This window comes from Eschrichtius robustus, chromosome 3 (genome assembly GCF_028021215.1).
Source record: "Eschrichtius robustus isolate mEscRob2 chromosome 3, mEscRob2.pri, whole genome shotgun sequence".
Taxonomy (NCBI): domain Eukaryota; kingdom Metazoa; phylum Chordata; class Mammalia; order Artiodactyla; family Eschrichtiidae; genus Eschrichtius; species Eschrichtius robustus.
In genome coordinates, this window is record NC_090826.1 from 78,827,405 (window position 1) to 78,899,493 (window position 72,089).

A 72,089-nucleotide genomic window follows, 5' to 3' on the forward strand; every position below is an offset into this window, starting at 1 on the left:
CCTGTTTCCTACAAACAAGAAAGGAGGAACACAGAAAGTATTTGTACCTGGGAGGGCCCCACCTGGTCCTGTGCCATTTCATCCATCCTAGTTCCCTCAGGGCTCACATTTGGGGGCAACTGTGGTGGCTGATGGCTTGATAGCCACAACATCCTCTGTTTGCTGACATGGCAGGTGGCATTCTTTGTCCACAGTATGTAGCTGTTTTTAACATTTCTTTTTTCACGTGATCTTTTTTCTGGTTTTGTTTTGATATCTGTGTGTGAATGTATGTATTCTTGTAGAGCTGTTTATACAGATATGGATATAACATTTGGATTTACCCACTGAAACACATTTAGGCTGCTTTCATTTTTCAATACTTCTAAGACCATCCCTAGTTTTTGGCAGCACATGAGTCTGTAGCTCATCTTTCAGTACTTACCTCAGAGCCAATCTCATGCAGAGAACCCAGTCACCAAGGCACTCTGTCTTGACACATGAGACATAGTAAAGAGTTTAGAACAGTCCAATATTATGTGTCATGGACTTCTATTCCTTTCCCTAGGAATTCACTTTCAGAGCTCTTTTTTTTATTGTTGTTGATTAGTACATGACAGCCTTCTTCACTCTGCTAAGAAGATTTATGGGAATAAAAACTCATTTATCTAATTCAAGCAGTCTGTCTAAATTACACAGCCTCCCAAAGGGGAAAACAGATCAAGGAGTGCTTTTATTTTTTCCTGTGGCATTTGGGCAATTTCTAGGGCTGGATGACATCATGCTGTCTCAATGTCTGGTCACTTGCAGCATGACTTTTGCAGTCCTGGGGAAAGCGACCTCTCACTTTTTAGATGGTAATTCAATAAGAGTCAGAGCTGCAGATAGCACCTCCTATAAACCCACTGAAAAATGCAAGACCATCCAAAAAGCTCATGTAAGTGTAATAGATTTTACTGAAGATGGGGGAAAACAACTTTATTCCTAAGATTTATTTGCCCAACACAACTTTGCAGGGAACCGTGAGCTCTTCATTCCATCAAAGTCCAGCCCTTTCTACCTTGCTGGGTCCTTTCTCCTCTCCCTATTTTATTCTTTCCATTACTCACTCCCTTCTTTGGGGAGCAATTGAAATTTCTCTAACAAAGCAATTTAGCAACATTTTTATTGCTTAGATTTCTGCTGATGAAACCTAGCAGGACGCTGAGGGGCCCTCCCAGGTACAAAAACCCATCTGTGTCTCCTGTTCTTTGAAGAACAAAAAAAGGCTTCAGTCTCCTAAGCCTTCCCTGAGTTCCAAAGAGCAGGCTCAAGCAGTTAATAGGACAATAGAGTCACAGGACTCCTAGTTCCTTCGGAAGGGATAGAGATAATACAAGGATACATATCTCTGAGTTCTTAGACAGAAACTAAGATGCCTAGGCAGGTGGAGGATGGTGACTATATGTTGACCATAAGCTCATAGACCTCAGACTGGTTGGAACCAGAGGTGGAGATTCCAGAGATATCACCCTGTTACCTCACAACAAACATATCCAAAGGAAGACACACATCCTGCAAATTTTACATTTAAAAACACTTCCAGGAAAACCATCAGAGAGTTTAGGCCTTTTGAGAAGGAGCCTCTTGTTCTTCTTGCTTGGCCTTTGCAATAAACTTTCTCTGCTCCAAACTCTGACGTTCTGGTTTGTTTGGCCTCACTGTGTGTCAGGCACAGTAACTTGGACAACACTGACACATCCTTGTTTTCTCCCTGTCTGCTCCAGAAGGCATGCCAAAACATTTTACAAACATGTGCATTTTCCTCTCTATCAAGTTTTGGGGGGGGTCAGATGTTAAAATAATGAACCTTTGTTTTATCTTTTGATAATGTTATCCCAATATCTATTCTGCTATATTCTAAGAGCTCAAATAGTGGCCAGATAACTTTGCTTTGGAAATCTTTGGCAAAATGTACCATAGGAGGACAGAGGCATGCAGCTTAAATTGAATTACACATTTTGAATTATACCACTCTGGGAGTTGGTGAAGTTCCTGATGCCAAAAACTCAACCTCTGTGCACCGGGTACCAAATTGAAACTTGGAGACAGAGTTTTGCGTGAAGTAGAAAAGAATAGCTTTGTTGCTTTGCCAGGCAAAGGGGGACACAGCAGGCTCTTGCCCTCAAAAACTGTGTGTCCCAAACTGGAGGGATTAGCTGGGAAGTTTTATAGCAATGGTTCAATGTTGGGGTTGCTAATAAGGATCTTGGTGTGTGCAGGGCCTACATTCTTTTAATCTGGCCTCAGGCCATGTCCTGATGAGCTGTGGTTCTCAAGGTTATCAAACTATCACCTTCTCTCTGGAATGAAGAATGCTTCATCAAGTACTTCATCTTCCATTTGTTGCGGGGTTTGTTTCTGCAGAAGAACTCAAAGATATTCTTATGTGTGCCCCTTGAAGTGGAACCAGGACCCTGCCCCAAGGTTGCACTATTGTTTCTTGACTGCCCCTCCCTTGTCTCTGCATCCCCTCCCTTCCCTGGTTGGCAACTGTTTGAAAGATTTCCATGCCCAGGAGCCCCACAGGGTCCTGCTTTGTTTCATTCCCAACTAAGCAGAGGTTGAACATTCCATGGGATTTTTCTGGCCAGTGAAATACAGTGTATCCCAGAGGAAGAGTGTGGTGTCTAAAGAGAATCTGCAGAAACACTTTAGGGACACTAACTTAATTGTCTGAACACTTTTCACATCCTGTTACGGATTTAGATTTTCAAAATCAGGCTCTCCTTTTGCTCATACAGAAAACATGCTGATTTCCCAGAAATGAGCCTGTTATAAAAGGAGCTCTTCCATGCTTTCAGTTTCAGTCTGAATTATGTTTACAAGAAATGCCATTTCAAGTTGCCTTGAGTGATTTAAGAGATTGGCTGGAAAACCGTTATTCTAGATCATTTTGAAACCTAATTACTCTTCACCTTAAACATAAACTATGTTATATATCTATTATATCTCACTAAAGCTAGAAGAAATAAAAAAGAAGTCATGACTGGGAGCATGTGCAATTTGGAGGGAGCAAGGGGAGAAACATTACGTGAAATAAAGTTTATATTTTATGGCAAGAGAAGAGAAATTTAAGCATAAAAATTTTCTCTGCCCTTTGGTTGCCTGTCTCCCTCCTTCTGTGCATTGCATAACTGCATTATGCATCAACCAGACTTCCAGCCTTGGCAGAAATACCTGCTCAACCATAAAGGACAACGTTCTCCTAGCACCAAGACAACTCTTTAAGAGGTAACATTCCTTCTTGATCTTGTTAAGGGCCACAATGACGCTTAGCTCTTGATTGTGTGAACTACCAATAATACGTCATTTTATGTACAGCCCTCTGTCTCAAAAATCTTTTAAAACTGTGCCTTGTATAAAATAGATAACTAATGAGAACCTGCTGTATAACACAGGGAACTCCACTTTGCAGTACAGTAGAAACTAACATGACATTGTAAAACAAATATACCCCAATTTAAAAAATATAAACAAACTGTGCTTTGACTTCTAATGGGTGAAACGAGTTCTCAGAGCTTTATGCGATGCTCTTCCCAGGTTATAGTCCTCAAATTTGGCTTGAATAAAATTTTCCATTTCTTTCATAGATCAACTGATTAGTTTTTCATCAACAATTACATCTAAGAGCTACAGCACCTCTCATTGTTATTTTTCAAGAGCAAGTATATGGCACTTAACATTTTAAATCTTTTATAAACAGGCTAGTAATTTTAGGAAGCGCCAGACTTGCTTGTTTGTAGGGCTGATGGCATGGCCAGGTATCATCATTTTTATCAGTGTCCAATTCGTTTTCACCCAGTAGTCGCAGTGAGGTTTTTAGAATACAAAGTAAGTCATGTCACCTTTCTGCATAAAAGTCTTAAGAGCATGCATTCTCCATATGAAGGTTACAGGACCCTACATCATCTGGCTCTTGCCTGCCCCTCCCCTCCTCACGTGTTATCTCAGCTTCAGCATATGGCCCTGCTTTAAGGTACCAAACACACCCAACTCTTCTCCAATCAGGAATTTTGTACACAAACTCTCCTTCTGTCTAGAATTCACTTCTCTCATTTTGTTCCTAATTGTGCTCTTACTAAAATTCATCTGAACTCTCATTCTGTCAGGGAAGGCTTGCTGACTGACTAATCTAAACTGGGTCTCCTTTCTATACTTACTCATAGCACCCTGTGCTGTATTCCTTTACATTGCTTACCAGAAATTCAAACATTATACTTTAACAAGTTTGTATAACTTGTTTTAATGTCTTATTTATGAACTAAAAAAAATGCATGAGCAGGGACCACGGTTGTTATACTAACCACAGAATGCTCGATGCCTTCCCAATACCTCCCACAGTGCCCAGCGCATGGTCAGTGGTCAATACATATTTTCTGAGTGACTAAATGCAGTTATATTTAAAAGTATCCACTTTGATGTCGTTAAGAACTGTGTATGACTTTTGCTCTCTGCAGTGTAACTTTGTTTTTAAAATATATAGAAAATCCATCATTAATAATCAAAGCATGAATTGATGAAGGTGAATCTTGCTAGTATTGTATTTGTTGCTCTTGTCATCATCATTATCATCATCACCATCATCATTTACATTGGGTTTGCCTTTGATGGTTCTGTGTCTCAAAAGAAAGCACTCTCTCTGAAAGATAAATGTATTATACAAAGCAGGGAAATTTAGGGATTTTACTTAGCCTTATTTTGAATTAATACTGAGAGTTTTGGATTTTATTCTGAGTTCAGTTGTTTACATAATATCATTCTGAATAAAAAATGAAACAAAAAGTTATTGAAAAAATTTAGTAAAATAGGGCACCCTTCCTTCCCCATTAATAAAGCAACAAAAAACAGAGACCTGAGGAAGTACAGCCTGAGTCAGTGGATTGAACCCTGTTACTTTTATCTTCTACACAGAGAGTTAGGCAATTTAAACATATTTTAAGGCAAACAAGACATCTTCTGTAGACATTGTTAAGTGGCCCCTTCCTCAATGCTTTTCTTCAGTCCTTGAGACTGTTCAAACCCTGGAGCACCAATTATGAGATCAGAATGTGTTTGCGTACAGATGGTTTTAATTATTCCAGCTCAGTACCTCCCAATGGTGCTGATTTTGCCTCCAGGTCACATTTGACAATGTCTGAAGACATATTTGGTTGTCATAATAGGCTTGGTGAGCCCTCTTCTCTGGAGAATTTCCCTTGAATAAATGGGAACTGCTCTGCCCAAAGGGGATGACCCACGGGCAATGCTTGATGTGGGCTATAGGTATCCAACCCTTTGCTTCAAGGAGGGACCAACTCTGGTGCTGGTTGTGCTACAGAGATCCCATGGAACGAACCTGAAGCCAGTTTCTACCTGAGACTATAACCTTTTTTAATTTTTACTTTCTTGCCCTCTCCTGCTTCCCTCAGACCCCTTCTGTTGAAAGCCCTCCCTCAATAAGTCACTTGCACAAAACTACATCTCTCAGTCTCTGCTTCTAGGAAAACTGACCTAAGATATTACAAATCCTGCCTTGTGGTTTAATATAAGTAAACTTCATGTGAAGGTTCCAAGTCTGTTTTAAAAGAATGAGTATTCTGTTTGGGGGTGCAGGTTCTACAATTGAACATTAGGCCAAGTTTGTTCATCATGTTTTTAAAATATTTTCTAACTTCTCTGATGTTTTGGTCTTTTATTTTCTGAATTACTGAGATGTGTTAAAATCATTTTTATACCTCACAGTATGGAAATTGAAAGCCTTCTCTGTTCTTTACCTGATTACAATATAAGTGAAAAAATTCATGCTTAAATCGTCAAACTCAAAATTATTTACCTTTACTCTCCTCCAGAATAATTCAAAGACCTTAGAACACTTGATCTATATCCCACTCTTTCTGAATTATTTTATGTTAATTCTGTCTTCTCATTTTTCAGTCCCAGTATATATTATTATGATTGTTTCATGCACTTATTGATTATTTCACATATCTACCGCTGTATTGGATCTTCATTTGCTTTTGCATTTCAGACTTCCTTTCTCTTGGATCTTTTTACTTCTGCTTAAAGTAAAATATTTAGAACTTCCATTAGAGTTGGTCTGCTCATGGTAAACTCTCCTCCAGGTATAAATTTTATACCCATTTTTGAAAGGTTTTTTTTCCTGCATACATCTAGGTTGACAACTATCTTTTTCTTTACCTTGAACTTTTTCTCTTGCACTATCATTCCACTTCCACTGATGCTACTGAGAAATCAGCTTTCTTTTGTCTTGCTGTAAATGAAATGTTTTTCCTCTGTAAATATTTTTCAGACATTCTCATTTGTATGCTATAATTTTGCTCTGATTTCCCAGGTGTAGATTTACAATTTTTTTCTACTTGGACTTAATCTTCCATTTGCACATGGTTGATTTTTAAAGTTCTGGGAAATTCTCTGACACTGTATCTTCAAATATGACCTCTGTCCCTTTTCTCTTTCCTCTGCTACTACTTCTGATTACATATAGGTTAGACAACTTGCTCTATTCCCTCCATTACTACCCGATTTTTCAACATGAATCACTTTTTCTGATGTTCCTCTACCTCAATCAGTTTCTCTTCATTTGGGTCTAATCTGCTTCTTAAACATATAGCCCCTCTCCCAGTGACAAAGATGTTCTCTTTCACCAAATATTAGTTAGGTTTCCTCTGAGCACTCTTCTCAGCTAGGACTTGACCTTGACCCCTGTCCTTAACTTGTCTAGCCCAACTTTAATAAGAATCCTGCTAAGTTAGTTTATTGAATTTCCCCACCTTTGATATCAGATCAAAACTCTCAACACCTACTCTTGATGCCGTGGACTGAATGCTTGTTCCCTCCAAGACAGAATTTGGTATCAAGAAGTGAGGTGCTAAAGTTTAACAAATACCTAAAAATGTGGAAGCAGCTTTGGAATTAGGTAATGGAGAGAAGGTGGAAGACTTTTGAAGTAGATGCAAAAAAAAAAAAAAGCCAATATTGCAGTGAAGAGAACTAAAAAGATGATACTGGTGAGAACTCAGACAGAAATGAGGAACATCTTTTTTGAAACTGAAAGTAAGATGATTCTTTTTATAAAGTGACAAAGAACCTGCCCAAATTTGTTCATGTTCTACTATTTGGTAGAAGATAGATGAAACTGGATATTTAGCTGAAGAGATTCTAAGAAAAGTGTTGAGAGAGAGGCTTGATTCCTTCTAACTGCTTAGAGTAAAATATGAGAAGAGAGAAAATAATGAAGATGTAATTGTTAAGGAAAGAGGAACCAGAAGGTAAAGATTTGGAAAATTCTCAGGCTGACCATATTACAATAAATAAGAAAATGTAATCAGAAGAGCACAGTAAGGTTGTGGAGGCAGGACCATTTGATAATGAAATCAGTGTGGTGTGAAGCATGGATTTAATTAGCCATCTCAACAAAAAGCAAGAATAGAGATGGGGCTGTAACTGCAAAAACACTGCCAGCTGGAACTACAGGTAACAGAGAAAATAGGATAAAATGAAGAAAGACTGTTGGACTTCTTAGACCCAAGAGAACTGGACCATAGGACTATTTGTCTGCTAATATGTGCTATTCTTTAAGATAAGGGAAGAAGAACCCCCAAATACAATTCAGAGATCATCAGGGCTGTCACTTCCACCACAAGCACAAAGTGCATGGACTTGGGGGGTAGGGGTACAGGTCTGCCTTTATTTTGATTTCAAAGGGTGGGAAAAATGCCCAGCAGAGAATCTGTAGCAGCATGACCTCCACCCAACAGAGCCACAGAGCACATGACCCCTGCCAGGAAGAGATTCAACCACACAACCCCCACCAGGCAAAATTGTGGAGGCAGGGCTGATGCCCCAGTGGGTCCTGGGGCAGGATTCTGCCCCAATAAATACAGAAGGCAGAGCACTGAGAAAAAGTGGATTATTCTTCTGCCTTCAGATCTAGTAGAGCTTACCTTGCTAGAATTTAGACCTGCTTGGGACACGCACACCTTCCTTCTTTGTTTCCTATTTTTCCCTTTTGGGATAGAATGTCTATCCTTATGCTATTTATCCATGTCCCACCATTGTATTTTGGAAGCATATAACTTGTCTGTGTTCACAAGTTCACAACTGGAGAATTTTGTCGCAGGATGATTCTTACCGCAAGCCTCACCATATCTGATTTAGGTTATACTTACATGAGACTTTGGACTTTAGATTTTAGAGCTGATGCTGGAATGTGTTAAGAATTGTAATTTGGAGCCTGTTGGGATAAAATGAATGTATTTTGCATGTGAAAAGGACATGAATTTGGTGGGGCCAGTGATGGAATGCTATGGACATCATGTTTGTGTTCCCCCAAAATTCATCTGTTAAAGCCTAAATTCCCAATGTGATAGTATTTGGAAGTGGGGGTTTTTGAAAGTAATAGATCGTAAGGTAGAACCTTCATGAATGGAATTATGCCCTAATAAAAAGAGAGTTAAACATAGGATCTCTTTCTGCTCTCTGCCACATGACCATACAATGAGAAAACAGGTAACTACAAACCACCAGACACAGGATCTGCCAGCAACTTGATCCTGTACTTCCCAGCCTCCAGAACTATTAAAAAGTTAATTTCTGATGTTTAAGCCACCCAGTCTATAGTATTTTTGTTACAGCACCTGAACTAAGACTCAATATTTAAGCCCTTGGTCTGTCTTTAACAAGAGTCCTATTAAACCAGTTTAGCAAGAACTTCCCTATGCTTATCTTTCAGTAAGTTTTCATCCACTGACCCTCTAGCTCTGCTTGTCAGCTATATATTCCCAACTGACTTTGCTATATTTGTAACAGAGCTCAATATTTCTTCTCTATTGAAACAGCATTGACCATTATTGCAATAATCTTGAATAAAGTCTTCCTTGCCATTTTAAGAAGTGTTAGTATAATGTTTCTATTACAGTGTGTTGTTGCATCAGATTCACCATTGTGCCCACAGAACCTTCACCTTGAACTTCAGTTGTGCGCCTGTTGAGACTTTTTCTTCATTCCTGACTAATTGATGGGAGATCAATTAGTGAGTTCAACTCCTGATCCAGTGCTCCAGATGATAGCACAGTAAGGACAGATTTTTGATTCTTAAGAGTCTGTGTATAATCTTGAAACTGGGTTAGAATTCCAGATGTCTATGACCTAAAACATGAGAGCTCCTCAGTTTACTGAACACCCCCTTCTTGAATCCCTGCTGACTACCTTTATCTTAGAGAAAGTCTGGAACAAAAAGATTCCAAGATCACTCATTCAGACCCTGAGACCCTTCTTGGCTTTCCCAAAACACAGTCCCCTACACCCCATCCTCCAGTGTCTCCATACTCCCCTCTCTACTGTCCCTTTTCCTTCCCCTCTCAAAATACTCTCTTACCTTTCAGTTAACCTCGAAGATAAATGTGTTGAAACTCCACGTTCTGTAGATGATGCTCAAGCCACGCCCACTACCTACTTTCAACCAGGAACAAACTGAGAAGGTAACATTTAAACCCTGGTCTTCAATCACATTCCATGACTAAAGATTTCCCCCAAGTCCCAAAAGGAAAGAAAGAAATTTTTTTAGCAATTCAGGAGGTGTTGGGTACCTACTCTCTGAGATCCGCCAACTTATATCAACTTATCCACTTATTTGTAGAGATGCCTTTCTTTAGTTTCAGAAAGCTAAATGGACTACTATCTTGGAAGACCTTAAGAGATCTCAAACCACTGCAGAGTCCAGTCAGAGAGTAAAAGTATTAAAGAAAAACTATTAGAAGCCATTCTGAGTTTTATCCTGTTAAAATTGATTGGTCATGTACTCAAAATTGAAAACAACTAAAGGATGAAACTATGGCAAATTATCACCAGCAATTAGACATTACTTGGAAAGAGCATTCAGGGCTTGAACTCAATTACCAAGCAGCCTTTGCTCTAGCCATAACTTTCTGAATGGTCTAAGACTCGAGCTTCATGAAACTACCAAAAAAAAAAATGTCTACTGTTAAAATGCCGAGGTGTCCGAACCTCAGACATTAGCCCAGCACTGTGAGGGTAACATTTCTTAAAAAAAAGAGAAAATACATAACCAAATCATATGACTTTACAATTAAAGCAATTAGAAAAACTTAAACAAAGACAAGACCCCAAATTACGGGCCTCCATTGACCAGCATGCTTGCTGGTATTGCAAAGAAAAAGTCTATTGGTTTTAGGAATGTCCTGTTCTCAAATGGAAAGAAAAGAACCCAAAACCCTTTTCACAGGAGTAATACTAACTTAGCTTGGAGAAAGCAGACATTCCATGCCCTTAATTCCCACTAAATTCACAAGGTGATATTAGTTACCCTTGTGAGTTACCCTACCACATTTCTCATAGATATAGGAGTGACACATTTCACCCTTAACACTGCTTCTTTTTCTGGCCCCTTCAAAATCACCAAACTGCCAGTGGTGGGCTTTGACAATTTGCTTCACAGTTTGCCTGCAAGTCCCTCAATATCTTTATGAGATCCCTTCAATATCGACACAGTTTGCTTCTTAGATTAACTATCTCAAAAACTTCATGAATTGGAGTATTAAACTTCATTGTACATGAAGGACTTCTTTCACAAGTCCACTACTCATTTCCTTCACACCTGTTTTCTCTAATGGCTTTGCATGACTTCCCTAAGTTTCTCTGTCCTCTTCAACCTAGTACCCATTTTACTGAGGATTTAAGCCAATTAGTGGACAGGATTTCTCCTCATTGTAGACAAGGAATTTCCACTGATATTGGGCAATTTTGTGGTGCAGAACCCCATAATTGAATGCTATGTTAGGTAGAGGTAGCTCTCTCCATGCTCCTCCCTAGGATTCCCCCATATAACTTAACACCAGAGGGACTTGAGGAACTCTGCCCAATAATTCAAGGATTATTAGATAAGGGACTTCTGGTTCCTACTTCTAGCCCATGCAGCACCTCCATTCTGGCTGTTAAAAATCCAAATGGAAAGAGTACTGGCTCTTCCAAGACCTGAGATATTAATATGTTCCCCTACAAGTCTAGGAGATCCCTATCCTGAGCTCTATCAATATGTCCCCCTTTCTACATACTTCAACCCTCAATCCACCCTTGTAAGACTTTCCCCTTCCCACTCTAGCCCTTAAACTCTCTACAGTCACTCAAGCTTTAGGCTTCCTTCTCCTCTGGAGCTCTTGAGAAATGTAGGGACCCCAAATGCAACTACCAGAGGCTGAAAAGACTAATTGGAACAGAGTGGATATTTTATCCACTCAGATGAGTTATTAAAACACCCAGACAGCTGCTTGGTGTCTTCTTAGTCCCTCTCCTAAAATTTCATTTACAGTCTCCATAAGATTATATATCATGGCAAAGAAAAAACTTACAAGTCTCTTTCAACTTTCACTGCATTTCACAAATTTTGAGAAGTTGTATTTTCATTTTCATTTCATTTCATACATTTTAAAATTTCTCTTGAGACTTGTTTGACCTATGTATAATGTAGAGGTGTGTTGTTTAATATCCAGGTATTTTAGGACTTTCCAGATATCTTTCTGTTATTGGTTTCTAGTTTAATTCCACCATGATCTGAAACATAAATTGTAAACTTTCTATTCCTTTAAATTGTTAAGGTGTGTTTTATGGTCCATAATGTGGTCTACCTTGGCTAATGTTACACGTCAGCTTGAGAAGAATTCATATTCTGCTGGTTTTGGTATTCTATAAATGTCAATTACATCCTGTTGGTTCAAAATACAAAAATCAATTAATATAATATACCACATGAAAAGAATAAAGAGGAAATGACCATCCAATTGATTCACAAAAATCCTTTGACAATATTTAACAATTTTTCTACAAATAAAAATGGTCAACAAACTAGGAATAGAAGAAAACTTCCTCAACATAATGAAAACCATGTATGAAAAATCCACTGCTACATCATACTCAATGGTGAAAGACTGAAATCTTTTCCGATAAGAAAGAAGACAAGAATGCCCACTTTTGCCCCTCTTTTTAACATAGTATTAAAAGCACTAGCCAGTGTAATAAAACAAGGAAAAGAAATAAAGGGATTTAAAATTGGAAAAGAAGTAAAATTCTCTCTTAACAGATGACATGATCTTATATGTAGAAACACCTCAGATTTCACACAAAATTATTAGAAATAAATAAATTCAGCAAATTTGAAGGATACATAATCAACACTCAAAATCTGTTGAATTTCTATATACTAACATGACAATTCAAAAAAATTGAGAAAATAATTCCATGTAAATTAGAATCAAAGAGAATAAAATACTTAAAAATAAATGTAACCAAGAAGGTGAAATACTTTACACTGAAAAGTACAAACATTAATGAAAGACTTAAGTAAGTAAGACATAAATAAATGGAAAGACATCTATGTTCATAGGTTGGAGGTTTTTTTTTTTTTTTTTGGCTGTGTTGGGCTTCATCTCTGTGCGAGGGCCTTCTCCAGCTGCGGCAAGTGGGGGCCACTCTTCATCGCGGTGCGCAGGCCTCTCATTATCGCGGCCTTGTTGCGGAGCACAGGCTCCAGACGCGCAGGCTCAGTAATTGTGGCTCACGGGCCTAGTTGCTCCGCAGCATGTGGGATCCTCCCAGACCAGGGCTCGAACCCGTGTCCCCCGCATCGGCAGGCAGACTCTCAACCACTGCGCCACCAGGGAAGCCCCTATAGGTTGGAGGTTTTAACACTGTTAAGATGTCAATACTTCCCAATACAATCTACAGATTCAATGCACTCTTTATCAAAATCCCAACAACATTTTTTGTAGAAAAGAAAAACTTATCCTAAAATTCATAGGGAGATTTCTAGTAATCCCAAATAGAGAAAGAAGAAAATTCTTGAAAAAGAAGAACAAAGTTGGAGACTTCACACTTCCTGAATTCAAAACTTACTACAAAACTACCATAATCAAAACAGACATATAGTCCAATACAATAGAATAGAGAGTCCATAAATAAACCCTCCTTTATGTGGTCAAATGATTTTTGGCCAGGGTCCCAAGACAACTCAATGAGAAAAAGCACAGACTTTTCAACAAATCATACTGGGAAATCTTGATATTCACATGCAAAAGAATGAATTTGTACACTTACCTTCCACCATATTCAAAAATTTACTAAAAATGTATCAAAGATCTAAATGTAGGAGCTAAACCCCTAAAAACTCTTAAAAGAAAACATAGGGAGAAATCTTCATTCTATTGGATTTGGTGATAATTTCTCAGACATACACAAAAGATATGAGCAACAAATTAAAAAATAGATAAATTGGATTTCATCAAAATTAAAAATTTTTGTACATATCAAAGGACACTATCAAAAGAATAAAAGGCAACTCGCAGAATTGAAGAAAATATCTGCAAATCATATATTTGATAAGACATTGATATTCAGACTATATAAAGAACTACAACTCAACAACAACAACAAAAACTCAATTCAAAAATAGGCAAGGACTTGAATAGACTTTCTCCAAATAAGATACACAAATGGCCAATAAGTACCTGAAGATGTGCTCAACATCATTAGTCATTAGAAAAATGCAAATCAAAGGCATAATAAGATAAATTTCACACACATTAAGATGTCTACTATTTTTTTAGAATACAAGAAACTTGTTTTTCAGAAAACAAGTTTTGGTAAGGCTGTAGAGAAACTGGAATTCTTGTACATTGCTGGTAGGAATGTAAAATGAAACAGCTGCTGCGGAAAACATTATGGCAGTTCCTCAGAAAGTTAAACATAAAATTACCATTTGATTCAGTAATTCCACTTCTAGTTACATATCTCAAAAGAACTGAAAGCAGGAACTCAAACATGTATTTGTACACCACTGTTCATAACTGCATTATTCACAATAACCAAAAAATGGAAACAACACAGTTATCTATCAACCTATGAATGGGTAAATAAAATGGAGTATATTATCACCTCACACTGGTCAGAATGGCTATCATCAAAAAGGACACAAGTAACAAATGTTGGAGATGATGTGGAGAAAAGGGAACCCTCTGTACACTCTTGGTGGGAATGTAAATCCGTGCAACCACAGGGAAAACAGTATGGAGGTTTCTCAAAAATCTAAAAATAGAACTACCATATGACCCAGCAATTTCACTCTTGGGAATGCATCAAAAAAAAAAAAAAAAAACCCACACTATTTCAAAAAGATACATGCACCCCAATGTTCATAGCAGTGTTATTTACAATTGCCAAGGTATGGAAGCAACCTAAGTATTCATCAACAGATGAATGGATAAAGAAGATGTGATATATATACACCATGGAATACTATTCAGCCATAAAAAAGAATGAACTCTGGCCATTTGCATCAATATGGATGGACTTGGATGGCGTTATGCTGAGTGAAATAAGTCACACAGAGAAAGACAAATACTGCATGATATCACTTATATGTGGAATTTAAAAGAATACAACAAGCTAGTGAATATAACAAAAAAGAAGCAGACTCACAGATATAGAGAACAAACTAGTGGTTACCAGTGGGAGGTGGGAGGGGCAATAGAAGAGTGGAGGCAGAGGAGGTACAAACTATTGGGTGTAAGATAAGCTACAAAGATGTACTGTACAACACAGGCAATAACTGTAACTGAAGTGTAACATTAAAAGTTGTATAAAATAAAGTTTTTTAAAAAAATAAAAATAAAATTCAGTATACATTTTCCATGGAATAATATTCAGCCTTAAAGAGGAAGGAAATTCTGACACATGTTACAACATAAATAAACCTGAGGACATTATGCTACGTGAAGTAAACCCACTACAAAAAGACAAATACTGTATGATACCATTTATATGAGGTATCCAGAGTAGTTAAATTCATCAAAATAGAAAGTTTACTAATGATTACTGGGAAATTAGTGGGAGGGAAATGGGGACTTATTGTTTATTAGATACGGAGTTTCAGTTTAGGATGATGAAAAGGGCTGGAGACAGATAGTGGTGATGATTGTAACAACTATGTGAATATATTTAATTCCACTGAATTGTACGCTTAAAATAGATAAAAGAGTAAATGTTATGTTGTGTATATTTTACCACAATGAAAAAAAATTAATATTTTAGGTGGAAGGAAAATAGAACTTGATAGTCTCTGCATTTTATATATTAATGTACAGTCAACAGGGACAGAGAGAGATTGGGACCTCTCCTACTCCAAATATATCAGGAGAGGAATTCATTAATTCATGTTTGATCTGGGCCTGTTCCCTAGACCAATCAACTGGGCCAAGAGTGGGCACCATATTCAGTGCAACCTTGGACAAGTGAGAACAAAAACAGTGGTCAGGGAATAAGTTCATATTGATGAAGTAAAAAGATTCCATTCAAATAACAATATTGAGTAGGGAAGCCACACTTCCAAGGAAAGGGGTACTAGGACGAATGGTCCAGCATTGATATATCAGTCACAGTACAGTCACAGAAACAGAAACCACTTTAGTTTGTTTACACATAATACATTTGTACAGGTGATAGAGGAATAGAGATCAAAGACAGGGGCCTGTGAAGTAAGCCCAGGGCTAAGTAACTGCAGGAAGAAGCAACAATCTAAGGCTGGAGAGACAAGGGACAAGGTGCCTATACTGAAGCCCAGAGGCCTGGGCCTCACAGCAGAAAGTGATGTGTCACAGGGCCTCTGCTGGGGCAGCTGGAGCCGCAGAGGAGATGTATCTCCTCCCAGATAATACCTGAGGAACACAGGAAGCAGAGATCCCAAATCGTCCCTTCCTCCCCACTCACAGTTTTCATCCAAGGCCTCATATCTTGGCTGAACCCAGCAGGCAGGCAAGGGAAAGGAGGAATGTGTGTGGTGCTGAGATGCAATTTCCACAGCAATGGAGAGCAGCAGGAAAGGAGCAGAACAGATCCCAGAGCAAACAGGCAAAGACCAGCAATGATAAGCACTCCAGACACTACTATTAGAGAGACAAAGGGATCTTTCTATTTTAAAAAGGGCTGGAAAAAACTCATGAGCTCATTTTAGCTAGTTAAAATGTTCCATCACTCAGACCTGAGATGGAAAATCACATTGAGTATTTACCTAAGGTCAGAAACCTTTTGTCCTAGCCTCACTCTGGGACCCTGGAGTTTGGGTTCAGAGCTATAAAGCTCAAACTCTGTTCTGTGAGAGAGTTTGCTCATTTTTCAGCTTCCTCCAATCCAGCTATCAAGATGCTTGCATCAATCCAAGGGTCTTAGATTTGAGATCTTGTCTGTATTTTGTTTCCATCAGATGGAAAAACACAGTATTCTCAGCAAACACCTTTACTATTTTGACTATGGGTAATGGTAGGGATATTTATTACCCCTTGAAATGATAAAGAAATATTACACTCACTTATTCATCCAAACATTCATCTATTTATTCATTCTTTCAATCACCATGCATCTGGGTTTTACTATGCATTAACGTTATCATATTTGGTCCTTAGGATTCAATAATGCACAATTATATTCCCAGGCAAGATGGACTAGATTGAAACCAAACTTAAAGAAGGACTATTTGGTTTCTACTCTGAGTCTTAATCACTATCCAGGTAAGATATATATATTTGCAACTTTTATTACTGCCTAAATATTGCCATAATATTATGTAAGTTCCCTATAGGGGGTAACCTGCATGAGAACAAGATCTTTACTTTGCTCTCTTCACATAATCCAGAACAATGGCAGGTAGGGCATAAGAATTTAGTAAACAATGTAAATAATTGGAACTAAGTATTCCTTAATGAGTATTAGATGTGTGAATAAATTCTTAACTACTTTTGAAAGCCTTTTTCTTTTTTTAAGCGATCAATACAAGTTGGTTTTATTATTTTTTATTGAAAGGAAATAAAAACAATATTTCAAAGAGATATCTGTACTCTCATGTTTATTGCCCTGTTATTCACAACAGCCAAGATATGAAAACAACCTAAACACTAATCAACAGATGAATGGATAAAAAAGAAGTGGTACATATGCACAATGGAATATTATTCAGCCACAGGGAAGGAGGATGATCTGCCATTTGAGACAACATGGATGGACCTTGAGCCCATTATGCTAAGTGAGATAAGTCAGACAGAGAAAGACAAGAACTGTACGATGTCCTTCATATGTCAAATCTAAAAAAGTCAAGACTTCTTTTTGTTCTTCAATTCGGGGTGTCTCTAGTGTAAGGGATTAGAACATCTGCTTAACTCAAGCTCTCAATGAGAACAGATGTACAATATTTCTATAGAACAGTTTGCTTTTTCATTAAAGCCTACCATTTATTGGCCACACATTCATTACTATATGGTTTCTTCCTTAAAAGTCAAAGCCATTCTTCCTTCTGAACACTTGAAGCCACAACTGGATAGAGTCATTTAAAATCTCCAGTGAAGACGTGTTAACATCCTTGCAGAGGCACAGAGACTGTGATACACGAAGTCACCAAGGAGGAGACTACACCAGAAAAGTTTCTTTTGCTCTGCTAGCCTTTAAGACTTTAAAGGCTTAAAGGGTCACCTTAGAGACCTTAATCTAGTATGTAAAATCCAAACTATCTATTACCAAAGACCCTTAGAGTGTTCATAGAAATCTGGCAATTGATAAGTCACACATGTGTCAGTCTTTTGTTTTTCCAGCAGATTCTTATGTAGTACACTCTGTGCCTAAACATACTCTATGAAGATGTACAGAAAAATATGTAATGGTTTCTGTCCTCAGGTGAACTTTACTTTTATTTGAAAACAAATACTAGACCAAATTAGTTGCATTGCACCTGGGCCAAGACTGCATTTATTACCAGGATTCTGTGTGCCTCTACTTTAACAGGGAGACTGTGAAATCTTTTCAGGATCTGAGTATCACTGCAAACTTGGATCCTGATTCCAAGAGTCATCGAAACCTTTGGGCATTCCCATTTCCCAGCACACAGGTACCAAGTGAATTTCCAGAGGTCCCCTAGGAGGGGGACTGCGGAAATCATTATCATTTAACCTTGTTCTAGAGTTGCAGAGTCCTTTCTCTTGGGATCCTTCCCTCTCCTCCAGGTGATAGGTTCATGATCTGAAATTGGTTTAGATCAAGGCTATGGACTGTGTCTTTTTTATCGAGGCTACCTCTCAGCCTCCTGGTAAACATCCTTGATTCCATTTGATTGTTTCCTCCCCTTCCTTTTGACTCTATAGACACCCTGTTCTATTTGCCATATTCAGAATTTTCTCTGCTCAGGTCTGGCTGGCTGCCACTCCAACCACGTTATAGACTGAATGCTTGTGTTCTCCAAAATTCATTTGAGGAAACCCTATCTTCCAATGTTCCCATGTACTTGGAAGTGGGCCTTTGGGGAGGAAATTAGGTAATGAGTATGGGGATTACATGATCTGATTAGCGCCCTTATAACAAAGAATCATGAGGTTCTCTCCCCGCCTCCTCCCTTTCCCAAAAATATGAGGACACAGTAAGAAAGTTGCCATCTGTAAAACTGCCAGAGGACCCTTACCAACAACCCAACAGTGCTGGCACGAGCTTTTGGACTTACAGCTTCCAGAAACGGGGAAAAATAAACGCTCTTGTCTTAGCCAACCAGTCTATGGTAATTTTGTTATAGCAGCCTCAGCTAAGACAAACCATGGTGCTCATCACTATGGTATGTACTTGGGCTTCTGATGTTTAAATGCCAACAGGTGGCCTCCATGCGTCAGGGTCTATAATCCCCAGTACTATCAGGGCATCCAGTTCTTCAATGATACATCACATCTTTGGCCCTTGCCTGCAGCAGAGAGTCCACCAATGAACATTCAAGAACGATGGGATTCCTCTCACCAGTGCATATTCTTAATGTTTAGTAATTTTCTTCCAATACCTTAGAAGTGTAACTCAAAGAGAGGAAGTGAAGGCTCCTCTAGCTGAGATTTCAAGGGGTAACAGGAAAGTTTATACCTTCTTTTTGAAGCAAATATAAGGGATTAAAAACAAAGCCAAAGTGAAAACAAGATTAGGATGCAGATTTTATGCTTTCTAGTATTCTGGTCCAACTCATTGAACAGACGGATGTCATTTCTAGAAGCAATGAGCAATTTCATCATCTAATAGTCAATTTCACATTCCATTTATTATCATTTTTAGTATTATACTTTATGTTTTCTTTGTTATTTGAGAAATGATAATACAAGCTTTCTTTACAAAATTGAAAAGATAGAGGATATAATGAAAAGTATGTGTCCCTTCCATCCCTAATGCCAAGCTGTTCTCCCCAGAAGGAACCAATGATACCACTTTCTAATGAATCTTCCAGAGGCATTCTATGTATACATATATATGAGTGCACATAATAATTGCATTTTTTATGGTGAACAGATTATACAAGCTGTTTTGTACCTCATTTTTTTCACTCTACTATATATCTTCAAGGTTGTTCTATATTTATACATATAAACCTCCACTCCAATTTATTTACCGGCTACATAGTATTCCAGTATATATTCCAGTATACTGGCTACATAGTATTCTAGTGTATATATTCCATATATTCCAGTATATGTACATGGAAAATGTATATTACCAATTTATATAGATGGACATTTAAGTAGTTTCCAATCTTTTGCCATTAAAAGGGATGCCTCAATGGTCCTCTTGTATGTATGTATGTATATATACATATATATGATTTTGCACACATATATTTCCTAAAAGTGAACATACTATATCAAAGTGTCCATGCATTTATTCTGTCTCATGTGGGCCAGGCATTGATATTTTCTAGTAACTACTTTTTATATTTAAAGATTTGCTGAATGAAAGTGAAAAGCATTCACACCAAACATAGGCCAGAGCATGTACATATATTATGCATCTATAATTTCTTTAAAAGGAGAGCTACTTCTTTTTAAATAGGGAGCTCACACCGCTCACAATATGACCAAGAAGTTTGCCTGGAGTGCACAATAGTGAAGAGATCTCTCTGCCAAATTTGTCCAAGGCTAGTGCCAGCCAGGGAGTATCGTCATCTTTAGTATTATCAATCATATTTTTCAAATGATTTATCTCTGCATTCACCTCCTCAGATTTCTTTCTAAATCCTTCTTTAAGCAGAGCTTCCTGGACCTAAACAAAAAAAAAAGTGAGAAGGGAAGTAAAACTTTTTAAATCCCCTTTTTTTTTCAAGGATTACATTTTGTCAAACTTTAAAACTTTGTCAAACTATCTTTGTTTCACTCCTAAAATTGTTCTTTCTTACTCAGTCATGAAAGGAGAATTTTGTAACACAGAATATCTACTGGTTTGGATCTGAACACTAAGAGAAAGTATAGTTTACAGCCTTACTAATATTCACATACCTTTGGGTTTTGCCAAAAAGCTAAGCCTGACATGAGGACAAATATATGTTCCAGCCAAAAAATGAGAGGTGAGAGGTAACCTTGGTCTGATTGCACTAATTCTCAGTCCCACTCAGGATGGTGCAGTCACCCAAATCATAGAAATCTGTTATAAACACATCCAGATGGACAGTGAGAGAATTCCCTCTATGCCACATGATAGCTTGGGTATCTATCCACACCTGGAGACAATGCAGCAAGTTTAGAAGCCGTTGCCTGTCTATGTTTTTAAGTCTGGACATTTCTGATAGTTTTATGACAGCACAGATCTACCTCAGGGTCTTTGGGTGGTAGCAAGGTTCCTGGTAATTGGCAGTGATCCTGGTAAAGCAAACCAGTTGCTGCTCATATTAAATATATGTGGTTGGGATATCTGTTTCATGAAGCCTCATGAGATCATTTACAAATTCTCAAAATGGATATCCAAACACTATTTATATTCTCCAAGGGATTGGAGGGGCCATAATCATGCTGAACTCTCCAGAATCTACTTATAGAGTAGAATTCAAAGGCTTTGGAAGGATTCAAAGGCTTCAGGGTTTTAATAAATCACAAGCAGTAAATGGCAGTGGTGCTTCCCCCCATAGTCTTGCTGTAACCTGCGCCCATCCCTTCCTGCTGTACAAGGGTAATGACCGTCAAGCACTACTAAGGCCACAGCCTGCCCTACCTTCAGCTTGTGCTCCAACATCATATTCTGCTCTCTCAGCAGGTTTTCTCTTTCCCTCGCCAGCTTCTCTGTCAGCTGGGCTATGTTCTCCTGGAGGCTCCTCTGTTGTGCTTCCATCTGCTGCTCCTGCTCTTGCAGTTTCTGTTTCAGCAGCTCCTGTTCCCTCTCAGCTGTCTCCCTCCTGGCCCGCTCCTCTGCCCCAAGAAAGTTTTAGAGAGGGATGAAAATAAGGTAAGGACTGATCTCTACCCTCCTGACCTCAGAGACCAAATAAAATTGGAAAGGGAGGTAGGAAATCTCTGAAATCCACCCCCTGACCGTGTCCACACCACCAAGAGCACATTTCAGAATGTGATGGGAGAGGCTCTGTCTGGCTGACGTCTAACCATATCCAACCACAACTCCCCTTGCTGTTTTTGGATGTAGCAGAGTTGTTCCACACATGGAGAAGAGGCTCCTGGTTATCAGGAAGGTTTTGCTCTCACACCTGTCAGAGGGACTGCAGGACCACCAGAGCCCTACGCCGTACCTACTACAGCCTTCTCCCCATCAGTGAGGGCTTTATCTGCCTGCAGGATGGATTTCTCTATTGCCACCTGTGACAGCAGAAAGCTCTGGAGGACTTCGTTTGCCTGAGGAACCAAGAAGGAGCACAGAACTTACAATCCCATTGAGGAGATTAGTGCTGCAAAAACAAGTATGTCCATGTAATTTTTGCTTCATGTTTAAAATTCTACAGTGGTTCACTACAACAAGCCTAAGCTCCTTAGAGTGACCTGTCTTCCTCCAGTATCTAGCCCCGTGCTACTTCCTTCTACCGACTCCAGATTCCAGCCAGTCAGAACTATGTTCAGTTCTACAAACCCAGGATCTCTGGTGCTTTTATATATTTCTCTTCCCAATGTGAAATACTGCCTCTAAAATGTGCTGCTGTTTTCCTCTGCTACTTGCTGTCTGTAACTTTAAGCAAGTTAGTTTAACCTGCTAAGCCTCTCTGTTCAGATCTTTAAAATGTTGACAATTAAGTGTAGATGCTTCTTAATGTTATTTGAAGGATTAAAGAGTCTAGCGAAAGAGCTTTATTGCCTATGGCTATAGGCAATAACAGTTCAAAATATGTCAGCTGCATTCTTATTATCATTATTACTTTTTTATTATTACATTTGTTACTATCACCTATGTAGCCCATTTTCACAGGTTCACAAGTGTTATAACTTTGTATGCAATTGTCTGTGTATTGGACTTCCTCTCTTGTGATCAGCCTTGAGTACAAAGACTCTGATTTGTAAATCGTCTGCACTTGGCACATCAAAAAGCATGTTGTTGGATGAAGAAATGAACAATTTCTGTTCTGTCTCATGAATTTTAGAAATCCATAGTCATTTTCTGGGAATGGACATTTCTCCTCAGGAATAAAGAACATTGTACGGACCTCAAGAGCTAAAGCTGTCATGATATGCCCATGCTCTCTCATTACCCACACCTGGTGCTGTGCTCTCAGATTTTCAGAAGACCCCCTTGACTCTATTCTGTAGACTCCCCATGCTCCCCTTATTCCTCACCTTCACTCCTTTCCTGGGCACTTGGCAATAGTCCCTTTTAAGCATTTCCTTTGCTTTCCTGTAGAGTTCATGACCTCCAGGAACAGAAAAAGTGCCTGCTGAAATACTTTCCATTAGGGCCTTGGAAAGCTCATGAAGTTTATCCTGGCAGTATTTGACAGATGCCTGTTCATTCTGCAGCAAGAAACCCTCCTTCTTATCCTTTATGATTTCCTGCAAGGGAAATGTAGAGGGATGTCACCAGAAGCAAGGAACAGAGGAGATAAATTTCCAAGGAATCTGATAGAAGGATTGGTCTGACTGTGGTCCTCATGAGAAAAGCATTCTGTTGGAGTACAGGGAATAAAATAGTAATCACAAGATTTGATCTATTCACAATCTTGAAAACTCTCTGTAAGACCACAGGAAAGTTTCTTAGCCTCCCTTCAGGTTCTTCATCTGAAATGTTGGAGTTACATTATCTAATCTCTGTGGTTCCTTGCAGCTGCAACATTCAGTGATTCTATATTCAATGATACGAGGAGCAACCTAAGTGGAAAATGGCCTGGAATGAGGGGCTGATAAGAGAAATTTTGGTTGCTGGTCATGGGAGTGCGTTCACAGGAAAAGAAACCAGCTTCAGAATGACTTTTGGGTGCTCTGGCCAGTCTTGAAATCCACAGAAGTATTTACTTTATGAAGATATCTATACTGATTTTACATCAGAAATGAGAGACATTTCCAGATAAATTGCCTGAGGTTTGGCAGAAAAAAGAAGGAAATGTAGTCCTTTGAAGTCCTATCCCTGATGGGAACACAGACTACTTTATCCTTGAGAGACGGATGAGCCCTGGGTTCAGTAAAGGCTCTGCTAGGCTTCTGACAGATGCCTCTTCATTCTGTCATATTCTCCCCTTCTTCAAGAGGAGGGGACAAATAGTAAATACTAAGAGAAATTACCACAAGATTCTTCTGGAATTCTTGATTTTCATCCTTGAAGGAGTGCTCCATGAAGATTGCAATGGCTTCCCTCTCACAGGCTGCGTGCACCTCCAGAAGCTCCTGGAGCGTGTCCGTGGGGAGCCTCAGTCGCTGGGTCATCTGCTCACTGTAGTGGTCGGCTGCCTTCTGCACAGCCGCTGAGTTCTCCAGCTGGGCCAGAGTTGTCACTGCATTCTCCAAACAAGGTACAGCTCCGGTATTGATGGTATCCACATAGGTCACAACCAGAGTCCTCAGACCTGAATAAGCCAGGACATTTAAGGGATAAATATTAAGTTATCAGTCAGTAGGCACCAGGATTCTGAGGCTACATTTCTAAGGTCTCACACACACACACACACACACACACCACTTCCCCCTTCTACTATCCCTACCTTCATTTTCCTACTGACTCTTCATTTTTATGGTTTTCCAGCCCAGAGGGCTGAAAAAAATTAAAAATTTACCTGTGTGTAAAATACTAGGGGATATCTGAAATATTGAAAGCAAGATAGATTACAGAGGTATTGAGATGAGACAGGGTATATCAGATTATATCAGATTATATTTATTCCCAATTCTGAGGCTTTGAATGGAATTTTCAGTGATTTATGGGCTAATATTTATTTTTGGACCACTGTAAACTCCAAAAATATTTTTTGTATTCTCTTTGTGAAGAACGCTTACTCTACAAGACTTCCCCTGAGAAAATGGAATTTTGTTTTTATACCCAGATAGTGAATTTTTTTCTTAGTGTAGGAATTTTTCAGATAAGTGGAAGCCACAGATTTCAGTGACAAAACTTGCAATTTGGGGGAGAGATTTTTAAATCTCCAAAAGTAAGATAAGTATAAAATATACACATTTCTTCATGGAGTATGAATGTCTGTAGAACCTAAATTCCATACAGAATCAAACAAAACTACTGAAAAACACATATATAAAATATTCAACGGGCCCACGGAAATGGGAAAAAGAGTCTCACGGTTCCCAGTGACTGTGATTCCCTCTCTGAGGGTCTTGGTTTTTGCATTGGTGAAGATGTAAGAACAGAAATTGTTCATTTGTTCCAGGAATTTAGGATCCAGTTGGTCTTCAGACACATTCTCAATATCAGCTAGAAGTTCTTTGTCATTTGTTGGCCGGTCAAAGACAAAACATTTCCGTGTTGGAAAGAAATGCCTGATACACTCTCTGGGTAGATTTGATGTTTGGGCTTTGGGATTCTTGCCTGAGGGACAGAAAAACAGAGATTAGACTGGGAAGAGTCTTGGGACAAGGGAGCTAATGGTTTTTATGACAGGGATTTGTGTATCTTTGCTGTCTTCTATGTTTATAACTCCTTTAACATAGACATTCAGTACTTCTATGCACATCAAACTTATACCAATGATGTAACTCTGGAGAGAAATTTGGGGAGACTTCTGATCCAGTAAAAGAAACCTATGGCTGGTATCCCCAGACCTGCACATGGTAGAGTAGCTGTCTATTAGATGTTTACTGAACTAATGGCTAAAAGAATGAAAGGTCAAGTGTAACTTTTTGCTCCACTTAATCTCATGTAGGAATTGAGCTGTGGGACTAAAAAGAAGAGCCACAAAAAAGGGATAGTGAACAATATCAGGAATATTAGGAATGACACCAGATTATTTAGGGAAAACGATTTTGATGCTAAAAAATAACTGGTACAGAGTTAGCTAATTTTTAGTAAAAAATACTGAAGGGTAAATGTACCTAAAATGTAATTTTAAGATGTCACCACTAATCAATAACCTCTTTGACATAAAGGATTATATTTGATCTGACAGTTGTCTTCTCCCGCCTAGCCAATTTCTCAACAAATATTTTGAGAAAGCATAAATAGAAAAATGAAAACAAAAAGGAATATATCAGAATTGATATATCTTTCAAGATTTCATCAGATGTACCCACTGTAAATGTAACCCATTAAAATAATTTATTAATTTGTAATTCAAGCATGGGTAAATATATGGGAATTAGGAGAAAGCTGTGATATGGAATGTAAAATGAATGTTCTAAAAATTATTGGAAATACTGAAAAGGCATAGATTGAAAAGACACACACTTCTTCAGGATTACTTAGAACATAAAGTCATTTTGTAGATGATATACTATACAGGATAAGAAAGTTCCCTCTTTGAGAAAAATAATACCTAACTATGTGAAACGCACTTTTTTTTTTTCATTAGATTGACTTTTCATTTTAATTTCATGTCTAACAAGTATCTTGTCAGTTGTTTTCCTCAACAAAAAAAGCAGAAGCCAAAATAGGGAACTCAAGTGTCTGGTCTTTAGAAGATTTAGCACCCATTGTAATCTGGATGCTAAGTTATAAATGGTATGAAAAACAAATTGGTTTTGAATAATTTCACTTTATCTTACACTTTATTTTTCTTAAGAGAACTTAGACTCCAGTCGCTAGAGCTTTGCAATCTGCTTTCCAGCCACAATTTCTACAGACTTTGATCTAGTCTCAAATACAAATGCAGCCCCAGAGATGGTGGACGGTGTGTAGTAGATCCCACCCTCTATTGGACCATCCACTGTCCAGGCCATGCTCTGATACCTGGAATCAGCTTCAAGGCATTCTCCAGGTACTCATCTTCTGTGATAGGGTGACCGTTTAACATCAGCTCCAGGGTGAAATCCCGTACAGTCCAGATAAAGTCTGGAAAGAAACTCACAAACTCTGTGGAATCTTCTACATCATCAGGTCTTGAAGAGGACTTGGCCCTGATGAGTTCTGTGAGCTCTGTCACATAACTAGGAACTTGGTTAAGCAAAAGAAAACCCCTACACACAATTCCCACATTTCCCTAATTAAAAAGTATTATATAAATCACTCTCTTTTGCCGTGAGTCCCCTCCACTCCGCTAAAGGCAACTAAATAACAGGGAAGGAGAAACTGACTCTATCTCCATTCCCAAAAACTCAGTGAAACTTGGTGGTTCAGTTCCTGGAAGGATACTGCAGTTGCTCCAAGGCTTGGTGGTTGATGGTGCTCATGCTGTTGTAAACAAAGCTGCTACATAGAAGCACAGCCAGGGCAAAGATCCACGAGTCATTCTTAGGGTCACCCTAGAAAGCACATTTGAATACGAGATTTAGGAGTTTACTCCTAAATTAGAAATTCATTCATACACTTATTCTATCATATTTTCATTTATTATTTCAGCTGACATACTCACCATGCAAAGAAATTGTTTGAAGAGAAACATAAATACAGATAACAGCTTTGACAATTACAAAGACATTTTTATGTTTCCAATTTTTTCATATATAAAATTGTTCTTATTTTCATAGTGCTTTTTTTTCCCCTCAATTGGATGAAGTAAAATAACATATACATAAAATCTAGTACAGTACTTGGTGTGTAATTATGTATTCAATGATGAGTGTTAGCACTTATTCATTCTACAAATATTTATTAATCATAGCCCATATAAAATATACCACAGTTGGCATAACTGGGTATTTAAATTATATCCAATCAATAAATATCTGCAGGAAGTTACTGAACGCTCCCCACTGTTTCTTAGATTTCAAAAAGCCATGTTAAAAATGACAATTATTCCTTTCAAGATGCCTATTTCAAAGCAGTGACAAACATCCATAGCAATAAATGCAACAAAGATGACAGTACCTGTAAAAAGCTTATATCTTAGTAATGTATATAAGCAGTTGAACTTATAGCTATAATATTAAATTAAAATTTATGTTTGTCAAGGAAGAATAGAGCTATGAAAGTTGGAGAAAGAATCTATGATATGAAAGCTTCCTCAAAGTCTTGAACTGAGTATTAAAGAATTGGTGGAATGTGGAATTGAAGAAATGAAGGTGGTCCCATAGATAAAAACACTCACAGAAGCAAAATTAGACATGGGAGAATACAGGGGTCTTGTAATGAAAACAGAGTTATTTCATTTGACTGGAGCAGAGGGTGAGTAGAGGAGTACATTTGAGCTCTAGTGCAGCCTGATGAAGGGCCTTAAAGGCCAGGCTAATGTGTTTGTATAAATCATAGCACTGTCTAAGTAATAGCATAAATCCAGAGATCATTTCTACTATAACGGTTGTGAAGCTATTCCCTAGAACAAATGCAAAAACTGTGATTTATGTCAAGAAGAGTCTATATGGGAGTTTGTGGGGGGGGGGGTAGTCTATTCATCACTTTATTTCCCCAAAACCCAATTTTTAAAAATAATCAATTAGGATAAGAAGAAGTGGTATTTATGGCAAACAATAAATTATCAACAACAAGACTATATCATTGCTTGATATATGATTTTAAAATAAATACAGAATTTCTAATTCTCCTTTGGGAAGAAATAGAAAGCTATAGAAATTTAGATACTACTTCCAAATAAGTCTCAAAGTAAGTGGAAAAAAATAATTTATTTCATCCATTAGTAGAAACCTAAAATACCAAAAATCCATCTTAAAATGCTTCTTGTAGGACAAACACATGCCTTTATAGAAACAGCACATTCCGAGGTATCTTACAGCATTCTACAATGCTCTGTGAGCAGTTGATGAACTTCATCATAGAAAATATAAACCCATCTCTTAACTCCAACCCTCAAGTACATTCTTCATCTGGTAGCTAAGAAGGTGAATCAGAAAACTTTCTCACTCCCAGGTTGATGTTTCTCCACTTTCTTACCAAGGCATCCTTACACTTAACTGTAAATTATGGAAACTGTGAGGTGCTGCCTGGATCACCTTTCAAGACTGAAGGACTTAGTCCCCCAGCTGTTGGGAGTGCTGGTGAAAGACAGTCTTCAGGTGTCAGCCCTCTTAATTAGAAAGGCTTCCAGAGCAGGCTTTCAATAATTTATCAGCACCCTTGTCCCAACTCAGGATAACTCAAAAGGACCATTCAACCTAGAGCTCACATGGAATTGACAGAAGTTGGAGATTGCAACACAGCACTTCTTCCTCTCTCCAACCTGCTTTTTTACCAATCATACTTTATTAAACCTGACTGCATATGTGTGGTCTTGTCAACTGGACTAAAGACTCTTTGAGGACAGGACCTTTATTTTGGTCACTGATATCTACAGTACTAAGCCCAAAGGTCTAGAATTCAGTTGTTCAACAATTATTTATTAAATGCAATCAAGTCATCCACACAGTGCCAAGAAATAAAAGATTTTATCTAACATACCATGATACCTTACCTAGAAGTGAGATTCAAACAAACCATAGTCTGCCTCATTTACTATAGGTGATTGCTAGACTTTACAAATAGACTACAGCAGTTGAATGTCTATGATCGTCAAGCAATAAGGAGAAAATCCAGAATAAAAAGGATTTATCTGTGATTTTCTGCCTTACCTTTTCCACATCGCCCAGGCCCTCTGTGTCCAGAAGGACCAGGGTATGTTCTGACTTGGAAGGGTGAGGCACACACCACATCCAGATGCCCTTTGTTTCAGACTGCACTGTAGAGCCCAGAGGGAAACCTGCAAGGGGAGGGGAAAAAGCAACATTCAGTTACAGCAGATAATCTAAGCAGCCCAGGGGCTACAGAGTCAGACTTACTGGAGTGTAAGTACCCCAGCATACAACATGGTGCTTTCTCTATTTCTTCAAGAATGTCCTACTTTGTCACCTATTTCAAGGAGGAGGGGATATTAATTGTGAGACTGATGCCAAGCAAGGGATGAAAAAGGAGACAAAGAGGTATCCATGAATCAGACAAAACAGAGGTCTCAGATAACCATAAGAAGAGTATTTTGAAAGAATGGTGAGGTTCAGAGGCAGAGAGAAGTGGATAGCAGTAAGATATGGGCAGGTAAAAAAGTGGAAAAAAGAAATTGAGATTATATTTTTTGCCAGACAAAATAATTTTTGAAAATGGGGAGAGGTATTAGCCACAATAGGATATGAAGTCCAGGAAGGATTTTTAAGATGATAGATAATGAAACATCTTTATATGTTGATGAGAATATTCCATAAAAAACCAAAATGTGTTTTGAGAGAGAGAAGACACAACTGCAAGAGCCCAGTACTTAAGCAGGTAGAAGAAGGTACGATTTTTTGCATACATAGGAGAAATTTTGTTTTATAGGAATAAAACAAAAAATATGACAACAGATCACAATAAGGTAGTGATTTAGTGGTGAGAATTAGAAGTGAAATGTTGGCTTATTGAGAGGAATTTGGTTCTCCCTTCACATGACCAGGGAAGAAAATTAAGAGGCTGAGATATCAGCTAGAGTCAAACAAATGGATCCTGACCAAGTACAACACTCACCATGGTTCTGTCCTGTAAGACGGTTCATCAAGTAGGATTTGCCTGTACGATACAGTCCTACAATGGCCACCACCACCAATGGCTGAGAAATCTTCTCAAGAATCTGTAGAGCTTTCTGGTTCACTGACAGCAGCTCATTGTCATTTTCCACCAGACAAATGGGGTCCATCATGTTGGGTCCAGATGCCATGTCAACCTGCTAACCTAGAAGTGCTTCCTTGTAGAAATAAGATTATAAAGTCATTCCCTAACTCAGAGTCATACAAGCATTTGTCAACGTTGGACTTGGTTAGATTTCTGTACTTTCCATGAGATGAAAGCTAACCTAGAATTAGCAGACTACAGAGGTTTTCCTCCATCATTCCCTCAAATCTCTGATGATGTTTGTAGTGAAACACAGGCTATTATCACTCTCTGTAGTTTTACTTCAATAATAATAATAAAATTCAAGTTATTTTTACTACACACTGAAGGTCTACGATATACCAAGCTCTATGATACATAAAGTACATACCCACCTAAACTCATACTTAAAAGAACCAACCATGCTATTAGAGACATGGAACATTCAGCTTCATCTCCCAACCTCTGGGGATCAGAGAAGAGCTGAAAGTTGTGTAATCATCAATGACTAATTGTTTAATCAACCATCCCTATTTAATGAAGACTTCATTTAAAAAACTGAAAAACCCTAATTAAAAGGGTTCAGAGAGATTCTGACTTGATGAACATGGAGGTGGTCAAAGGATGGCATGTCTAGAGGGGACATGGAAGCTCCACACCCCTTTCTTACCTTTCTCTATGCATTTCCTCTATCTTGCTGTTCCTGGGTTGTATCTTTTTTTAATAAACCAGTAATCTAGTAAGTAAACTATTTTTCCTGATTTCTGTAAACCATCCTAGCAAATTACTGAACCTGAAGAGGAGATGGTGGGAACCTCCAATGTATAGCCAGTTAGAAGTCCAGGTGACAACCTAGACTTGTAATTGGCATTTGAACTGGGGTGCAGTCTTGTGGGACTGAGCCCTTAACCTGTGGGGTATGGACTAACTCTTGGAAATTAGTGTCAGAAGTGCTTAGTGTGAAAAAAATGCCCAGATATGTGGTGACCATAAGTGAAGTATGGAGAATAGAAAGTTGAGAGGAGAAATTGAAGTTTTCCTTTTCAGGGTGGAGACAAACAATAGATGATCAAAAGACCCAAGGAGAGACACTTTGGGAAATTAAGATATTTAAAAGCAGCACATACAGGGGAAAACTGAAAAGGCACACACAGGCTCAGGGAAGATGCATGCCCCGAAAAGCCTAAAAAGACTTTATGGTTTCTCCTTAGCTTAATCCCAAACCTCAAAACCAAGGGCTAGCTTAGTGAAAGAATTCCTTGGCACAAAGCCAGTATGCAAAGAATGGGAAAGTTAGCTGCTTTTATAAATGCCCAATTTTCAACAAAAGCAACAACAAAACAAAAATCACAAGGCATACAAAGAAATGTATGCCCATTCAAGGCACACAAAGAAAATGTGGCCCATTTAAAGGAAAAAAATAAAGTAGTATGAAACACCCCTGAAGAAATACATGCACTAAGTGTTCTAGGCAAAGACTTTGAAATAACTTTCTTAAATATGCTCAGAAAGCTAAATGAAAACACAAAGAACTAAAGATTACCAGAAGAACAACATGTGGGGACTTCCCTGGTGGTCCAGTGGTTAAGAATATGCCTCCTAATGTAGGGGACACAGGTTGATCCCTGGTCGGGGAACTAAGATCTCACATGCTGCAGGGCAACTAAGCCCATGTGCCTCAACTACTGAGCCTGCACAGCACAACTAAAGAGCCCGCATGCCTCAACTACAGAGCCCACGCGCTCTGGAGCCTGCACGGCACAACTACTGAGCCCATGTGCCATGGAGCCCACGCACTGTAACTAGAGAGAAGCCCGCGTGCCACAGTGAAAGATCCCACTTGCTGCAACTAAGACCTGAGACAGCCAAAAATTAAATAAATAAATAAATAAATAAGCTGTAACTCCATCCCATCCACACATTTCTTAAAAAAGAAAGAAAAAGAAAGAAAAGAAAAACAATATGTGAACAAAATTTTTAAATCAACAAAGTGACAAAAATAATAAAAAGGAACCCAGTAGAAATTCTGAAACTGGAAAATACAATAACTGAATTTAGAAATTTTCTAGATGGGATCAGATTTATGCAGTCAAAAGAAAGAATCAGCAAACTTAAAGCTAAGATATCTGAAGTTATCAAGTCTCAGGAGCAGAAGGAATAAAGAATTTTTTTAAAGTAATATAGCCTAAGAGATTTATGGGATATTGTCAAGTAGACAGATATATGCATTATGGAAGTCACTAAAGCATAAGGGGAGAGGCAGGGCAGAGAGATTCTTTGAGGAAATAATCACTAAAAAATTCCCAATGTGACGAAAGACATGAATCTACAAATTCAAGAAGTTCAACAACTCAAATAGGATAAATAATTAGAGACCCATGCTGAAACGTATTATAATCAAACTGTCAAAAGACAAAGAGAGAATCTTGAAAGCAACAAGAAAGAAGCAACTCATCACAACCCACCACCTAAAAGAATTAGAAAGAGAAGAACAAACAAAGCCCAAAGTCAGCAGAGGGAAGGAAATAATAAAGATCAGAGAGGAAATAAATAAAATAGAGATCAAAAAAACAATAGAAAAGATCAATAAAACCAAGAGCTGGCTTTTTGAAAGGATAAACAAAATTGACAAACCTCTAGCCAGGCTCACCAAGAAAAAAAGAGAGAGGACCCAAATAAACAAAAAAAGAAATGAAAGAGGAGAAATAACAACTGCAACTTAAGAAATACAAAATAACATAAATGGATACTATGAATAGTTATATGCCCACAAATTGAACAACCTGGAAGAAACTGACAAATTTCTAGAGACACAGAGACTGCCAAGTCTGAGTCAAGAAAAAACAAACAATTTGAACAGACCGGTCACTAGAAGTGAAATAGAATCTGTAAAAACAAGCAAACAAACAAAAAAACTACCATAAAACAAAACCCAGGACTGGATGGCATCACTGGGGAATGCTACCAAACATATAAAGAACTTATACCTAGCCTTCTCTAACAATTCCAAAAATTGAAGAGGAGGGAACACTCACAAATTCATTCTATGAGGCCACCATTTCCCTGATACCAAAACCAGACAAAGACACCACAAAAAAAGAAAATTACAGGCCAATATCTTTGATGAATATAGATGCAAAAATCCTCAACAAAATATTAACAAACTGAAATCAACAATACATAAAAAGAATCATACACCATGATCAAGTTGGATTCATTCCAGTGTCACAAGTATGGTTCAATACAGGCAAATCAATGTGTTATGCCACATTAACAAAAGGAAAGACAAAAATCACATGATCATTTCACTAGATGCAGAAAAAGCATTTGACAAAATTCAATATCCATTCATGATAAAAACTCTTGTCAAAGTGGGTATAGAGGAAGCATGTCTCAACATAATAAAGTCCATTTACAAGAAACCCATAGCCAACATAATATTTAATGGTGAAAACTTGAGAGAGCCTTCCCACTAAATTCAGGAACAAGACAAGGATGCCCACTCTCATCACTTCTCTTCAACATAGTATTGGAAGTCCTAGCCACAGCATTCAGACAAGAAAAAGAAATAGAATGTATCCAAATTGGAAAGGAAGAGGTAAAATTGTCACTATTTGCAGATGACATGATACTCTCTGTATAGAGAACCTTAGAGTCTTCACCCAAAAACTATTAGAACTAATAAATGAATTCAGCAAGGTTGCAGGATACAAGATTAATATACAGAAATCTCTTGCATTTCTATACACTAATAAAGAAATATTAGAAAGAGAAAATAAAGAAATCTCATTTAAAATCACATCAAAAATAAAATAAACTATCTAGGAATAAACTTAACAAAGGAGTTGAAGACTATACTCCAAAAACTATAAAACATTGATGTAGGAAATTGAAGATGATTCAAAGAAATGGAAAGACATCCAGTGCTCTTGGACTGGAAGAATTAATGTTATTAAAATGGCCATACTACCCAAAGCAATCTACAAATTTAATGCAATCTCTATCAAAGCATTTTTCACAGAACTAGAGCAGACAATATGAAAATTTATATGGAACCATGAAAGATCCTGAATTGCCAAAGCAATCCTGAGTAAAAAGAGCAGAGTTGAAGGTATAACCCTCCCAGCCATCAGACTACATGACAAACCTACAGTAATCAAAACGGCATGGTATTGGCACAAAAAAACAACACGTAGCTCAGTGGAACAGCATAGAGACCCCAGAAATAAGCCCACACTCATATGGTCAATTAATCTGTGACAAAGGAGGAAAGAATATACAATGCAGAAAAGACAGTCGTTTCAACAAGTGGTGTGGTGAAAACTGGACAGCCACATGTAAAATAATGAAATTAAAACATTCCCTCACACCACATACACAAATAAATTCAGAATGGTTTAAAGACCTAAATGTAAGACCTGAAACCTTGAAACTCCTAGAAGAGAACATAGGTGGAACACTCTGACATCAATTGTAGCAATATTTACTTAGATCAGTCTCCTAAGGCAAAAGAAATCAAAGCAAAAATAAACAAATGAGATATAATTAAATTTAAAAGCTTTTGCATAGCAAAGGAAACCATCAACAAAACGAAAAGACAACCTACAGAATGGGAGAAAATATTTGCAAATGATGTGACCAACAAGGGGTTAATATCCAAAATATACAAACAACTCAATCTCAAAAAGCAAACAATTCAATCAAAAAGTGCGCAGAAGGGCTTCCCTGGTGGCGCAGTGGTTAGGAATCCGCCTGCCAATGCAGCGGACACAGGTTCGAGCCCTGGTCTGGGAAGATCCCACATGCCACGGAGCAACTAGGCCCGTGAGCCACAACTACTGAGCCTGCGCGTCTGGAGCCTGTGCTCCGCAACAAGAGAGGCCGCGACAGTGAGAGGCCCGCGCACCGCGATGAAGAGTGGCCCCCGCTCACCGCAACTGGAGAAAGCTCGTGCACAGAAACGAAGACCCAACACAGCCAAAAATAAATAAATAAATTTATTAAAAAAAAAAAAAGTGCACAGAACACTTGAGTAGACGTTTTTCCAAAGAAGATATACAGATGGCTATTAGGGACATGAAGAAATGCCCAACATCACTAATTACTAGAGAATTGCAAATCAGAACCACAATGAGCTACCACCTTACACCAGTCAGAATGGCTATCATCAAAAAGATCACAAATGACAAATACTGGAGAGGATGTGGAGAAAAGGGAACACTCATACACTGTTGGTAGGAATGTAAATTGATGCAGCCATTAAGGAAAACAGCATAGAGATTCCTTAAGAAACAAAAAATAGAACTACCATATGATCCAGCAATCCCATGCCTGGGTATATATCCAGAAAAAATGAAAACTCTAATTCAAAAAAGATACATACACTCCAATGTTTTTAGCAGCACTATTTACAATAGTTAAGGCATGGAAGCAACCCAAGTGCCATCAACAGATAACTGGATTAAGAAGTTGTAGTATATAGACAATGGAATATTATTTGGCAGTAAAAAGAATGAAATACTGCCATTTGCAGCAACATGGATGGACCTAGAGAACATTGTGTTTAGTGAAATAAGTGAAACAGAGAAAGACAAATAATATCACTTATGTGTGGAAACTAAAAAATAATACAAATGAATGTATATTCAGAAACAAATACAGAAACAAAGTCACAGATGTAGAAAACAAACTTGTGGTTACCAAAGGGGAGAGAAAAGAGGGGAGGGACAAATTAGGGGTATGGGATTAACAGATAAAAAGTACTATATATAAAATAGATAAGCAACAAGGATAAAGATAAGCAGCAAGGATATAGCACAGGGAATCCACCCATTATCTTATAATAACCTTTAATAAAATATAATGTACAAAAATACTGAATCATTATGCTGTATGCCTGAAACTAACACAATATTATAAATTAACTATACTTCAATTTAAAAAAAAAAAAAATTTTTAAAGAAAAAAGAACTCTTTCCATAAAAACTGCTCTCAAAAATGAGGTAGAGCTTAAGACATTTCCAGATAAAGAAAAGCTGAGATATCCGTTACTACTAGACCTGTCCTGGTAGAAATGCTAAAGGGTTGAAATAAAGGACACTAGACAGTAACCAGAAAACCATATGAATATAGAAAGATCTCTGGGAAAGGGAATTTATCGGTAAATATAAAAACCTGTATTATTGTAATTTGGGGTTTAATTACACTGTTTATTTTCTACAGTGTACAAGAAACAAATACATAAAAATTATAAATCTATGTTAATGGATAGACAATATATAAAGATGTAATTTTGTCATTAATAAATACAGTGAAGGGAGGAAGGAAGAGCAATGAACAAGTAGAGTTTTTGTATGCATTTGAACTTAAGTTGGTATCTATTCAAAATAGATATTATACGAGTGTTAATGTAACCACCTCAGCCATCACAAAGAAAATATCTATAGAATATACACAAAAGGAAATGCAAAGGGAATCAAAATATGTCACTACAAAAAAATCAACTAAACATAAAAGAAGCAGAAATGAAGAAAATGAGAAACAAAAAGCAATAAGACATAAAGAAAATAAATAACAAAATGGCAAAAATAAGTTCTTCCTTATCAGTACTTACTTTAAATGCAGATAGATAAAACTCCCCCTAGTCATATGTAAATGGATTAACTCTCCAATGAAAAGGCATAGATTGGCAGAATGGATTTTTTTTAAAAGTGCTCCAACTATATGTTGTCTAACTCACTTTAGATCTAACGACGCACACAGGTTAAAAGTGAAAGAATGGAAGAAGATATTCTATGCAAATCGCAACGAAAAGAGAGGTGGGGTGGTTATACCTATATGAGACAAGAGAGAATGAATGTACTTCAAACATTATTAAAAGAGACAAAGAAGGACATTATGAATAGGTAAAAGAGTCAAGTCACTAGAATATAAAACAATTCTAAATATATATGCCTCAAACATCAGAGCTCCAAAATATATGAAGCAAGCATTGACAGAATTGAGCAACAGAGCACTCAAGAATAATAGGAGACTTTAAAACCCTACTTTCAATAATGGGTAGAAAAACCAGACAGAAGATCAGTAACAAAATAGAGGACTTGAACAACACTACAGATTAGTTGGACCTAACAGACATATATGGCACACTCCCATCCAACAACAGGAGAATACACATTTTCCCAGGTGTGCATGGAATACTTCCAAGGATAGACAATATTTTGGGCCACAAAACAAATCTTAAATTTTGAAAAGTCTGAAATCATACAAAGTATCTTTTCTGATCACAGTGGAATAAAACTAGAAATTAATAGCCAGAGTAAAACTGGAAACTTCACAAGTATGTGGAAAATAAACAACACACTCTTAACCAATGGGTCAAAGAAGAAATTCCAAGAAATATTAGTTAATATTTAGAGACAAATGAGAATGAAAGCACAACATAACAAAACTTATAATATGTAGCAAAAGCAATACTAAGATGGAAAGTTATAACTGTAAATGATTGCAATAAAAAAGAAAAAACCTCAAATCAACAACCTAAGTTTACTACTTAAGTAACTAGAAAAAGAAACTAAGTTCAGGGCTAGCAGAATGAAGGAAATAATAAAGATTAAGCAGAAATAAACAATAGAAAAGCAATAGACAAAAATAACAAGCATTGGTTCTTCAAAAAGATCAGCAAAATTGACAAACCTTGAGCTAGACTGACTAAGAAAAAAAAAGAAGACATATTACTAAAAACAGATATCAAAGTGGGCACATTAGTACAGATTCTATAGAAATTAAAAAAAAATTATAGGAAAGTACTATGAACAATGCTCACCAACAAATTGGATAAGCTAGGTGAATTGGACAAATTCCTAGAAACACAAACCTACCAAGACTGAATCATGAAGAAATAAGAAATCTACATAGGTTTATAACAAGTAAGGAGATTGAGTTAGTAATCAAAAAAACCTCCCAAGAAAGAAAAGCCCTGAAATAAATGTCTTCACTGATTACTTCCACCATTTAAATAACTAACACCAATTCTTCTTAAGTCATCTAAGAAACTAAAGAAAAGGAAACATTTCCTTACTGATTCTATGAGAAAAGCATTACCCTGATACTGAAGCCATACGAATATACTATGAGAAAAAAATTACAGAAAAATATCTTTTACAAACATTGATGTAAATTTCTCAACAAAATATTAGCAAAGCAAAATCAGCCACATATTAAAATGATTGCACACCATGACCAAGTGGTATTTATTCCTGAAATGCAAGGATGTTTCCACATACAATCAATGTAAAACACCACATTAAGAGAATAAAGGAGAAAAATCACATGATCATCTCAATCAATGCAGAAAAAGCACTTGACAAAATTCAATGCACTTTCATAATAAAAACACTCTTGGGGCTTCCCTGGTGGCGCAGTGGTTGAGAATCTGCCTGCCGATGCAGGGGACACGGGTTCGAGCCCTGGTTTGGGAAGATCCCACATGCCGCGGAGCAACTGGGCCCGTGAGCCACAACTACTGAGCCTGCGTGTCTGGAGCCTGTGCTCCACAACAAGAGAGGCCACGACAGTGAGAGACCCGTGCACTGCGATGAAGAGTGGCCCCCGCTCGCCGCAACTAGAGAAAGCCCTCACACAGAAACGAAGACCCAACACAGCCAAAAATAAATAAATAAGTAAGTAAATAAATAAATAAATAAATTTATTAAAAAAAAAAAAAAACACTCTTCAAGGGACTTCCCTGGTGATGCAGTGGTTAAGACACTGCAGGGGGCCCAGTTTCGATCCCTGGTCAGGGAACTAGATCCCACATGCATGCTGCAACTTAAGAGTTCACATGCCACAACTAGAGAGCCAGCGAGCCACAACTAAGACCCAGCGCAACCAAATAAATTAATTTAAAAAAAACACTCATCAAATTAGGAATAGAAAGAAACTACCTCACCATAATAAAGGCCTTATGTGAAAAACTCACAGCTAACATCATACTCATAGGTAAAATACTGAAAACTTTTCCTCTAAGATCAAGAATAAGACAAGGATGCCTGCTTCTGCCACTTTTATTCAACATAGTATTTGAGGTTCTAGCCAGACCAATTAGAAAAGATAAAGAAAAAAAGACATCCAAATAGGAAAAGAAGAGTTAAATTATTTGTTACAGATGACATTATTGTATATGTTGAAACCCTAAAGATTCCTCAAGAACACTGTTAGATCAAATAAATGAAGCCAGCAATGTTGAAAGATACAAAATAAACACATAAAACAGTTGTGTTTCTAAACACTAACAATGAAAAACATGAAAAGGAATTTAAGAAAACAATTTCATTCACAACAGTACCAAAAAGAATAAAATACTTAGGAATTAATTTAACCAAGGAGGTGAAAGACGTACAATGAAAACTATAAAACATTGCTGAAAGAAACAAAAGAAATCATAAATAAATAGAAAGACATCCAGTGTTCATGGACTGGAAGATTTAATATTGTTAAGATGTCAATACCAGAAAAGAGATTTACAGATTCGAAGCAATCTCTTTCAAAATACCAATAATATTTTTCAAAGAAATAGAAAAACTTTTCATTCTTAAATTAATATGGAATCTCAGGGAACCCTGAATAGACAAAACAATTTTGAAAAAAAATAAAGTTAAATGTATCACACTTTCTGATTTCAAAATTTACTACAAAGATACACAAATCAAAACTGTGTGGTACTAGCATAAAGACAGAAATATAAACCGCTAGAAAAGAATAAAGAGTCCAGATATAAACCCTCCCATATGTGGTCAAATAATTTTCGACAAGAGTGCCAAGACATTCAATGGGGAAAGCACAGTCTTTTCAACAAATTGTGCTGAGAAAACTTGATATTTACCTGCAAAATAATAAAGTTGGACCATTACCTTAACACTATATATAAAAATTAACTCAAAATGGATCAAAGATCTAAACACAACAGCTAAAAAAATTTTTTAATTCTTAGAAAAACAACATAGGGGAAAATCTTCATGATATAAGATTTGGCAATGATTTCTTGACTGTTACACCAAAGGCATGGGCAAAAAAATGAAAAAATAATGAATTAGACTTCATTCAAATTAATAACTTTTGAGCATCAAAAGACATCATCAACAGAGTAACAAGGCAAAAAACAGAATAAGAGAAATATTTGCATATCACACATCCGATAATGAATTAGCATCCAGAATGTATAAGAAATCCTACAACTCAAAAACAACAGCAAGGGCTTCCCTGGTGGCACTGTGGTTAAGAATCCGCCTGCCAAGGCAGGGGACATGGGTTAGAGCCCTGGTCCAGGAAGATCCCACATGCCACAGAGCAACTTAGCCCGTGCGCCACAACTACTGAGCTTGCGCTCTAGAGCCCATGAGCCACAACTACTGAGCCCTCGTGCCACAACTACTGAAACCTGCATGCCTAGAGCCCATGCTCCGCAACAAGAGAAGTCACCACAATGAGAAGCCCACGCATCACAACGAAGAGTAGCCCCCACTCACTGCAACTAGAGAAAGCCTGCATGCAGCAACCAAGACCCAATGCAGCCAAAAATAAAAAATAAAATAAATTAAAATGTATAAATTTAAAAAAAAACAGCAAAAAGAATGTGATTCATAAATAGGCAAAGGACCTGAAGAGACATTTCTCCAAAGATATACAAATAGCCAATAGACACATCAAAGGATGCTTAACATCACTAATCATTAGGGGAATATGAATCAAAACCACAATGAGATACCACCTCACACCAATTACAGTGGCTATTATTAAAAAAAAAAAGGCAAACAAGTGCTGGCCAGGATGTAGAAAAATTGGAACCTTTGTGCATTGCTTGTGGGAATGTAAAATGATGCAACCACTGTGGAAAACACTATGGTGGTTCACCAAAAAATTGAACATAGAACTACTATTTGATCCAGCAATTCCACTTCAGGGTATATACACAAAAGTATTAATAGCAGGGACTTGAACAGATATTTGTACACCAATGTTCACAGCAGCAGTATCTAAAATAGCCAAAAGGTGAAACGACGCAAATGTCCATCAAGGGATGAATGGATAAACAAAATGTGGCAAGTCATACAATGGAATATTATTCAGCTATAAAAAGAATGAAATTCTAATATGTTACATTGATGAAACTTGGAGACATTATTCTAATTGAAATAAGCCAGACACAAAAGGAAAAATATAATATGATTCCTCTTATATGAGCTACCTAAAATAGTCAAATGCATAGACAGTAAGTAGAATAGTGTCTAGCATGGGCTGCAGGGAGAGGGAATGGGGAGTTATTGCTTATTTAAAGGGTACTGAGTTCCCATTTGGGATGGTGAGAATATCTGGAGATGGATAGTGGTGGTAGTTGCACAACAATGTGAATGTACTTAGTACCACTGAACTGTACCCTTAAAATGGTTAAAATGGTAAATTTTATGTTAAATATATTTTTGCACAATAAAAAAGTTAAAAGAAAAAAAGGAGACAATCTATTGCTCTGTGCCATGCTACTGCAACCAATTAATTGGCAGAATAATCTTCTTCAAAGACATTGGTTATCCTATAAGTTCCTTTATCAATAACCAGTGGTAGCTTTCAAGTGACCATCATACACCAAAATGTGCTAACACTTTAGTGTGATCCTACGTGCTCATCTTTTACCTGCAGGTATAGAAGAGTGTTAAGTAGAAGAAGCAGCAGCTGTGTGGGAATGAGGTCAATAAAAAGGATGCAGCCTCCCTTTCAAAAAGAGAAGGCAGGAGACAGGAGAATGTCTTGTATCTTAAGGGATTCAGGCCGAAGTACTTAGCTGAGAAGGGTCAGGTTTTTTTGCAACTTAGTCCCAGAAATGAGAATAAGAATAAGAATAAAAATGCAAATATCATTTTACATTACATGGAGAGACATATACATATATTTAGAGAGAGAAAGCACATCTAGCAAAAGATCACCACTGGGTAAATCTAGGTGAAAAGGATATGAGATTTCCTTGTCATTGTTTTCCAAGGCAAAGTTTGATCTGAAAAATTAAGTATTAAAAGCACAATTATACCATGGGTCTCCTGGCATATTTTTGATTGCTATTATATTAGAAGTTTCCTATAATATCTATGCATGTTTCATTATCAGAATATATAAACATGATATTATATTCAAATATCTCAAATATTCAGTTTTATATTTATAGGTCAAATATTCAAGATGCATCTAATACTATCAAAAAAATACCAAAAAAAAAAAAAAACAACAAAACCGAAAGAACAGCTCTATCAGTTACTACTCATGTGGCCTTAAACAAGGAGTCTCACCTAGTTAAACCTAAGTTTTTAAAGATTGGGGGTGGTGGCGGTGGTGGGATGAACTGGGAGATTGGGACTGACATATATACACTAATATGTATAAAATAGATAACTAATAAGAACCTGCTGTATAAAAATAAATAAATAAAATTAAATTTTAAAAAAAGATAATTATAGGGGTAATGTGAGAAAAATTATAGGTCCAGCCAGGAGAATGTTTTGATAATAAAATTAAATACTATAAGCTTATATCCGAGCATAGCATGCAACACAAAATAGGATTTCAGTACGTTTGTTGAATTAGATGAAGATTTATCCACAATAATTGCACTGAACAAGTTGGTCTATTGGGTGCATTTGAACACAGTCTGTGAACTCTAGGTTACTAAGAAACAAGGTCTACAAATTAAAATTTTTTATCAGAGCAAAGCAGCAAGCAAATTCAAAAACTGCTCCTGCACCATCTCCTTTTGTCTAATTCTTCAGTGTGGGGAGTAAAGAATACAAAGGAAAACATGGGCCTCTAGCAGCTACATTATAATTTCTGCAATTGTCCAGTCCCCTCTTTAGAGTGAAGACTAAAGGAAGCTGTAGGAAGATGTGAGAGGAACAACTGCAAACAACTTTATATATGGAATCTAAAAAAAAAAAAAAATGGTCATGAAGAACCTAGGGGCAAGATGGGAATAAAGACGCAGACCTACTAGAGAATGGACTTGAGGACACAGGGAGGGGGAAGGGTAAGCTGGGACAAAGTGAGAGAGTGAGTGGTAGTGTATATATGGACATATATACACTACCAAATGTGAAATAGATAGCTAGTGGGAAGCAGCCGCATAGCACAGGGAGGTCAGCTCGGTGCTTTGTGACCAGCTAGAAGGGTGGGATAGGGAGGGTGGGAGGGAGGGAGATGCAAGAGGGAAGAGATATGGGGATATATGTGTATGTATAACTGATTCACTTTGTTATAAAGCAGAAACTAACACACCATTGTAAAGCAATTATACTCCAATAAAAACGTTTAAAAAAAAAAGACCCCACCCATTCAAAGGGCTAAAAATAAGATAAAAGGGGGAATCAAAAAACCCTGCAGGGGTGCCCCACACTCTCCTCTGAGTGTTTCCTTTTGCCTTTGCCTCAATAAACTGCTTCTTTGTTCTCTTTGCTCCAAAAAAACCAAAACCAAAAACAAAAACAAACAAAAAAAAAACAGATCTGCAGATCTGTGATTTCTTAGCTGTGAATAGGCTACAGAATTTTTAACTTCAATTAACAAAGTACAACTGTTCAGTCCTGCTCAGGATTGGTTTTCAAAATTTGATCTACAGAAGAATCATCCAGAGGGGTTGTTAAACCCAGATTGTATAGATTTTTTAAATGCTACAAAAGACTCCAATGTAACTATGAAAAACAGACCTACAAACACAAGGGCATGGGGGAGAAGAGAGAGGGAAGAGAGAGGAGGGGGAGCCAGAGAGAGAGAGAAGGAAAAAGAGAGAGAGTTTTGAAGAGATTTTTAATTTTTAACTAATAAAAGATCAGCTGTGTGGGGACTACATTTATCTCTACGTAGATATTTTCAGAGCTCTCGCTATGAAGCTTTCCTAAGTATGACTGATAGAAAGATTAAGAGAAACGATCTCTTTAGATGATAATTGCCTATAACCTCCTTGGCAGAGACTGTCTTATTCTCTGAATTCTAATGCCAGCCACAGAGCTTGATAAAGCAAGACAGGCAAGCTCCCATGAGGACTCTTTCGAGGAGCAGCACATCCAGGGAGACAGAGTGTGCCCCTCACTTTGCAGACCTTACTGGTCCAGAGAAGCTGAGCGTCCTTCAAACTAAAGCCAGCCATAGACCTCTGCACCCCAGACAATAAGCAACCTGCCTTTTCTCAATTGTCACTTTGAATCAGAAATCAATTTTGGGTTGCACATAAAAGAGATAGACATACCTGCTCCACACACACCAATGGCAATGATTTGGCAAAGATTTCTTGACTGTTACACCACCTTGCCTCTCACCCCTTGCTCACTTGCTCCTTGCACCTTTCTGTCCCTCCTTTATCAAAGCGAAACAGACTGAGCAAGCCAGTCTTCCCTTCTTGTAGAGTAACGGGATAAAACTGAAATTGAAAGTGAAAGTAATTCCCGCTGTTTCTGGGAGAGCAGAGTCGTGCCAGATCTGGTGACTACAGCACGAATATGGCTGTGTGGTGCAGGGTGAGAGGAAGTTAGAAAAAGCCAGTCACCCAACAGTCACATCCTAACACATTCCCCCAGCTTTCTTTGGGCCTCCCCACATTGAAGGCTTTCCTGGCCTCTCTTCTTGGTACATCTCTCCCGGGTGTAAGGTTGCTTACGGTGGCTTAAGTCTCCTGGGCAAACAAGAAAATTAGAAAATCCATGGCACAAGTGTAAGCAAAGCAGTATAAACCAAGTATATTTCAAGTATTTTTCTCTTAGCGAGGATTCCTGAGTGCTTTGTTAGTGAAGAGCTCTTAACATTTTAGCCTGTTCCCTAATATATATATATATTTAATGAAACGAGTATCTTTTATAATCATTAGAAAATAAAGATAAGTAAAGATGAAAATGAATAACCCTTCATGGTATTATCCGAGGATGCTCGCTAATGGCTTGGCATTCTTGTACTTCCCCCAAACATGGACCCTCTCCTAACATAGGTACAACCCCTTTTCTACAGAAGTTTAGCCAGTTGGACCAGTTTCAAAGGGATTTATTCAGTCAGATAGGAAAGTGATTGGGTGTGCCTGTTTGTTAGTGAGGAAGGAAATGGAGCAGCTTGTAAGAGAAAAATGGAGGTGCAGTAGGAAGACGTCCAAGGAAGTCAGGCTGTGAGAACAAAGGAGCCCTCCTCCTTCCTCCTCTTCTCCACCTTCCCCACCATTCTCCTTGTCTGTGGAAACTTTTCCATAAGAGGCCAGAGAGTAAACACTTTAGGATTTGCAGGCCACAGATCTCTGTCACAACTATTCAGCAAAAGTATCCATAGGCAATCGGTAAACAAATGGGTGTGGCTATGTTCCAGTAAGACTTTATTTACAAAAGTAAGCCATAGGGCGGATTTGGCCTATGGGCTATAGTTTGTCCACCCTTGGTTTAGGTTAAATGTGATGCCACTACATGCTAGGGGTTGTCACCGTCTCATGTATCATTGTTTTACAGGCCAAGTGAACTTTGGTCTAAGTCCAAAGTCTCAGGCTGAGTATCTGCTTCTACGGCCATTTGGGTCAAACAGTATCTAACTATCCGTATTGTTTTGGAGCAGAGAGATGGAAAAGGAGTGCGTTTACTGTCCATATGTCTGAGCATCATCCAAGTGAGTTCCTGCCTGGGTGCCTGAGCCATGCATCCACATGTCTACATAACTAATTGTCCAACTCCCAACAACATAGCCCTGAAAGTAGCTCCTAAACAGGCCAAAGAGAAACAAGTGGTGATAGAATATAGTCAGTGGTAATGAGGAAGAGGCTGGTTTGGTTGTGGGGATAGAATATAGTCAGTGGTAATGAGGAAGAGGCTGGTTTGGTTGTGGGGATAGAATATAGTCAGTGGTAATGAGGAAGAGGCTGGTTTGGTTGTGGGACACCTGGCCAGGTCTACAGGCCTCTGTGAATGAGTGAGGAAGCCTAACACCTGGGTACATGTCAAGGTGACTTCAGCTAGCCTGAGTGGGCTGTGCATTGGTGAAGGTTATACAGACTTTTCTGCCTGCATTTGCTAGACTGTTCATTCCAAGAACAGATTAAAGAACAGAGTTCCCGAGGATGCAGCACAAGGCCAAACCTAAGATATAAAGGCTTGCAGACACTGCCATCATGCGGTAACTCAAAATCATAATCTATCCAGTAACATATGAATGTTCCTGTGAAAAGTACTTCACTGAATTCAATATAAGTTCAATATAGAATCTATAGAAATTCAATTATAATAAAGTAGAAATCCATATATACAAATGTATCACATGCATGCAGAGATAATTTTGCCTTTATATGTTTCCTAACGTAAACATTGGCTATAATGTAAGTTCTCTAAAGGTTAATTGAAATGAAGAGAGAAGTAGTACGGTCTTAAGCTCCTTTGTAGAAAATGTTTCTACGTGGGTTTTCCTTCTCAGAAAAGAGACTTGGATGCACATAGTTATTTGAGAAGTGATGACAAGAAGCCAGAGGAAGGGAGAGGGGGGAAAGGGAGAGTAAAAGAGGGAAATAGAAAAGTCAAAAAGGTGAATTATTGAGCTGGTTACCCTTGTGGGAAACTGGAGATCAATCCCAACATGGATATTCTGAAGAACTACATGGAATGCATTTCAGAGGTGTCCCTTTGGGGCTTCCCTGGTGGCGCAGTGGTTGAGAGTCTGCCTGCCGATGCAGGGGACACGGGTTCGAGCCCTGGTCCGGGAAGATCCCACATGCCGCAGAGCAACTAAGCCCGTGCACCACAACTACTGAGCCTGCGCGTCTGGATCCTGTGCTCCGCAATGAGAGGCCGCGACAGTGAGAGGCCCGTGCACCGCGATGAAGAGTGGCCCCCGCTCGCCACAACTGGAGAAAGCCCTCGCACAGAAACGAAGAACCAACACAGCCAAAAATAAATAAATAAATTAATTAATTAATTAATTTTAAAAAAAAAAGTGTCCCTTTGAAGGGCAATGTGAGGATTTTTCCAACAACTCATGTTTCCCATTGATTAAGAGTTACCATAGACGTCTTTAACCCCTCTAAACTTACGCCAAGGAACTGGGAAATACAGTGACCTAATCTGAATAATGTTTTCAGACAAAGTCTTGTACTGGAAACAATTTACAATTCTGGATTTTTAAAAGTATCTTTTTAAAAACAATAAAATTTTTTGGCAAACTAGTAATGAATGACATCATTAGGTCAAATTTCATGGGAAAGTGGGAACTCAAAGAGTTGGCTGGAGCACTGAAGCTGCTTTTTCCTGATAGCATTTGCCAAACAAGGGAATGTACCATCAGTTTTGAAGGCATTATGAGATTAGGGGCCAGAGTTCAAAAGCCAAAACTTGCCCAAAGAGTATATGAGGATGTAATATACTACAGTTGACATGGTGACTATAGTTAATAACACTGTATTGTATGTTTGAAAGTTGGTAAGAGAGTAGATCTTAAAAGTTCTCATCAAGTGAATAGAATCTGTAATTTTAAAAAACTCCCAGCAAAAAAAAAACCAGAACCAGATGGTTTCACTGGGAAATTCTACCAAACATACAAAGAACTTATGCCTATCCTTCTCAAACTCTTCCTAAAGATTGAAGAGGAGGGAACACACCCAAAGTCATTCTATGAAGCCACCATCACCCTGATACTAAAACCAGACAAAGACACTACCAAAAAAAAAAAAAAAGTACAGGCCCAAACTTCCACAGACACTTTATAGCAGCCAATATGTGTGGAGTTGTAATTGTAAAAAAAAGCCAATACTGTTAGGGTGGGCATATACATGGGTTTGGAGCTTACTTCTTTTATTTATCTCTTGGGGGTTATCACACTAATGATCCAATATTTCTGTAATGTTATAACACTGATGAAATATTATAGATATTTTTTTCTATCTCTCCCCTCTCCTAGACTATTTCCTCAAAGACTGAAGTCACTGTTGTTTATCATGATACATAATATATATTTAATAAATGTTGAATTATTTATCATCCAGAAAGAGAGTTCTCACCATAAGAAAAAATATTATAGCATTTGTGGCAATGGATGTTAGCTAGACTTACTGTGATTATCAATTCACAAATATATGCATATATCAGATTATTATTTTGTACACCTGAAAGTAATATAATATTATATGTCAGTTGTATCTCAATTTTAAAAATAACATAAAAATGCACCAAAATAACAGAATATTATAATTCAGAAAGAAAAACTGTTAGTCTTTGGCTAACAATAAGAAGAATAAAAGGTAAAGAACTTATGTTTTATAACATGATATTGAATCAATTATGATAAGTAAAGGACAATATAATGGGATGGATAATTCTATACTCTTGCCTCTCAAGAACACTGAAGATTAATGAGATGATAACACAGTGCCATTCGACACAAAAGGTGATGAAACTTCAACGAAAACGTGTCTTTATTAATGAGGAAACATTTTTTGTTTGGGCATTAAAAATTCTAAGATTGGAATTCCCATACTAGAGCCCTAGCAAAGTATTCTTGCTGCGTCTTTAGATGTTTACACTTCTGCTTCAAAACATAATCTCAGATAAGGCTGCTCCTTAATCTATATGAGGCAAATGAATAATTGTCTTCTTTTTAGCTTTACAGAGAATAGATACTGCCTCATCCTTCTGAACATTATCCATTATTTCACATCTCTTAGAGTCATTAACTAGAAACCCAGCCTCATTTAATAATAAAATTAGAATGGGTTTTATAATGTATAATACTATATATTATATTGCATAGAAAACATAATAATAGTATAGTATATATTAATCACTCACCGTGTTCCAGGCACTGTGCTAAACTTGTTCAATGTTAGCATATTAAGCGTGGTCACTATATACCTCATGTGATTCTCAGTGTGATTGTGTTTTTTATCAACTCATTGCTTCCCAACTCCAAGTCTACCCTTCATTCTGCATTCTGAAAAAAATAGAGCTGACCCCTTTAAACATTTTTCCTTTGCAAAATGGCACAAAGTTAAGTTTTGTCAGTAGAAGATGTTAGGAGGACAAAAAAGAGTCTCGTAGAAGACCTCTTTTAGATGTTAAAAGGCTAAATCAGTAATGCTTAACATTTGCTGCACATAAACATCAATGGGATGCTCTCTTAAAAATGCTCATATTTCACTTCTGGACTATCACCAGTCTCTGATATAAGAGGTCTGGATTTTGAGCTGAGCATGAGTGTTTTTTTAAGGTCTCTTCCCCAGGTGATTCTAATTGCAGTCAAGGATGCAAACAACTGGAGTAAACCTGCAAAGAAAGTGTAAACTAGAAGTAAATCTGCCATCCCTCACTCCCAATGCCTTATGTCCAAGGTTGATTTGCTACATATGGAAAAGAGAAAAAAGAAAAGAATAAAAGATCACTGGCTATCACATATATTTGCAGCCTGGGGTTTGTTTTTAAAAGTAGGTTTTATTATTCAAATACGGTAAGGCCAACACATCCAGAGATGATTGCCATTGAAAAGACAGTTTGTTACTCATAGTTCCCATGATGAGAGAATATGCCATGCCATGCATGGCCACACAGTAAAGCATGAGGGTCAGTTAGGAGCATAGGGAGCAAGGTGAAACATGGGCAAGAGCTTTATTGTGATTTCTGCAAGAAGGAATAAGTATGGCAAGCAGGATTAGGATTGGCTATTTGGAATAATATCAGTAGGCTCTAGGGTATGGGAGTATCTATAGTTATCTGATATCTGACCCTCAGGTGATTAGGACTGTTATATAGTGGCCAGAGTGCAAGGGCTGATAGAGGAGATGGTTGGAATATGGGCTATGGATTGGTTCATTTGTATGTCAAAGGCATACTTGCAGAGGAGTCAGTCCATTTCTATCTCTAAGAATTGGTTAGCTCTGGGATGGTCAATCTCTCCAGGGACAGCAAATTCTCAAGATGCCAAAGCATTAAATACGGAAGCTGGAAAATGTAGTTATTACAGGGTTGCATCTCTTTGATGGTCCAGAAACTCAAGCCAATTTGAGGCAATTCTGGACTAGTAATAGTCACAGGTCCCTAAAAAGTAAGTTTAAATCCTCCACAAAGGAAGATAACTTTATCCTATTCATCATCAATCCCGACAAGGAATTTTAAAAGAAATTAAACAGAAATAAAGAGAAAAATAATCAAAAAGAAACAATGAGCAAACACTCCCCCCCCCAAAAAACCCACAAAGTGTAAAAAGAGACTAGCAAATTTTAAATATTGGAAATATTGAATACAGATTACAAACTCATAGGGTTTCCCCACTTATACAAATAAAAGACAAACTTTAAAATATTTACAAGTTATAGGAAACTAGATAAAGTGACATAGAAGATTTCAAAAGGAAAGGAAGTTTATTTAAATGAACAATGGAATAGCTGAAATTTAAAACCCAAAATATATTATTCAAAGCAGATTAGAGACATGTGAAGAAAGAACTGGTGTACTGGAAGACAGGTCAGAATAAAATATCCTGAGGGCAGCACCAAGAAGAAGGAAGAGGAAGCAGAGGAAGAGGAAGGGGGGGGGAAGAGACAGAGAAGAAGAAGGAGGAGGAGATGGAGGAGGAGGAAAAGGAGAAGGAGAGGAAGAGGAAGAGAAAGAAGAAGAACAAGAAGAAGAAGAAGAGGAAGAAGAAGAAGGAGGAGGAGGAGAAGAAAGAGGAGAAGAAGGAGGAGAAGAAAAAGGGGAAGAAGAAGGAGAAGAAGAGGAAGGGGAAGAGGGAGAAGGGAAAGGAGAAGGAGAAAGAATTTAGAAGAGAAGAGTAGAAGTGAGGAGTCTTGGAGGATAAGGCAAGAAAACCTAAACTACATTAAATGGGTGTTCCAGAACAAAAGCAAGGTAATGCAGAGGCAATATTAAACAAATATTAACAAACAGAAAACAATTAACAAGTGGCTATAATTACATACCTATCAATAATTTCTTTAAATGTAAATGGACTAAATGCTCCAAACAGAAGACATAGGGTGACTGAATGTATATAAACAAGACCAACATGTGTTGCCTACAAAAGACTCACTTTGGATCAAGACACACACAGACTGAAAGTGAACGGATAGGAAAAGATATTCCATGCAAATGGAAACAAAAAAAATCTGGGTGACAATACTTACATCAGACAAAATAGATTTAAAACAAAGACTGTAAGAAGAGACAAAAAAGGACACTTCATATTTATAAAGGGATCAATTCAATGAGAGGATTTAACATTTGCAAATATCTATGCACCCAACATAGGAGCACATAAATACATAAAGCAAATATTAACATATATAAAGGGAGAAATTGACAGTAATACAATAATAGTCAAGTACTTTAACATCTCACTGACATTAATGGATAGATCATCCAAACAGAATATCAATAAGGAAACATTGGCTTTAAACAACACTTTAGACTAAATGAACACCTTAGACCAGATGTACATAGAACATTCCACCCCAAAACAGCAGAATATATATTCTTTTCAAGAGCATATGGAGCATTCTCCAGGATAGGTCACATGTTAGGCCACAGAACAAATCTCAATAAATTTAAGAAGGTTGAAATTATATCAAGCTTCTTTTAGGATCACAATGGTATGAAACTAGAAATCAAATACAAAAAGAAAAATGGAAAAAAACACAAACATGTGGAGACTAAACAGCATGCTTCTAAAAACTCAATGGGGCTTCCCTGGTGGCGCAGTGGTTGAGAATCTGCCTGCTAATGCAGGGGACGCGGGTTCGAGCCCTGGTCTGGGAAGATCCCACATGCCGCGGAGCAACTGGGCCCGTGAGCCACAACTACCGAGCCTGCGCGTCTGGAGCCTGTTCGTCTGGAGCCTGTTCTCCGCAACAAGAGAGGCCGCGATAGTGTAAGGCCCGCGCACCGCGATGAGGAGTGGCCCCCGCTTGCTGCAACTAGAGAAAGCCCTCGCACAGAAACGAAGACCCAACACAGCCATAAATAAAAAATAAATAAATAAATAACTGATTGAAGGACTTTAAAAAAAAAAAAACTCAATGGCTCGGGACTTCCCTGTTGGCTCAATGGTTAAGAATCCGCCTGTCAATGCAGGGGACACGGGTTTGAGCCCTGGTCCAGGAAGATCCCACATGCCGCAGAGCAACTAAGCTCATGCGCCACAACTACTGAGCCCATGTGCCACAGCTACTGAAGCCCATGCTCCTAGAGCCCATGCTCTGCCACAAGAGAAGCCACCACAATGAGAAACCTGTGCACTGCAACAAAGCGTAGCCCTCACTCACCGCAACTAGAGAAAGCCCATGCGCAGCAGTGAAGACCCAATGCAACCATAAATAAATAAACAAATAAATAAATTTAAAAGTGTGTTATGAAAAAAAACCTCAATGGCTCAACAAAGAAATCAAAGAGGAAATTAAAAAGTACCTTGAGACAAATGAAAATGGAAGCACAACATTCCAAAATCTATGGGGTTTGGCAAAAGCAGTTCTAAAAGAAAAGTTCAGGTGATACAGGTCTACCTCAGAAAACAAGAAAAATCTCAAATAAACAATCTAACCTTACACCTAAAGGAACTTTAAAAAGTAGAGAACAACAAAGCCCAAAGTTAGTAAAAAGGAGGAAATAATATTACATGATGCTATATATAGAAAATTCTAAAGACTCCACAAAAAATTATTAGAATTGATAAATAAACTCAGTAAAGTTGCAGGATGCAAACTCAATATACAGAAATCTCTTGTGTTTCTATACACTAATAATAAACTAACAGAAAGAGAAATTAAGAAACACAACCCCATTTACAGCTGCATCAAAAGAATAATATATCTAGGAATAAATCTAACTAAGGAGGTAAAAGATCTGTTCTCTGCAAACCATAAGATATTGATGAAAGAAATTGAAGACAATATAAATAAATGTAAAGATATACCACAGTCATGGATTGGAAGAATTAATATTGTTGAAATATCCATACTACCCAAAGCAATCTACAAATTCAATGCAGTCCTTATCAAAGTGCCTATAGCATTTTTTATAGATCTGGAACAAATAATCCTAAAATTTGTATGGAACCACAAAAGACCACAGTAGCCAAAGCAATCTTAAGAAAAAACAAAACTGAGGTATCACACATCCTGTTATCAAAACTACACTACCAAGATGTAGTTGTTTTGTCATTGTTTTGTGGCCTAACATGTGATCTATCCTGGAGAATGCTCCATGTACACTTGGAAAGAATATGTATTCTGCTGTTCTGGGGTGGAATGTTCTATGTACATCTGGTCTAAAGTGTTCATCTAGTCTAATCAAAACTATATGGTATTGGCACAAAAACAGACATATAGATCAATGGAACAGAATAGAGACCCCAGAAATAAACCCACACTTATATGGTTAATTGATTTGCAACCAAGGAGCCAAGAATATACAGTAGGGAAAAGACAGTCTCTTCAATAAATGTTGCTGGGAAAACTGAACAGCTACATGAAAAAGAATCAAACTGGACCACTTTCTTTTACAATATATATAAATAAACTCAAAATGGATTAAATACTTAAATGTAAAACCTGAAAGCATAAAACTCCTAGAAGAAAACATCAGGATTATGCTCTCTGACATTGGTCTTAGAGATATTTTTGGGGGGGGGAGGATGTCTGTCTTCTCAGGCAAGGGAAACAAAAGCAAAAAAAAAAAAAAAAAAATGGGACTACATCAGACTAAAAAGCTTTTGCACAGCAAAGGAAACCATCAACAAAAGCAAAAAGCAATCTACTGAATGGGAGAAGGTAATTGCAAATTATATATTCAATAAGTGGTTAATATCAAATATATATGAAGAACTCATACAACTCAATACCAAAAAAATAAACAATCCAACTGAAAAATGGCAGAGGACCAAATACACATTTTTCATAGGAAGACATAGAGATGGCTAACAGACACATCAGAAGATGCTCAACATCACTAATCATCAGGGAAATGCAAATCAAAACCAAAATGAGATGTAACCTCACAACTGTCAGAGTGGCTATTCATGGCTATTATCAAAAAGACAACAAACAACAAGTGTTGGTGAGGATGTGGAGAAAAGGGAACATTCATGGACTGTTGGTGGGAATGTAAATTGGTGCAGCCACTGTGGAAAACAGAAAGGAGTTTCCTCAAAAAAATTAAAAATAAAACTACCATACAATCTAGAAATTCCACTTCTGGATATCTATACAAATAAGACAAAAACACTAATTTGAAAAGATATGTGCTCCCCTATGTTCATTGCAGCATTATGTACAGTAGCCAAGATATGGAAGCAACATAAGTGTCCATCAACAAATGAATGAACAAAGAAGATATGGTATACATATACAATGGAATATTTCCCAACCATTAAAAAAGAATGAAATGTTGCCATTTGAGACAACATGGATGGACCTAGAGGCTATTATGCTCAGTGAAATAAGTCAGGTGGAGAAAGACAAATACCATATGATTTCATTTATATGTGGAATCTAAAACACAAAACAAATGAACACACAAAACAAAACTGAAACAGACTCATAGATACAGAGAACAAACTGGTAATCACTAAAAGTGAAGGGAGTGTGGGTTGGGCCAAATAGGTGAAGGGGATTAACAAGTACAAACTTCCAGTTATAAAATAAATAAGTGAGGGGGATGTAACATACAGCATAGGGAATATAGCCAATAATATTGTAATCACTTTGTATGGTGGCAAATAGACTTATCATAGGGATTAACCTGTAATGTATATAAATGTTGAATCACTATGTTGTATGCTTGAAACTAATATAATATTTTATGTAAACTATACTTCAGTTTTTCAAAATTTAAAAAAAGAAGTATTGGTGGATATTTTCCAGAAATATTGAAAGGAAACCAAACCATAGATTCAAAACCAATTACTCAAAGAAAAAAGTTTCCAAAAATATCCATATAGACACAACTTGGTGAAACTGCAGAATCACAAGGACAAAAGTAAATCTTTAAATTAGGTGGTAGAACAAGTAAATATAAAATCAACAAGGATATAAAGGACTCGGCATCACTATCAAATCTACCAGACATCTGTAGAGCACTCTTCCCAACAGCAGCAAAACATACACTCTTCAAAAACACACCTGAAACATTCTTCAAGACAGACCATATACAAGGCTATAAAACAAACCTCATACGTTTTAAAGGATTGAAATCCATGTAAACTATATTCCCCAAACACAATGGAATTAAATTAGAAATCAATAACAGAGGGAAATTTGGGGATTTACAAACATGTGGAAATTAAACAAATACTCCTAAATAATGAATTTGTCAAAAAAGAAATCACAAGAGAAATTAGAAAATACTTTGAAATGAATAAAAACATAAACACAACACATGTCAAAATGTACAAATGTGGCAAAAACAGAGCTTAGAGGGAAATTTATAGCTGTAACACCTCTATCAATGACTAACTAACATAGAGAAATTTTTAAAGGCTCCCTTATTTCAAATGAGAAATAAATACAAGGGCAGCAAAAAAGGGGAGTTGCTCTCAGCCATTGGCTTGGCTCTGCAAGATTGGGAGATGACACACAATTCTGAGACTTCTACTTCAGGAGGGAGGGAGAGAAGGGGAGCTTGGTCTCAGTGACCAGGCTTTTCAATGCACTGCCGTAGGAAAAGGGACAGGTGGTATATGGAAGTCACACAGCTCTGTGAGTTTGGGAGAAGGAGCACAATCTTGAGACTTCTCCCTCAGTTGGGAGGGAGAGGAATGAGGCATGAATCCAACATCCTGGCCTTTCATTACACTGCCTTAGGTAAAAAGGATGGCAGCTCACGGTGGGCAGCACAGCTCTGCAAGATTGGAGGAAGGCTCACAACCCTGAAACTTCTCTCCCAGGAGGAAGATGAGCAGTGGATTGTACACATCCATAGAAAATGTTTGAAAGTCTCCCAGAACTTCTAGCCAGGCCAACTGCTGAAAGTCTTTTCCTGCCACAGCCAGTCTGTAAAGACTGGAAGAGGTAGTTACTTCTTTGAATCACAGACACCAATGCAAAGCTGCAGGGAACACAAGTATCAGGGAAATATGACACAAAGTAAATCTCCAGTAACTTATCCTAAAGAATTTGAGATGAGTGGATTGCCTGACAAAGAATTCAAAATAATCATCTTAAAGAAGCACAGTGAGCTATGAGAGAACAGATAGAATACTTTAAAAAAATCAGGAAAATGATACATGAACAAAATGAAATAGAAACCATAACAAAGAACAAAACAGAAATTCTGAAACTGAAGAATAAAACACTGAACTGAAAAATTCAGTAGAGAGCTTCAACAACAAACTTGGCCAAGAAGAAAAAAGAATCAGTGAACTCAAAGACAGTCATTTGAAATACTCCCACCAGAGGAGCAAAAAGAAAAAAGAACAAAAAAGAGTCAAGAAAGCCTATGAGATTTATGGGAGAGCATTCAAGAAAACCAATGTACACAGTATAAGAGGAGGAGAAGGGAGAGAGAAAGAGACAGAAAGGTTATTTAAAAAATAATGGTTGAAAATTTCCCAAATCTGGGGAGGGAAATAAACATCCAGATTCACTGGGCCTAAAGAACCCAAAGAGGATGAACTTAAAGATGTCTACACTGAGACACATTATAATCAAACTGTCACTTCAAAGACAGAGAGAGTTTTGAATGCAGCATGAAAAAACTAACATACAAGGGAGCCCATAAGACCATGAGTGAATTTCTCAGCAGAAATTTTACAGGCTAAAAGGGAGTAGGATGATGTACTCAAAGTGCTGATGGAAGAAGAACTGTAAACTAAGAATACTATACCCAACAAAGCTGTTCTTCAAAAATGAAAGAGAGATAAAGACTTTCTCAGACAAACAAAAGCTGAAGGAGTTCATCACTACTAGACCCACCTTACAAGAAACACTAAAGGGAGTTTTTCAAGATGAAATGAAGACACTAAACTGCAACAGGAAAGTATATCAAAGTATAAAACTCGCTGATAAATGTAAATATATATACAAATACAGAATACTGTAACACTGTGACAGTGGTATATAAATCACTGTTAATTATGGTATAAGAGTTAAAAGAAAAAGTTTTAAGAATAAAAACTACAAAAATTTATTAATGGATTCACAATATAAAAAAATATAGAAGGTGACATCAAACAAAGTGGGGAGGGAGTTTTTGTATGTGATTGAAGTTAAGTTATTGTCAGCTTAAAAAGAGACATAACTATAAGATATTGTATTTTATGTAAGCCTCATGGTAACCACAAAGAAAATGCCAACAGAGGATACAAAAAGAAAAAGAGAAAACAGGGAGTTCCCTGGTGGCCTAGTGGTTAGGATTCCAGGCTTCCACTGCCATGGCCCAGGTTCAGTCCCTGGCTGGGAAACTGAGATCCCACAAGCCACGTGGCATGGACAAAAGAAAAAAAAAAACTTAAAAAAAAGAGAGAGAAAGAGAAAACAATCAAAGAATATTGAAACTGTGCACAAGCCCTTGTGTCCTTGTCTTTTGAAGTAAAAAGCTGACTCAAGATTTGATGATTGGGAAATGTGAAGATGTAGAAACAAAGAATAGCTGTTGGGCTGGGGAACAGGTAACAGTTTAGGCTATAAATCTGCCACATGGCGGAATCACCGAACTCACAGTTCCCTGAAAGATATAAAGGCCTGACATACGTTCCTAAGTTGTTTTTAGAGGAAGCAGATCCCCACCAGATGAAAACTGCTGACCATAAGAACATAAACCCTACACTGGTTGAAACCAGAAGGTTGATGTTGCTTGAAATTTCACCTTGATGCCAACCAATCCAAGAATTGTCCATGAGTTGATCACTCCCTGCTCCTTGAACACAGCAAAACTCCTCACTACCCCCTCTAGGGTGGGTCACACAGTCTTGAGGGCATTAGCCTGCTGTGGCCCTCTCTGCCTGGCAAAGCAATAAAAGCTACTCTTTTCTACTTCACCCAAAACTCTGTCTCCACGTTTCTATTCAGCACCAGTGAACAGAGGGCAAGTTTCGCAACAATATCTCAACAACTACAAAAATCAGCAAAACACAAAGGAAGACAGTAAGAGAGGAAAAGAGAAACAAAAGAACTACAAGGCTGGCAAAGCCAACGACAGTAATGTCCGATGACCAATGAATAGACTAAGAAAATGTGGTATATTCATGCAATGGAATATTACTCAGTCCTAAAAAGGAAGGAAATCCTACTATTTGTGACAACATGAATGAACTTGGAAGACATTATGTAAGTGAAGTAAGCCAGTCATAGAAGCACAAATATTGCATGATTCCACTTATATGAAGTACCTAAAATAGTCAAACTCATAGAAGCAGTGAATCAAGTGGTGGCTGTGGAGGGGCCACAGGGAGGAGACAATGGAGACTGGTTGTTTAATGGGTTTAAAATGTCAGTTATGCAAGATGAATAAATTCTGCCGTACAACATAGAACTGATCGTGAACAACACTGCATTATGCATTTAAAATTTTGTTAAGAGGGTAAATCTCTTAAGTGTTCTCACCAAAAAAAAAAAAGAGGCACAAGGAAACTTTTGGAGGTGATGAATATGTCTATGGTCTTGACTGTGGTGATGGTTTCATGGTTGTATGCATATGTCCAAACTCATCACTTGTAGACACTACATAGGTACAGTTTTTATATATCAACTCTACCTCAATAAAGTTGTTTTTAAAAATATAACCCTGATGGCTGCTAGGTTAAAGGGGGGAATTGGTAACTGAAACAAAAAACACAACTTATATAACTGTACTATAGCTCACAAAATATATAAAATACACCAAACCATAACATGCAAGACAAATTATCTAAGCTCAAGCACCAGCTCATTCAGCCCATAATCCTTTTTCAGAAGAGACCACATTCTTAACAAAACTCATAGGGAACTCGGTGTTCTAAAGATAAAACTACAAACGATAGCAGCAACTCATAGACTTTACAAATTCTAAATAATTCCAGCCGAGACTATCGTATGTTTAACTCCCAACCCTTGTACTCGTCTTAATTTCCCAATTTTGAGATGACCTCTGGTTCCCTATGGTGTGCATTTTCCTTTGCTGCAACAAGCTAAATAAATCTTTTTCTTTGGTGAGCTTTGGTTGGTGAGTGTTTAAAATAAAAATATAAAAGAAGTTAAGAAAAATCTTTATAACATAAATTTGAATGGAAAAAATAAAAAGTATATATATATAACAGTTTGGTCCACTAAAAGGTTCTTGAAACAACAGAACTCTAATAATAATGAGCAAATGCAGCACCCAGATTTTTGTTTTTTAAATAATTTTTGTTCATTTTTTAAAAAACAACAGCAAACAGTGCTCCTTGGAGAAATCACAGATTGCAGGTGTAGGGGAAAAACACAAAGTGTGGCTATGATATATTTCTATGCCAGAAAGCAAAAGCACACTCAAAGATTAATGAGGTTATATCAAGGACAGAGAGGCTGGCCAAATGGACATCTCATGGACAAATTTGGGACAATTTTAACATCAAAAAGACTCACGACTATGAGTGACTATAATCATATAATCCCAGCCAGTATCCAGATCTACCTTCAGTGATAGTAAACATGGGGGAAAGAAAAACAAGGTAAATGACACCGTGAGAAAACAAACAGGCAGAATATCTGGGATATTCTATAAGAAAATTAATCTATTTCTTTAAAAATTCAATGTCATTTAAAAAAATGAATAATAAATTAAAATTTTATTTATCACCTCTAGGTTGATCTAAACAGATATAACATATAAATAAATACAGGGAGTGAAACTCCGTTTATCCAGATTCAAAAATATAAATAAATGAAACAGCTATAAAAGTATTTTTAGACACAGTTGGGGAGATTTGAATATAGGATGACTATCAGGTTATATTAGAGAATTATTAATTATTATTGGGAATCACTAAGATGGCAGAGGAGTAGGAGGACATGGAGTTCATCTCTCTCTGCAAATGCATCAAGACTACATCGACAGATGGAACAATTCTTACAGAACACCAGCTGAACACTAGCAGAAGACCTTGGACACCGGAAAGGACAAGAAAGATCTCTGCAAAACCAGGTAGGATGAAAGAAAGAAGGGAAAAAGAAGAGGAGAGGAAGCAGGACAGGCTCTGCACCCCTGAAGGGGAGCTGAAGCAGAGGAGAGGTTCCCACATCAGGGGAAGCTCCCTCACTGATGGGGAAATCATTTGGGACAGAAGGGGAGCCCTGAGGCTGTTGGAGGAGGGTGAAATGGCCAGTCTGTGGCAGACAGGACAGAGTGAGACCTACACAGGCGGTCCATGCCACAGCACTGTGCACCACAGACTGGGATGTGTGTCCACATGTGCACATGGGGACTGAGAGCTGGAATGTAGGGATTGGAGAGCAAACCCGGGGAGAGGACTGCTGTTGGCTGCAAGGAGACAGCACGAGGGGACGGGAGGAAGGAAATCCGCAACCAGGAATTCTTGTGGAGGAAACCCAGACTGCCATAGAAGCAAGGCACCACTCTTGAGTGATGCACAGTGGGTGGATTTGCCATTGCAGCCTCTCTCTCCAAAAACCAGCCCCCTGCCACTCCAGGTGCTAAGGAAAGCCCCCACCAGGGCTGACCTTCTCACACCAGCCATCAGGAGCTAGGGCCAGATCTCTAGCAACTGTGGCCACTGGCTTTCCCGTGCACCTGTCACTGCCAGGGCCCCCATGACCTAGGTAGTCATGACACATATGCACCCTGTCCTCACAGGGGCAGACCCAAGTGCTCCAGGACAGCCTCAGGAGCAGACTCCTGTGGGTGGCCCACATGCTGGTGTGGGGCTAAAACCACAGCTGAGCCCCAGGGGCAGGACGACTAAGGAAGAGGAACAAAAATCTTTCTGGGCACAAGCCACAAACCCCTGCAATCAGCTTGGTAACCCTTACATCTATGGAATATCTGAATGGACAGCGAGTATTCCCACAAATGAAGGTGGTCTAGCTCTAGCAGCTGTGGACTTTGGGGACTAGTACATACAGGAGTTGGGCCAGGTCAGAGTCTGAGCTGCTCCCACAAGGCCCACAGAGGGACCAGAGACCTACCTAGAAGTTTTGGAGGGCCTCCTGGGGTAGTGGAGGTTGGCTGTGACTCATGGTGGGGGCAAGGACACTGACAGCTGAGACCCCAGGAAAATATAATTATTACTATTTTTTATGTATTGTTTTATTCTGTAGGGTTTTATATTATTTGTTTTAATTTTTATTTTTCTTTAGTTTTTTTAATTTTTTTAATCTTTTTATATTTTTATTTCTACTTTACTTTTTTGTTGTTCTGTGGTTTTTCCTTTTTCTTGCCTTTATTCTATTTTGTTTTTCTCTTTTTTCCTTTGTTCTATTTGTGCTTATCTTTTCTATCTTTTATATCATTTTTGTGTATTTGTTTTGTTTTCTTTGTTTTTTCCTTCAGTTTGCATTTGTTTTGTTTTGTTTTTGATTTGTTAGTTTTGCTTTTAATTGTTCCATTTCATTTAGGGGTTCATCTCTTTGGCTAGTTGTTCTCTTGGTTTTTGTTGTTTCTGTTTTTGTTTTTGCTTCTTTTTTTGTATGTGTGTGCGTGTTTCTGTTCTTTTTTGTTTTTGTTTCTTTGGTTTTGCTTTTACCATTTGTCTGGGGCTTTGGTTGTCTGCTCGCTTGTTTGTTTTTAATAGTTGTTGTTGTTTGCTTGTTTCTGTCTTTGCTATTTGTTGTGGGCTTTTTGGCTGTTTGTTTTCATTTGTTTTCTTCCCACCCTTTATTTTCATAGTTTGTTTTTTGTCTTCTTCTTCTTTTTCTTTTTTCTATTCTCTTCTTTTTTTTTCCTTTTTTTTTTTTTTTTGATGAGCTGCGTGGTTTGCAGAATATTGGTTCCCAGGCCAGGGGTTGGGCCTGAACCTCAGGGTGGCAGCTCTGAGTCCAAGATGCTGAATCGCAAGAGAATTCAAGGCCCCAGGTAATATTAAATGGCGAGAGATCTCCCGGAGGTCTCCATCTCAACTCCAAGACCTAGCTCCAACCACCTGCCTGCAGGCTCCAGTGCTGAACACCCCACGCCAAACAACAAGCAAGACAGGAGCACAAACCCACGCATGAGCAGACAGGCTGCCTAAAGTCATACTAAGCCCGCAGACACCCCAAAACACACCACTTGATGCGGCCCTGCCCATTAGAGGGACAAGATCAAGCTCTACCCACCAGAAGGCAGGCATCAGTCCCTCCCACCAGGAAGCCTACACAAGCTGCTGGACCAAACTTGCCCACTGGAGGCAGACACCAGAAGCAAGAGGGACTATTACCCTGCAGCCTGGAGAAAGGAGACCTCAAACACAGTAAGTGAGACAAAATGAGAAGACAGAGAAATATGTTGCAGATGAAGGAGCAAGATAAAAACCCACAAGACCAAATAAATAAAGAGGAAATAGGCAAGCTACCTGAAAAAGAATTCAGAGTAATGATAGTAAAGATGATCCAAAATCTTGGAAATAGAATGTAAGCACGGATCAAGAAAATACAAGAAATGTTTAACAAAGACCTAGAAGAACTAAAGAACAAACAAACAGAGATGAACAACACAATAACTGAAATGAAAAATACACTACAAGGAATCAAAACCAGAATAACTGAGGCAGAAGAAGGAATAAGTGAGCTGGAAGATAGAATGGTGGAAATAACTGCCAAGGAGCAGAATAAAGAAAAAAGAATGAAAAGAATTGCGGACAGTCTCAGAGACCTCTGGGACAGCACTAAAGGCACCAACATTCAAATTATAGGGGTCCCAAAAGAAGAAGAGTAAAAGAAAGGGTATGAGAAAATACTTGAACACATTATAGTCAAAAACATCCCTGACATGGGGAAGGAAATAGCCACCCACGTCCAGGAAGCACAGAGAGTCCCATACAGGATAAACTCTAGCAGAAACACATGAAGACACATATTAATCAAACTAACAAAAATTAAATTCAAAGAAAAAATATTACAAGCAGCAAGGGAAAAGCAACAAATAACATACAAGGGAATCCCCATAAGGCTATCAGCTGATTTTTCAGCAGAAACTCTGCAGGCCAGAAGGGAGTGGCAGGATATATTTAAAGTGATGAAAGAAAAAAACCTACAACAAAGATTACTCTACCCAGCAAGGGTCTCATTCAGATTCCACAGAGAAATCAAAAGCTTTACAGACAAGCGAAAGCTCAGAGAGTTCAGCACCACCAAACCAGCTTTACAACAAATGCTAAACAAACATCTCTAGGTGGGAGACACAAGAGAAGAAAAAGACCCACAAAAACAAACCCCAAACAATTAAGAAAATGGTAATAGGAGCATACGTATTGATAATTACCTTACTAAATGTATTAAATGCTCCAACCAAAAGACACAGACTGGCTGAATGGATACAAAAATAAGACCTGCATATATGTTGTCTACAAGACACCCACTTCAGACCTAGGGACACATACAGACTGAAAGTGAAGAGATGGAAAAAGATATTTCATGCAAATGGAAATCAAAAGAAAGCTTGATTAGCAATACTCATATCAGACAAAATAGACTTTAAAATAAAGACTGTCACAAGAGACAAGGAAAAACAAAACATAATGACCAAGGGATCAATCCAAGAAGAAGATATAACAATTGTAAATATTCATGCACCCAACAGAGGAGCACCTCAATACATAAGGCAAATGCTAACAACCATAAAAGGGGAAATCAATAGTAACTCAGTAATAGTGGGGGACTTTAACACTCCACTTACACGAATGGATAGATCATCCAGACAGAAAATTAATAAGGAAACACAAGCCTTAAATGACACAACAGACCAGATAGACTTAATTGATATTTATAAGACATTCCATCCGAAAGCAGCAGAATACACTTTCTTCTCAAGTGCACATGGAACATTCTCCAGGATAGATCACATCTTGGGTCACAAATCAAGCCTCAATAAATTTAAGAAAATTGAAATCATATCAAGCATCTTTTCCAATCACAACGTTATGAGATTAGAAATCAATTACAGGGCAGGAGAGAAGATGGCGGAAGAGTAAGACGCGGAGATCACCTTCCTTCCCACAGATACAGTAGAAATACATCTACACGTGGAACTGCTCCTACAGAACACCCACTGAGCGCTGACAGAAAACGTCCGACCTCTAAACAGGCAAGAAACTCCCCCCGTACTTTGGTAGGGCAAAAGAAAAAAGAAATAACAGAGACAAAAGAATAGGGACGGCACCTGCACCAGTGGGAGGGAGCTGTGAAGGAGGAAAGATTTCCACGCACTAGGAAGCCCCTTCGCGGGCAGAGACTGCGGGTGGCAGAGGGGGGAAGCTTCGGAGCCACGGAAGAGAGCGCAGCCACAGGGGTGCGGAGGGCAAAGCGGAGAGATTCCTGCACAGAGGCTCGGCAACGAGCAGCACTCACCAGCCCGAGAGGCTTGTCTGCTCCCCTGCCGGGGCGGGCGGGGCTGGGAACTGAGGCTTGGGCTTCGGTCGGATCGCAGGGAGAGGACTGGGGTTGTCGGCGTGAACACAGCCTGAAGGGGTTAGTGCACCACAGCTAGCCTGGAGGGAGACCGGGAAAAAGTCTGCAGCTGCCGAAGAGGCAAGAGACTTTTTCTTCCCTCTTTGTTTCCTGGTGCACGAGGAGAGGAGGTTCAGAGCGCCGCCTAAACGAACTCCAGAGACTGGCGTGAGCCGCGGCTAACAGCGCGGATCCCACAGCAACAGGGGCGCAGAGGGAAAAACGGAGAGACTCCCGCACAGAGGCTCGGCGCCCAGCAGCGCTCACCAGCCCGAGAGGCTTGTCTGCTCACCCGCCGGGGCGGGCGGGGCTGGGAGCTGAGGCTCAGCTTCGGTCGGATCGCAGGGAGAGGACTGGGGCTGGCGGCGTGAACACAGCCTGAAGGGGTTAGCGCACCACAGCTGGCTGGGAGGGAGACCGGGAAAAAGTCTGCAGCTGCCAAAGAGGCAAGAGACTTTTTCTTGCCTCTTTGTTTCACGGCGCGCAGGGAGAGGGGATTCAGAGCGCCGCCTAAACAAGCTCCACAGACTGGCGCGAGCCGCAGCGATCAGCGCAGGCCCCAGAGACGGGCGTGAGACGCTGGGGCTGCTGCTGCCGCCTCCAAAAAGCCTGTGTGTGAGCACAGGTCACTCTCCACACCGCCCCTCCCGGGAGCCTGTGCAGCCCGCCACCGCCAGGCTCCCGTGATCCGGGGAGAAGTTCCCCAGGAGAACACACGACGCACCTCAGGCTGCTGCAACGTCACGCCGGCCTCTGACGCCGCAGGCTCGCCCCGCCTCCTCTGTACCCCTCCCTCCCCGCAGCCTGGGTGAGCCAGAGCCCCCGAAGCAGCTGCTCCTTTAACCCCGTCCTGTCTGGGCGGGGAACAGACGCCCTCAGGTGACCTACACGCAGAGGCGGGTCCAAATCCAAAGCTGATCCCCAGGAGCTGTGCGAACAGAGAAGAGAAGGGGAAATCTCTCCCAGCAGCCTCAGAAGCAGCGGACTAAAACTCCACAAACAACTTGATGTGCCTGCATCTGTTGAATACCTGAATAGACAACGAATCATCCAAAATTCAGGAGGTGGACTTTCGGAGCAGGATATATTAATTTTTCCCCTTTTCCTTTTTTTTGTGAGTGTATATGTATATGCTTCTGGGTGAGATTTTGTCTGTATAGCTCTGCTTTATAATAGCTTTATTTTACTTCACTATATTATAGCCTCTTTCTTTCTTTCTTTCTATTTTTTCTCCCTTTTACTCTGAGCCGTGTGGACGAAAGGCTCTTGGTGCTCCAGCCAGGCATCAGGGCCGTGCCTCTGAGGTGGGAGAGCCAACTTCAGCACACTGGTCCACAACAGACCTCCCAGCTCCACGTAATACCAAACGGCGAAAATCTCTCAGAGATCTCCATCTCAACATCAAGACCCAGCTTCACTCAACAACCAGCAAGCTACAGTGCTGGACACCCTATGCCAAACAACTAGCAAGACAGGAACACAGGCCCATCCATTAGCAGAGAGGCTGCCTAAAATCATAATAAGGCCACAGACACCCCAAAATACACCACCAGACGTGGACGTGCCCACCAGAAAGACAAGATCCAGCCTCATCCACCAGAACTCAGGCACTAGTTCCCTCCACCAGGAAGCCTACACAACCCACTGAACCAACCTTAGCCACTGGGGACAGATACCAAAAACAACGGGAACTACGAACCTGCAGCCTGTGAAAAGGAGACCCCAAACACAGTAAGATAAGCAAAATGAGACGACAGAAAAACACACAGCAGATGAAGGAGCAGGGTCAAAACACGCCAGATTTAACAAATGAAGAGGAAATAGGTAGTCTACCTGAAAAAGAATTCAGAATAATGATAGTAAGGATGATCCAAAATCTTGGAAATACAATAGACAAAATGCAAGAAACATTTAACAAGGACGTAGAAGAACTAAAGAGGAACCAAGCAACGATGAAAAACACAATAAATGAAATTAAAAATACTCTAGATGGGATCAATAGCAGAATAACTGAGGCAGAAGAAAGAATAAGTGACCTGGAAGATAAAATGGTGGAAATAACTACTGCAGAGCAGGATAAAGAAAAAAGAATGAAAAGAACTGAGGACAGTCTCAGAGACCTCTGGGACAACATTAAATGCACCAACATTCGAATTATAGGGGTCCCAGAAGAAGAAGAGAAAAAGAAAGGGACTGAGAAAATATTTGAAGAGATTATAGTTGAAAACTTCCCTAATATGGGAAAGGAAATAGTTAATCAAGTCCTGGAAGCACAGAGAGTCCCATACAGGATAAACCCAAGGAGAAACACGCCAAGACACATATTAATCAAACTGTCAAAAATTAAATATAAGGAAAACATATTAAAGGCAGCAAGGGAAAAACAGCAAATAACACACAAGGGAATCCCCATAAGGTTAACATCTGATCTTTCAGCAGAAACTCTGCAAGCCAGAAGGGAGTGGCAGGATATACTTAAAGTGATGAAGGAGAAAAACCTACAACCAAGATTACTCTACCCAGCAAGGATCTCATTCAGATGTGATGGAGAAATTAAAACCTTTACAGACAAGCAAAAGCTGAGAGAGTTCAGCACCACCAAACCAGCTTTACAACAAATGCTAAGGGAACTTCTCTAGGCAAGAAACACAAGAGAAGGAAAACACCTAGAATAACAAACCCAAAACATTTAAGAAAATGGGAATAGGAACATACATATCGATAATTACCTTGAATGTAAATGGATTAAATGCTCCCACCAAAAGACACAGGCTGGCTGAATGGATACAAAAACAAGACCCATATATATGCTGTCTACAAGAGACCCACTTCAGACCTAGAGACACATATGGACTGAAAGTGAGGGGATGGAAAAAGATATTCCATGCAAATGGAAATCAAAAGAAAGCTGGAGTAGCAATTCTCATATCAGACAAAATAGACTTTAAAATAAAGACTATTACAAGAGACAAAGAAGGACACTATATAATGATCAAGGGATCGATCCAAGAGGAAGGTATAACAATTGTAAATATTTATGCACCCAACATAGGAGCACCTCAATACATAAGGCAAATACTAACAGCCATAAAAGGGGAAATCGACAGCAACACAATCATAGTAGGGGACTTTAACACCCCACTTTCACCAATGGACAGATCATCCAAAATGAAAATAAATAAGGAAACACAAGCTTTAAATGATACATTAAACAAGATGGACTTAATTGATATTTATAGGACATTCCACCCAAAAACAATAGAATACACATTTTTCTCAAGTGCTCATGGAACATTCTCCAGGATAGATCATATCTTGGGTCACAAATCAAGCCTTGGTAAATTTAAGAAAATTGAAATCGTATCAAGTATCTTTACCGACCACAACGCTATGAGACTGGATATCAATTACAGGAAAAGATCTGTAAAAAATACAAACACATGGAGGCTACACAATACACTGCTTAATAACGAAGTGATCACTGAAGAAATCAAAGGGGAAATCAAAACATACCTAGAAACAAATGACAATGGAGATACGACGACCCAAAACCTATGGGACGCAGCAAAAGCAGTGCTAAGAGGGAAGTTTATAGCAATACAAGCCTACCTCAAGAAACAGGAAACATCTCGAATAAACAACCTAACCTTGCACCTAAAGCAATTAGAGAAAGAAGAACAAAAAAACCCCAAAGCCAGCAGAAGGAAAGAAATCATAAAGATCAGGTCAGAAATAAATGAAAAAGAAATGAAGGAAACAATAGCAAAAATCAATGAAACTAAAAGCTGGTTCTTTGAGAAGATAAACAAAATTGATAAACCATTAGCCAGACTCATCAAGAGAAAAAGGGAGAAGACTCAAATCAATAGAATTAGAAATGAAAAAGGAGAAGTAACCACTGACACTGCAGAAATACAAAAGATCATGAGAGATTACTACAAGCAACTCTATGCCAATAAAATGGACAACCTGGAAGAAATGGACAGATTCTTAGAAATGCACAAACTGCCAAGACTGAACCAGGAAGAAATAGAAAATATGAACAGACCAATCACAAGCACTGAAATTGAAACTGTGATTAAAGCCTTCCAACAAACAAAAGCCCAGCCAGGACCAGATGGCTTCACAGGTGAATTCTATCAAACATTTAGAGACTAGCTAACACCTATCCTTCTCAAACTCTTCCAAAATATTGCAGAGGGAGGAACACTCCCAAACTCATTCTACGAGGCCACCATCACCCTGATACCAAAAGCAGGCAAAGATGTCACAAAGAAAGAAAACTACAGGCCAATATCACTGATGAACATAGATGCAAAAATCCTCAACAAAATACTAGCAAACAGAATCCAACAGCACATTAAAAGGATCATACACCATGATCAAGTGGGGTTTATCCCAGGAATGCAAGGATTCTTCAATATACGCAAATCAATCAATGTGATACACCATATTAACAAATTGAAGGAGAAAAACCACATGATCATCTCAATAGATGCAGAGAAAGCTTTCGACAAAATTCAACACCCATTTATGATAAAAGCCCTGCAGAAAGTAGGCATAGAGGGAACTTTCCTCAACATAATAAAGGCCATATATGACAAACCCACAGCCAACATTGTCCTCAATGGTGAAAAACTGAAACCATTTCCACTAAGATCAGGAACAAGACAAGGTTGCCCACTCTCACCACTATTCACTATTTGCAGATGACATGATACTATACATAGAGAATCCTAAAGATGCTACCAGAAAACTCCTAGAGCTAATGAATGAATTTGGTAAAGTAGCAGGATACAAAATTAATGCACAGAAATCTCTTGCATTTCTATACACTAATGACGAAAAATCTGAAAGTGAAATTAAGAAAACACTCCCGTTTACCATTGCAACAAAAAGAATAAAATATCTAGGAATAAACCTACCTAAGGAGACAAAAGACCTGTATGCAGAAAATTATAAGACACTGATGAAAGAAATTAAAGATGATACAAATAGATGGAGAGCTATACCATGTTCCTGGATTGGAAGAATCAACATTGTGAAAATGACTCTACTACCCAAAGCAATCTACAGATTCAATGCAATCCCTATCAAACTACCACTGGCATTTTTCACAGAACTAGAACAAAAAATTTCACAATTTGTATGGAAACACAAAAGACCCCGAATAGCCAAAGCAATCTTGAGAACAAAAAATGGAGCTGGGGGAATCAGGCTCCCTGACTTCAGACTATATTACAAAGCTACAGTAATCAAGACAGTTTGGTACTGGCACAAAAACAGAAATATAGATCAATGGAACAGGATAGAAAGCCCAGAGATAAACCCACACACATATGGTCACCTTATCTTTGATAAAGGAGGCAAGCATATACAGTGGAGAAAAGACAGCCTCTTCAATAAGTGGTGCTGGGAAAATTGGACAGATACATGTAAAAGTATGAAATTAGAACACTCCCTGACACCATGCACAAAAATAAACTCAAAATGGATTAAAGACCTAAATGTAAGGCCAGACACTATCAAACTCTTAGAGGAAAACATAGGCAGAACACTCTATGACATACATCACAGCAAGATTCTTTTTGACCCAGCTCCCAGAGAAATGGAAATAAGAACACAAATAAACAAATGGGACCTAATGAAACTTAAAAGCTTTTGCACAGCAAAGGAAACCATAAACAAGACGAAAAGACAACCCTCAGCATGGGAGAAAATATTTGCAAATGAAGCAACTGACAAAGGATTAATCTCCAAGATTTACAAGCAGCTCATGCAGCTCAATAACAAAAAAAACAAACAACCCAATCCAAAAATGGGCAGAAGACCTAAATAGACATTTCTCCAAAGAAGATATACAGATGGCCAACAGACACATGAAAGAATGCTCAACATCATTAATCATTAGAGAAATGCAAATCAAAACTACAATGAGATATCATCTCACACCGATCAGAATGGCCATCATCAAAAAATCTAGAAACAATAAATACTGGAGAGGGTGTGGAGGAAAGGGAACACTCTTGCACTGTTGGTGGGAATGTAAATTGATACAGCCACTATGGAGAACAGTATGGAGGTTCCTTAAAAAACTACAAATAGAACTACCATACAACCCAGCAATCCCACTACTGGGCATATACCCTGAGAAAACCATAGTTCAAAAAGAGTCATGTACCAAAATGTTCATTGCAGCTCTATTTACAATAGCCAGGACATGGAAGCAACCTAAATGTCCATCGACAGATGAATGGATAAAGAAGATGTGGCACATATATACAATGGAATATTACTCAGCCATAAAAAGAAATGAAATGGAGGTATTTGTAATGAGGTGGATGGAGTTAGAGTCTGTCATACAGAGTGAAGTAAGTCAGAAAGAGAAAAACAAATACAGTATGCTAACACATATATACGGAATCTAAGGGAAAAAAAAAAAAGCCATGAAGAACCTAGTGGCAAGACGGAAATAAAGACACAGACCTACTAGAGAATGGACTTGAGGATATGGGGAGGGGGTGGGGTGAGATGTGACAGGGTAAGAGAGTGTCATGGACATATATACACTACCAAATGTAAAATAGATAGCTAGTGGGAAGCAGCCGCATAGCACAGGGAGATCAGCTCGGTGCTTTGTGACCACCTAGAGGGGTGGGATGGGGAGGGTGGGAGGGAGGGAGATGCAAGAGGGAAGAGATATGGGAACATATTGTATGTGTATAACTGATTCACTTTGTTATAAAGCAGAAGCTAACACACCATTGTAAGGCAATTATACTTCAATAAAGATGTTAAAAAAAAAAAAGAAATCAATTACAGAAAAAAAAAATGTAAAAAACACACATACATGGAGGCTAAACAGTGAGCTACTAAATAACCAAGAGATCACTGAAGAAATCAAAGAGGAAATCAAAAAATACATAGAAACAAATGACAATGAAAATACAATGACTGAAAATCTATGGGATGCAGCAAAAGAATTTCTAAGAAGGAAGCTTATAGCAATACAATCCTACTTCAAGAAACAAGAAACATCTCAAATAAACAACCTAATCTTACACCTAAAGCAACTAGAGAAAGAACAAAAAAACCTAAAGTTAGTAGAAGGAAAGAAATCATAAAGATCAGAACAGAAATAAATGAAATAGAAACGAAAAAACAATAGCAAACATCAGTGAAACTAAAATCTGGTTCTTTGAGAAGATAAACAAAATTGATAAACCATTTGCCAAACTCATCAGGAAAAAAAGGGAGAAGACTCAAATCAACAATATTAGAAATAAAAAAGCAGTAACAACTGACACTGCAGAAATACAAAGGATCATGAGAGATTACTACAAGCAACTATATGCCAATAAAATGGACAACCTGGAAGAAATGGACAAATTCTTAGAAAAGTACAACCTTCCAAGACTGAACCAGGAAGACATAGAAAATATGAACAGAACAATCACAAGTAATGAAATTGAAACTGTGATTAAAAATCTTCCAACAAACAAAAGTCCAG

General features: G+C 38.3%; 1 protein-coding gene across 3 annotated transcripts; it reads right to left on the reverse strand.

Moving 5' to 3' along the window:
* Nucleotides 1-18,971: 18,971 nt before the first annotated feature.
* GBP6 (guanylate binding protein family member 6) lies at nucleotides 18,972-44,434 on the reverse strand. Of its 3 annotated transcripts, none has more exons than XM_068540251.1 (11): nucleotides 44,279-44,434; nucleotides 29,875-30,078; nucleotides 28,953-29,080; nucleotides 26,584-26,693; nucleotides 26,182-26,378; nucleotides 24,580-24,825; nucleotides 23,574-23,854; nucleotides 22,635-22,847; nucleotides 21,602-21,704; nucleotides 21,073-21,266; nucleotides 18,972-20,130 (listed from the first exon to the last, which is right to left on the reverse strand). In XM_068540251.1, the coding sequence occupies exons 2-11, from the start codon at nucleotides 30,062-30,064 to the stop codon at nucleotides 19,903-19,905; spliced, it is 1,890 nt and encodes a 629-aa protein (XP_068396352.1). In that variant the 5' UTR covers nucleotides 30,065-30,078; nucleotides 44,279-44,434; the 3' UTR covers nucleotides 18,972-19,902. The 3 variants fall into 3 exon arrangements, with proteins under 3 accessions (XP_068396352.1, XP_068396351.1, XP_068396350.1); XM_068540250.1 differs by having other exon boundaries at nucleotides 29,875-30,087; XM_068540249.1 differs by having other exon boundaries at nucleotides 18,973-20,130; nucleotides 29,875-30,091.
* Nucleotides 44,435-72,089: the final 27,655 nt, after the last annotated feature.

What these genes read in the sequence shown, in the direction of transcription:
- GBP6 (XM_068540251.1), bottom strand. Translation starts at nt 30,064, where the DNA reads ATGGCATCTGGACCCAACATGATGGACCCCATTTGTCTGGTGGAAAAT. An exon ending in GCCTGGGCGATGTGGAAAAG is followed by an intron (nt 26,694 to 28,952) that starts GTAAGGCAGAAA and finishes TGTGCTTTCTAG; the next exon opens with GGTGACCCTAAGAATGACTC. An exon ending in TGTTGGAGCACAAGCTGAAG is followed by an intron (nt 20,131 to 21,072) that starts GTAGGGCAGGCT and finishes TTTTTTGTTTAG; the next exon opens with GTCCAGGAAGCTCTGCTTAA.